Genomic DNA, 72,089 nt, shown 5'->3' on the forward strand with positions numbered 1-72,089 from the left:
TGCAAGAAACAAAAATAGAATTACCATATAATCAAGAAGATCCATTTGAGGTATTTTTCTGAAAATGTAAACAGTAATTTGGAGAGACATATACCCCTATGTTTGGTATTGGGGTATTTATAATAGCCACAATATGGAAGCAACTATAATGGCCTCACATTATGAGGCCAACTAAAAGAGCTGTCCATATGGGATCTCTGGGTGGCACAGCGGTTTGGCGCCTGCCTGTGGCCCAGGGTGCGATCCTGGAGCCCCGGGATCGAATCTCATGTCGTGCTCCTGGTACATGGAGCCTGCTTCTCCCTCTGCCTCTCTCTCTCTCTCTCTCTCTCTCTCTCTGTGACTATCATAAGTAAATAAAATTTAAAAAAAGAGCTGTCCATAGATGGATGAATGGATAAAGGAGATGTGCACATAATGGAATATTATCAAGCCATTAGCCATAAAAATAAAATATTACCTTTTATAATACAATAGATGGACTTAGAGGATATTATGCTACGTTAAATAAGACCAAGAAAGACAAATACAATATTATTTCTCTTATATATGGAATCTAATAAACAAACCAAATGAACAAACAAAAAAGCACAACAAAATAGAGGCTCAGATATAGAGAATAAATTGACAGAGAAGAATGAGGTGGAGGGAGGAATGAAATAGATGAAGAGAATCAAGAGGTACAATCTTCCAGTTCTAAAATAAATAAGACGGGAGGATGTCATATACACTCTAGGGAATACAGCCGATAATATTGTAATATGCAAAAAAGGAAACTGGGCCCATTTCTTATACCACACACACAAAATAAATTCAAAATGGATGAAAGACCTAAATTTGAGACAGGAAACTATCAAACTCCAAAAGGATAACACAGACAGCAATCTCTTTGATATCAGCCATAGAAACTTCTTTCTAGACATGTCTCCAGAGGCAAGATAAACAAAAGCAAAAATGAACAATTGGGATTTCATCAAGTTAAAAACTTCTTCATGGTGAAGGAAACAAAGAACAAAACTAAAAGGCAAAGTTCAGAATAAAATAACATATTTGAAAATAAATATCGGGGGATCCCTGGGTGGCTCAGCAGTTTAGCGCCTGCCTTCAGCTCAGGGAGTGATCTTGGAGTCCTGGGATCAAGTCCCGCATTGGTCTCCCTGCATAGAGCCTGCTCATCCCTCTGCCTGTGTCTCTGCCTCTGTGTGTGTGTGTGTGTGTCTCTCATGAATAAATAAATAAATTTTTGAAAAAAAAAGAAAATAACATATCGATAAAAGGTTAGCATCCAAAATCTATAAGGAACTTACCAAACAACAGCCGAAAAAATAAATAATCCAGCTAAGTAATGGGCAGAAGACATGAATAGACATTTTTACAAAGAAGACATATAGATGGCTAACAGACACATAAAAAGATGCTCAACGTCACTCATCATTAAGGAAATACAAATCAAAACCACAATGATATATCACCTCACACTTGTCAGAATGGCTGAAATTAACAGCACAGGAAACAGTAGTATTGTAAAGGAAGCAGAGAAAGGGAAACCTTACACTGTTGGGAATGCAAACTGATGCAGCCACTCTGGAAAACAGTATGGAAGTTCCTCAAAAAGTTAAAGGTAGAACTAACCTACAATCCTGCAGTTGCCCTATTAGGTATTTACCCAAAGGATACAAACATAATGATTTGAAAGAACACATACTTTCTGATGTTTATGGCACCATTATCAACAATAGCCAAATGGTGGAAAGAGCTCAAATGTCCATCCATTAATAAACGTATAAAAAATTGATAAATGTATAATGGAATATTACTCAGCCATAAAAAGAATGAAATACTGCCATTTGAAACAACATGGATGGAGCTAGAGAGTATTATGCTAAGTGAAATGTCAACCAAAGAAAGACAAATACCATATTTCACTCATATGTGGAATTTAAGAAACAAAACAGACGAACATAGGGAATAAAGAAATGCAAACCAGAAAACAGACCCTTATCCATAGAGAAGAAACTGAGGTTTACCAGGGGAGGGGGATGAGTTAAATATGTGATGGAGATTAAAGAGTGCATTTGTTGTGATGAGTATTGAGTGTTTTATGTAGGTGATGAACCACTAATTTCTACACCTGAAAGTAACATTTCACTGTATGTTAACTAGGTGGAATTTAAACAAAAACATGAAAAAAGTAATATTACAACTTTGAAATGTGACAGATAAGTAGATAGACTTATTGTAGTGACTATTCCATAATGCATATAAATCTTGAATCACTATTTTTTATGCCTGAAACTAATACAATATTGCATGTCTGTTATTCTTCAATAAAATAGTTTCAACTTTATAAAAATGAGCTCTCTCTCTCTCTTTCTCACACACACACACACACACACACACACACACCTGCACACATTAAACATTGAGGCCAACTAAAAGAGCTGAAAAGAGCCAAATGTGGAATAATTTAAACAACAAAATATATTATACTAGTATTAGGCTATAACCCAAAAGATAAAGTTGGCATTTATGTTTCCATACTGATATAAAAACATAAAATAAATAAATGAAAAAAGAAAAGGAAAATCTTAAGCCACAGAAGAATTCCAATTAATGGGTGTAGAGTTTAGGTCAATAGAAAATCATCATTAGGCTATCACAATAAATAATGCTGTAGTCAAGATTCAAGAAAACTCTAAAATCACTGGGTGAAACTAAAGATAAACAGGATAACAAGTTATTCACACACCTGAAGTAATCTTCCTCAAAATATCTATTAGTTTGTATTTTTTTCAGTTTTATTGGAATATAATTGATATATAATTACATCTAAGTTTAAGAGGTACAATGTAATGATTTCATACATATATATATATATATTGTGAAATGATATATACACAGTAACAGTTAATATATCTATCGCCTAACATGATAACATTTTTTAATGATGAGAACATTCAAGGTCTACTTTCTAAGCAATTTCAAGTATATTGAACAATATTAATTACATTCCCTGGGCTGTATATTAGATCCCCAGCATTTACTCATCTTATAAATGGAAGTTTGCACATTTTGATCAACATTTTTCCATTTTCTTTTTTTTAAAATTTATTTATTTATGATAGTCACAGAGAGAGAGAGAGGCAGAGACACAGGCAGAGGAAGAAGCAGGCTCCATGCACCGGGAGCCCGACGTGGGACTCGATCCCGAGTCTCCAGGATCGCGCCCTGGGCCAAAGGCAGGCGCCAAACCGCTGCGCCACCCAAGGATCCCCATTTTTCCATTTTCTCTGCCTCCCCTGTCCCAGGTCCTTGTTGTTTTGTTTATTTGTTTATATTTCACACATAAGCGAGTTCATATGGAATCTCTCTTTCTCTGTTATTTCACTTAGCATAATACCGTTGATGTTCATCCATGTTGGCACAAATGTCAGGATTCCCCTCTTTTCCATTGTTGAGTAATACTCCATCATATACATCTACAACATATTCTTTACTCATTCATCTGCTGATGAAAACATGTTTTTCCATGTCTTGGATATTGTGAGTAATGCTGCAATGAACATGGTGGTGCAGATATATTTTCAAGATAGTAATTACTTTCCCTTCAAATTCATATCCAAATGTGGATTGTTTTTTTTTTTTTTTTTTTTTTTTTTTTTTTTTTTTTTTCTTTTTTTTTTTTTTTATTGGTGTTCAATTTACTAACATACAGAATAATACCCAGTGCCCGTCACCCATTCACTCCCACCCCCCGCCCTCCTCCCCTTCTACCACCCCTAGTTCGTTTCCCAGAGTTAGCAGTCTTTACGTTCTGTCTCCCTTTCTGATATTTCCCACACATTTCTTCTCCCTTCCCTTATATTCCCTTTCACTATTATTTATATTCCCCAAATGAATGAGAACATATAATGTTTGTCCTTCTCCGACTGACTTACTTCACTCAGCATAATACCCTCCAGTTCCATCCACGTTGAAGCAAATGGTGGGTATTTGTCATTTCTAATAGCTGAGTAATATTCCATTGTATACATAAACCACATCTTCTTTATCCATTCATCTTTCGTTGGACACCGAGGCTCCTTCCACAGTTTGGCTATAGTGGCCATTGCTGCTAGAAACATCGGGGTGCAGGTGTCCCGGCGTTTCATTGCATTTGTATCTTTGGGGTAAATCCCCAACAGTGCAATTGCTGGGTCGTAGGGCAGGTATATTTTTAACTGTTTGAGGAACCTCCACACAGTTTTCCAGAGTGGCTGCACCAGTTCACATTCCCACCAACAGTGTAAGAGGGTTCCCTTTTCTCCGCATCCTCTCCAACATTTGTTGTTTCCTGCCTTGTTAATGTTCCCCATTCTCACTGGTGTGAGGTGGTATCTCATTGTAGTTTTGATTTGTATTTCCCTGATGGCAAGTGATGCAGAGCATTTTCTCATATGCATGTTGGCCATGTCTATGTCTTCCTCTGTGAGATTTCTGTTCATGTCTTTTGCCCATTTCATGATTGGATTGTTTGTTTCTTTGGTGTTGAGTTTAATAAGTTCTTTATAGATCTTGGAAACTAGCCCTTTATCGGATATGTCATTTGCAAATATCTTCTCCCATTCTGTAGGTTGTCTTTGAGTTTTGTTGACTGTATCCTTTGCTGTGCAAAAGCTTCTTATCTTGATGAAGTCCCAATAGTTCATTTTTGCTTTTGTTTCTTTTGCCTTTGTGGATGTATCTTGCAAGAAGTTACTATGGCCGAGTTCAAAAAGGGTGTTGCCTGTGTTCTTCTCTAGGATTTTGATGGAATCTTGTCTCACATTTAGATCTTTCATCCATTTTGAGTTTATCTTTGTGTATGGTGCAAGAGAGTGGTCTAGTTTCATTCTTCTGCATGTGGATGTCCAATTTTCCCAGCACCATTTATTGAAGAGACTGTCTTTCTTCCAATGGATAGTCTTTCCTCCTTTATCGAATATTAGTTGCCCATAAAGTTCAGGGTCCACTTCTGGATTCTCTATTCTGTTCCACTGATCTATGTGTCTGTTTTTGTGCCAGTACCACACTGTCTTGATGACCACAGCTTTGTAGTACAACCTGAAATCTGGCATTGTGATGCCCCCAGATATGGTTTTCTTTTTTAAAATTCCCCTGGCTATTCGGGGTCTTTTCTGATTCCACACAAATCTTAAAATAATTTGTTCTAACTCTCTGAAGAAAGTCCATGGTATTTTGATAGGGATTGCATTAAACGTGTATATTGCCCTGGGTAACATTGACATTTTCACAATATTAATTCTGCCAATCCATGAGCATGGAATATTTTTCCATCTCTTTGTGTCTTCCTCAATTTCTTTCAGAAGTGTTCTATAGTTTTGAGGGTATAGATCCTTTACATCTTTGGTGAGGTTTATTCCTAGGTATCTTATGCTTTTGGGTGCAATTGTAAATGGGATTGACTCCTTAATTTCTCTTTCTTCAGTCTCATTGTTAGTGTATAGAAATGCCACTGACTTCTGGGCATTGATTTTGTATCCTGCCACGCTACCGAATTGCTGTATAAGTTCTAGCAATCTTGGGGTGGAGACTTTTGGGTTTTCTATGTAGAGTATCATGTCATCGGCGAAGAGAGAGAGTTTGACTTCTTCTTTGCCAATTTGAATGCCTTTAATGTCTTTTTGTTGTCTGATTGCTGAGGCTAGGACTTCCAGTACTATGTTGAATAGCAGTGGTGAGAGTGGACATCCCTGTCTTGTTCCTGATCTTAGGGGAAAGGCTCCCAGTGCTTCCCCATTGAGAATGATATTTGCTGTGGGCTTTTCATAGATGGCTTTTAAGATGTCGAGGAATGTTCCCTCTATCCCTACACTCTGAAGAGTTTTAATCAGGAATGGATGCTGTATTTTGTCAAATGCTTTCTCTGCATCCAATGAGAGGATCATATGGTTCTTGGTTTTTCTCTTGCTGATATGATGAATCACATTGATTGTTTTACGGGTGTTGAACCAGCCTTGTGTCCCAGGGATAAATCCTACTTGGTCATGGTGAATAATTTTCTTAATGTACTGTTGGATCCTATTGGCCAGTATCTTGTTGAGAATTTTTGCATCCATGTTCATCAGGGATATTGGTCTGTAATTCTCCTTTTTGGCGGGGTCTTTGTCTGGCTTTGGAATTAAGGTGATGCTGGCTTCATAGAACGAATTTGGAAGTACTCCATCTCTTTCTATCTTTCCAAACAGCTTTAGGAGAATAGGTATGATTTCTTCTTTAAACGTTTGATAAAATTCTCCTGGGAAGCCATCTGGCCCTGGACTCTTGTGTCTTGGGAGGTTTTTGATGACTGCTTCAATTTCCTCCCTGGTTATTGGCCTGTTCAGGTTTTCTATTTCTTCCTGTTCCAGTTTTGGTAGTTTGTGGCTTTCCAGGAATGCGTCCATTTCTTCTAGATTGCCTAATTTATTGGCGTATAGCTGTTCATAATATGTTTTTAAAATCGTTTGTATTTCCTTGGTGTTGGTAGTGATCTCTCCTTTCTCATTCATGATTTTATTAATTTGAGTCTTCTCTCTCTTCTTTTTAATAAGGCTGGCTAATGGTTTATCTATCTTATTAATTCTTTCAAAGAACCAACTCCTGGTTCTGTTGATCTGTTCCACAGTTCTTCTGGTCTCGATTTCGTTGAGTTCTGCTCGAATCTTTATTAACTCCCTTCTTCTCTTGGGTGTAGGATCTATTTGCTGTTTTTTCTCTAGCTCCTTTATGTGTAAGGTTAGCTTTTGTATTTGAGTTCTTTCCAGTTTTTGAATGGATGCTTGTATTGCGATGTATTTCCCCCTTAGGACTGCTTTTGCTGCATCCCAAAGATTTTGAACAGTTGTATCTTCATTCTCATTAGTTTCCATGAATCTTTTTAATTCTTCCTTAATTTCCTGGTTGACCCTTTTATCTTTTAGCAGGATGGTCCTTAACCTCCACGTGTTTGAGGTCCTTCCAAACTTCTTGTTGTGATTTAGTTCTAATTTCAAGGCATTATGGTCCGAGAATATGCAGGGGACAATCCCAATCTTTTGGTATCGGTTCAGACCCGATTTGTGACCCAATATGTGGTCTATTCTGGAGAAAGTTCCATGTGCACTTGAGAAGAATGTGTATTCAGTTGAGTTTGGATGTAAAGTTCTGTAGATATCTGTGAAATCCATCTGGTCCAGTGTATCATTTAAAGCTCTCGTTTCTTTGGAGATGTTTTGCTTAGAAGACCTATCGAGTATAGAAAGAGCTAGATTGAAGTCACCAAGTATAAGTGTATTATTATCTAAGTATTTCTTCACTTTGCTTAATAATTGATTTATATATTTGGCAGCTCCCACATTCGGAGCATATATATTGAGGATTGTTAAGTCCTCTTGTTGAATAGATCCTTTAAGTATGATATAGTGTCCCTCTTCATCTCTCACTACAGTCTTTGGGGTAAATTTTAGTTTATCTGATATAAGGATGGCTACCCCTGCTTTCTTTTGAGGACCATTCGAATGGTAAATGGTTCTCCAGCCTTTTATTTTCAGGCTGTAGGTGTCCTTCTGTCTAAAATGAGTCTCTTGTAGACAGCAAATAGATGGGTCCTGCTTTTTTATCCAGTCTGAAACCCTGCGCCTTTTGATGGGGTCATTAAGCCCGTTCACATTCAGAGTTACTATTGAGAGATATGAGTTTAGTGTCATCATGATATCTATTCAGTCTTTGTTTTTGTGGACTGTTCCACTGAACTTCTTCTTAAAGGGGAATTTTAAGAGGCCCCCTTAAAATTTCTTGCAGAGCTGGTTTGGAGGTCACATATTCTTTTAGTTGCTGCCTGTCTTGGAAGCTCTTTATCTCTCCTTCCATTTTGAATGAGAGCCTTGCTGGATAAAGTATTCTTGGCTGCATGTTCTTCTCATTTAGGACCCTGAATATATCCTGCCAGCCCTTTCTGGCCTGCCAGGTCTCTGTGGAGAGGTCTGCTGTTACCCTAATACTCCTCCCCATAAAAGTCAGGGATTTCTTGTCTCTTGCTGCTTTAAGGATCTTCTCCTTATCTTTGGAATTTGCAAGCTTCACAATTAAATGTCGAGGTGTTGAACGGTTTTTATTGATTTTAGGGGGGGATCTCTCTATTTCCTGGATCTGAATGCCTGTTTCCCTTCCCAGATTAGGAAAGTTTTCAGCTAGAATTTGTTCAAATACATATTCTGGCCCTCTGTCCCTTTCGGCGCCCTCGGGAACCCCAATTAAACGTAGGTTTTTCTTCCTCAGGCTGTCGTTTATTTCCCTTAATCTATCTTCATGGTCTTTTAATTGTTTGTCTCTTTTTTCCTCAGTTTCCCTCTTTGCTATCAACTTGTCTTCTAGGTCACTCACTCGTTCTTCCACCTCGTTAACCCTCGTCGTTAGGACTTCTAGTTTGGATTGCATCTCATTCAATTGATTTTTAATTTCTGCCTGATTAGCTCTAAATTCTGCAGTCATGAAGTCTCTTGAGTCCTTTATACTTTTTTCTAGAGCCACCAGTAGCTGTATAATAGTGCTTCTGAATTGGCTTTCTGACATTGAATTGTAATCCAGATTTTGTAACTCTGTGGGAGAGAGGACTGTTTCTGATTCTTTCTTTTGAGGTGAGGTTTTCCTTCTAGTCATTTTGCTCAGTGCAGAGTGGCCAAAAGCAAGTTGTATTGGGAAAAAGAGAAAAAGAGAGGAGAGAAAGAAGGAAAGAAAAGAGAAAGAGAAAAAAAAAGGGAAGAAAAAGAAAAAAAAAAACGAAAAAAAAAAAAAAAAAAAAGAAGAAAAAGAGAAAGAGAAAGGAGAAAAAAAGGGGGTGGGGGAAGGAAACAGATCAAAAAGCAAAACAAAACAAAAACAAAAACAAAAACAAACAAACAAAAAAAGAACCACCGGGGAGTATCTTCTGATTCTGTGTACTTTAAGTCCCTTGGCTTCTCCTGGAAGTTGTCCGTCTAGCTGGTGTTCTGGGGGAGGGGCTTGTTGTGCTGATTTTCAGGTGTTAGCAGTTGGGGGAGCTGCTGTGCCCCTGCCTGGTGCAGGGCTCGGTGGGGGTTGTTTACCCCGTGAGGCCGCAGGAGGAACAGCCCCAGTGGCGGGGCAGCTCTGGAAACCTGGATTCAGCTCCGGCAGGAACTCCGTCTGCAGGGCCTGGAGGCTCCGGGGCGGGGCCGCTGATCTGCTCAGCTGGGGCAGGAGCGTCCTCGCTGTCCTGGGCCCTCCCGGCCTCTGCCTGTCCCGGGGGAGGCGGGATCCTGGGCTGTGTCCCGGCGCCCTGTGCTCCGGAGCCTGCGCTGGTGGATTCGCGCTCCCGGGCCGCGCAGCCCCCTCCGCGGAGCCGCCCCCGAGCCCCTCCGAGCTGCTCCTGGAACCGCGCAGCCCCCTCCGCACGGAGCCTCTTCCTCTGCCCGAGCCCCTCCGAGCTGCTCCCGGGGCCGCGCAGCCCCCTCCGCGGAGCCGCCGCCCGAGCCCCTTCAGCTGCTCCGGGTCCCGCCGGGTCCCGCCGTGCGCGCTGCAGCCCTTAGGGAGCTCGGCGCACTCTCCCGGGGCGCAGGTGTCTGTTACTGTCCCCGGGAGCCCGAGGGCATCCCCGCCCTCCTGGGTCCTGCTCCACCTCCCCGCGAGCCCCTTTTCCCCGGGAAGGTCGGTGCAGCTCCTGCTCCTCCGGGACGGGGCTCTCCTGTCCTGGGGACACTCGCCCCGGCCTCAGCCCGGCTCCTCGCGGGCCCCTCCCCCTTGGAGGCCTTTGTTCCTTTGCTTCTTTTTCCCCGTCTTCCTACCTTGATAGAAGCGCGAACTCTTCTCACTGTTGCATTCCAGCTGGTCTCTCTTTAAATCTCAGGCCGAATTCATAGATTTTCAGGATAATTTGAAGGTTTTCTAGGTGGTTTGGTGGAGACAGGTGATTTGGAGACCCTACTCTTCCGCCATCTTGCTCCTCCCCCAAATGTGGATTGGTGGATTATTTGGTAATTCCATTTTTAGCTTTTTGAGTAAACTCCATAAGTGTATTCAATTGTGGCTATTCCAGATTGTATCCTCACCAACAGTGCACAAGGATTGTCTTTTCCCACATCCTTGTCAGCACTTATAATCTCTTGTCTGTATGATATTGTCATTCTAACATGGGTGGGGTGACGTTTCATTGTAATTTTGATTGGCATTTTCCAATGATGTCTAGTGATGATAAACACCTTCACATGTACCTATTGGCCATTTATATGTTTTATTTGGAAAAATGTCTGTTTAGGTCCTTTGCCCACCTTTTAATCTAGACTATTTGATATTTTGCTATTGAGGTGTAAGACTTCCTTGTATATTTTGAATATTAACACCTTATCAGATAGATGGTTTGCAAATATTTCCCTTATTCTGTAAGTTATGTGTTAATTTTGTTTACTGTTACTTTTTTAAAGTTGTCTTTTAATATTTTATTTATTTATTCATGAGACACACACACACACACACAGAGACAGAGAGAAAGAGAGAGGCAAAGACATAGGGAGAGGGAGAAGCAGGCTCCCTTTGGGGACCCCAGTGTGGGACTTGATTCCAGGACCCCTGGATCATGCCCTGAGCCAAAGACAGATGTTCAATCACTGAGCCACCCAGGCATCCCTTTTTTTGAGTTTTTATATATTTTTTTAATTTTTAAAATATTTTATTTATTTATTTATTTATTTATTTATTTATTTATTTATTTATTTATTTAAGAGAGAGGCACTTTAATTCCAGTATAGTTATCACACAGTGTTATATTAGTTTCAGGTGTACCAAATAGATATTTGACAATTCTATATATCACTCAGTGCTCATCACAAGTGCACTCCTTAATCCCTAAAATCTATTTTACCCATCCCCTCCACCACTTTTTCTATGGTAACCATCAGTTTGTTCTCTATAAGTTAAGATTGAGTTTCTTAGTTTGTCTCTCTGCCACCTCCCAATTTGTTTTGTTTCTTAAATTCCACATATGATTGAAATCATATGATACCTTTCTCTGACTTATTTTGCTTGGTATTATACTCTCTAGCTCCAGCATTTCGTTGCAAATGGCCAGATTTCATTTTTTATGGCTAAATAATATTTCTTTTGCTGTGCTAATATTTAGTTTGATCCTGTCTCACTTATTGATTTTTTCTTTTGTTTCTTGTGTTTGGTGTCATAGCCAAAAAGTAATTGTCAAGAATGACATCAAGGCGCTTTTTTTTTAATAATAAATTTATTTTTTATTGGTGTTCACTTTGCCAACATACAGAATAACACCCAGTGCTCATCCCCTCAAGTGCCCCCCTCAGTGCCCGTCACCCATTCACCCCCATCCCCCGCCCTCCTCCCCTTCCACCACCCCTAGTTCGTTTCCCAGAGTTAGGAGTCTTTATGTTCTGTCTCCCTTTCTGATATTTCCCACACATTTCTTCTCAAGGCACTTTTTCTTTATGTTTTCTTCTACAGTTTCATGATCTCGAGTCTTCTACTTAAGTCTTTAATCCATTATGAGCTACTTTTTGTTGGTGGTGTAAGAGAGGGAAGGAAGTTGTTGTTCTTCTTCTTTCTCATCTTCTTCATTTTTTTGCATATGAATGTTCAGTTTTCCCAGGACCATTTATTCAAAAGACCATCTTTACTCTCATTGAGTATTCATGACTTATTCATCAAATATTAATTGACAGCATATGCATGAAATTATTCCCAGGCTCTTGGTTCTGTTCTATTGATCTATGTCTGCTTTTACGCCAGTACCATAGTTTTTTGATTATTCAAGTTTTGGAGTATAGTTTGAAATCAATAAATGTGATGTGTCCACTTTTGTATTCCTTTTTAAAGATTGTTTTAACTATAACATTTTAAGATATCATATACATTTTGTGATGCCACATAAATTTTAAGATTTTTTCTCTATTTATGTGAAAAATTTCATTGGGATTTTGACAGAGATTGCACTTTTGTCTATGAATGATTTTGGGTTGTATGTACACTTTAACAATATCAATTGTTCTAATCCATAAACGTGGCATATATTTTCATTTATTTATGTATTCTTCAATGTTTTTCATTAATGTTTTATAGACTGATCTATACATCTTTAACTTCCTTAATTAAATTTAATTACTAATTATTTTCTTGTTTTTGATTGTTGGTGATATTGTTTTCCTTTCAGGTAGTTCATTATAAGTGTGTAAAAATACAATAAATTTTTGTATGTTGATTTTCCATCTTACAACTTAATGAATTTATTCTAACATTTTCTTGGTAGAGTCATTAGGGATTTATGTATATAAGATTATGCTATCTGAAAATAGAGATAATTTGTCCATTTCAGTTTGGATGAGTTTTATCTTTTTTTCTTAACTAATTCTCTAGCTAGGATACTGGTTATTTTAATATATATTTACACATTTTTTTGAAGTTACTCCCTCAAGCAAGTGGTGGAATTTAATTCCTTGATTCTTAAGTGTGGTCTGAAATTAGTTATTTCCTTCTTATAAATGGAAAGGAAAAAAATGTAACTTAACAGTGAATACATCTGGTGGGTATCACTCTCAGCAATAAACTCATATATGGAATTTAAGAAACAAAACAGATGAACAAAGGGGAAGGGAAGGAAAAATAAAATAAGATAAAAACAGAGAGGGAGGCAAACCATAAGAGACCTGAATATAAGAAACAAACTGAGGATTGATGGAGGAGAAGTGAATGGGGGGATAAGGGTAATTGGGTGATGGGCATTAAGGAGGGGACTTGATGTAATGACCACTGGATGTTATATGCAACTGATGAATCCCTGAATTCTTCCCCTGAAATTAATACTAGACTGTATGTAAATTAATTTGAATTTAAATAAGTTTTTGAAAAAAATAATGTTGATATCACATATACCCTATGTAATATAGTATAAAGGGCACCTCACTTCTGTGTTATTAGTTCCCTAAATTAACAACCTACGTATTATCATGAGAAAATATCAGACAAATAAATCTAAATGGATGGGATATTCTTCAAAATACCTCACCGATTCCTTTCAAAAGTGTCAATGTCACAAGGAACAAACATAGGAAGTGCCACAGATCAGAAGAGACTAAGTAGATATGATGCCTAATGCAGTGTGGTATTCTGGATTAGATTCTGGAAAAGAAAAAAAAAAGGACATTAGAAGAAATAAAAATAAAATAAAAATAAGTCTGTTTTGTTAATAGTATTGCATCATTGTTAACTTATTAGTTTTGATAAATATACCACTCTTATGAAATGTGAACCTTTAACGGAAATAGGAGGAAGGATATACACAGATGCTCTGTACTATCTTTGTCACTCTTCTGTAGATTATTTCAAAATAAGACCTATATGTAAGACCTAAAACCATAAAACTTTTAAAGGAAAAAATGTGCAGTAATTTCTTTGATATTGGCTTTAGCAATATTTTTCTGGATATGTCTCCTCAGGTAAGGGAAACAAAGGCAAAAATAAACTATTGGTACTACATCAAAATAAAAAGCTTTTTCACAATAAAGGTAAACTACTGAATGGGAAGAGATATTTGCCAATGATACATCTGATAAATGGTTAATGAACTTGATACAACTCAACACATACAGAAAACTCCCCTACATGATCCAATTAAAAATGGGTAGAGAACCTGTCTATATATTTTCAAAGAATACCTACAGATGGCAAATAGACCTATGAAAATACACTGAACATCATTAATAAGCAGGGAAATGCAAATCAAAACCACAAAGAGATATCTTCTCCTTCCCACATAACCTCCAACAACCTTCAGTTTGTTCTCTATAATTAAAAGTCTAGTTTATGGGGTTCTCTCTCTCTCTCTCTCTCTCTCTCTCTCCTTTTCTCCCCCTATTTTCATCTTTTTTCCCCTAAAATTCCACATATGAGTGAAATCTATGGTATTTGTATTTTTCTGACTAATTTCACTTAGTATAATACACTCTAGTTCCATCCACATCATGACTAATGGCAAGATTTCATTCACTTTTATAGCTGAGTAATATTATATATATATAATATATATACATATATATGTAAAATGTATATATTATGTATATATACACACATGTGTGTGTGTATTTTACATTTTCTTTAACCATTCATCAGTCAATGGACATTTAGGGTCTCCATTGTTTTGCCATTATTGATAATGCTGCTATAAACATTGAAGTACATATATCCCTCTGAATCAGTATTTTTGTATCCTTTGAGTAAATACTTAGTAGTGCAATTGCTAGATCATAGAGTAGTTCTATTTTGCACTTTTTCAGTAACCTCCATATTGTTTTCCATAGCGGCTGCAAGAATTTACATTCCCACCATCTGTAGGAGGGTCCCCTTTCCCCATATCCTTACCAACACCTGTTGTTTTTTGTATTATTGAGTTTACAATTCTGACTGGTGTGAGGTGATGATATCTCATTGTGGTTTTGATCTGTATTTCACTGATGATGAGTGATGTTGAGCATCTTTTCATGTGTCTGTTAACCATCACCTTGTCTTCTTTGGAAAAATGTCTATTCATGTCTTCTGCCCATTACTTAACTGAATTCTGGGTGTTTTTTTTTTTGGCTTTTGAGTTTGATAAGTTCCTTATATATTTTGAATACTAACCCTTTATTAGAGATATAATTTGAATATATCTTCTCTCATTCTGTACATTGCTTTTCAGTTTTGTTGATTTTTTTCCTTCACTGTGAAGAAGCTCTTTAACTTGTTGAAATCCCAAGTATTCATTTTTGCTTTTGTTTCCCTTGCCTCCAGAGATGTGTCTAATAAGAAATTCCAATGTAGATGTCTAAGAGGTTGATGCCTGTATTTTGACAGAGTCCAGTTTCATATTTAGGTCTTTAATCCATTTTGAATTTATTTTTGTGAATGGGGTACGAAAGTGGTCCAGTTTCATTCTTCTGTATGTTGCTGTCCAGTTTACACAACACTATTTATTAAAGAGATTGTCTTTTTTCCATTGGATATTCTTTCCTAATTTGTCAAATATTAGTTGACCATAGATTGCGAGTCCCTGTCTATTTTTTCTATTCTATTTCATTGATCTATGTGTCTGTTTTTGTGCCAGTACCATACTGTCTTGATGACTATGGCTTTGTAATATAGTTTGAACTCTGGTATTGTAATGCCTCCAGCTTTGCTTTGCTTTTCAAGTATGTTGAAACAGTCATTCTAACACTAAGAATTCTGATGCAGTGAGGATCATTGGGTCCCATCTTCATGAAATGAAGAGATCTTCTTATTCCAGAGTTAGTATCTGAGTATTAGAAGCTATTTCCCATGGGACTCCTAAAGACAACCAATGAGACCTACTGTGAACTCCTTTCCTCTTGAGACCAGTATATTGTGGGTTGGTATGACTCTACAGTACCAGATACCAAGGAGTTAGGAGAAATGGTAGACTTCGACTTTATCCAGCAGCCTGTGCCAGTTTTATTGTCTCCAAATGTAGCTCCTGTAAATCCATGGGTACTCTATGCAATACTTAAATCATCTTTCATTCATTCCTCCAAAGGGATAACTTTCATGGAAGAAAAGAGTTTTGCCAGTAACTTTTCTTCCTTTGATTTTTTCCCCAAGTGTCCATATTATTTTTCTACTTCTAAAACTATTAATATAACCTGGCTCAATTTTCTTTGCATATTATTGACCCCTGGGTGGGCTGAAAAATAGACCTTCAAAAGATATCCATTCCCTAATCCCCCAAACTTGTGAATGTTACTGAATGTGCCCACCCCCTCCCCCCCAAAAAAGGACCTTTGCAGATATGATTAAGTTAAGGATCTTGAGATGAGATCATCCTGGATTTAGATTGGGCCCTCAATCTAATGGTTGATGATCCTCAAATTAGGATAAAGGAGAGCAGAGACACAGAGACCCACCAGGGCAGCGGCCATGTGAATATTTGTATGAATATGGAGGTAGAGATTGGGGTTATTGTGATATGAGCTGAAGAATGCCAGGAGCCACCAGAAGACAAGACAGGCAAGGAAGATCTCTCCCCTAAAGCAGTAAGTGGTTGTATGGCCATGCCTTGATTTTCAGATTTTATCTGCCATGGAAAAAATAAACTTCTATTGTTTTAAAGCACTGAGTTTGTGGTAATTTGTTTCAGTAGCCCTAGGAAATTGAAATGGGGAGAAGATCGTAATTTCAGAAAATGTACTGGTTTCAATGTGGAGAATAAACTGTAGTGAGTAAATAAACAAGTGAGAAGATGCAATAGAAGTCCACTGTGGCAATCCAAGTGAGAAAGAACAGTTTGAATGTGTACTTTCATATTAAGAGATGTGTAGCAGTGGCATTGAGGAGGTGAAGATTGTGTGATTAGTTGAATACAAGAGATAAAGGAGAGCCAGTCAACTGTATTCTTATTTTTTGCTGGGGAAACTGGTATGTAGTCATGTTACACACTGTGAAATAAAAAACATAGAGGCAACTGAAAGATTGCCTTTGGAAATTGATGAAATAGAGTAGAGCACTGAATTTAAACTTCAAAGTCATAACGTTAAAATGCCCTGTAAGCAGTTGAATATCCAGTTCTAGACCATCCAGTTCTAGACCATGACAGCTTCAAGATATGGAAGATGGTGTTGCTAGGTGAGGGCATAGAGTGAGAAGAGAAGGAGACATAAAGCAGGACCCGCAGGAGCACAAGGAACCTTAACTTTTAGGTAACAGTTGGTGAAATATATATATATATATATATATATATATATATATATATATATATATTCAAGATATTTGACAAGATGTTGACAGAGAGTTACTGGCTTTCCCTGGAGCCCCCATGTACATGGAAGAACAATGCCTATCTGGAAGAATAGCTGTGCTGTGTGTGTGTGTGTGTGTGTGTGTGTGTGTGTGTTGCCAGTTTGGGTGAGGAAGCCAATAGTTGATAAACTTATTAAAAGGATAATGGGATGAACTATTGGGACTTCATCAAGATAAGAAGCTTTTGCACAGCAAAAGATACAGCCAACAAAACTAAAAGACAATATACAGAATGGGAGAAGATATTTGCAAATGACGTATCAGATAAAGGGCTAGTTTCCAAGATCTATAAAGAACTTATTAAACTCAACAGCAAAGAAACAAACAATCCAATCAGGAAATGGGCAAAAGACATGAACAGAAATCTCACAGAGGAAGACATAGACATGGTCAACATGCACATGAGAAAATGCTCTGCATCACTTGCCATCAGGGAAATACAAATCAAAACCACAATGAAAAAGGGTCTCACACCAGTGAGAATGGGGAAAATTAACAAGCAGGAAACACAAATGTTGGAGAGGATGTGGAGAAAGAGGAGTCCTCTTGCACTGTCGGTGGGAACGTGAAATGGTGCAGCCACTCTGGAAAACTATGTGGAGGTTCCTCAAAGAGTTAAAAGTAGATCTGCCCTATGACCCAGCAATTGCACTGCTGGGGATTTACCCCAAAGATACAGATGCAGTGAAACGCCAGGACCCCTGCACCCTGATGTTTCTAGCAGCAATGTCCACAATAGCCAAACTGTGGAAGGAGCCTCGGTGTCCGTCGAAAGATGAATGGATAAAGAAGATGTGGTCTATGTATACAATGGAATATTACTCAGCCATTAGAAACGACAAATACCCACCATTTGCTTCGACATGGATGGAACTGGAGGGTATTTTGCTGATTGAAATTAGTCAATCAGAGAAGGACAAACATTATATGGTCTCATTTATTTGGGGAATATAAAAAATAGTGAAAGGGAATAAAGGGGAAAGGAGAAAAATGAGTAGGAAATATCAGAAAGGGAGACAGAACATGAGAGACTCCTAACTTGGAAACGAACTAGGGGCGGTGGAAGGGGAGGTGGGCGGGGGGTGGGGTGAATGGGTGATGGGCACTTAGGGGGGCACTTGATAGGATGAGCACTGGATGTTATTCTATATGTTGGCAAATTGAACACCAATAAAAAATAAATTTATATAAAAAAAGGATAATAGGAAATACTACAACCACCACTACACACCTAAACTTGACAACTTAGATGAAATGAACCAACTTTTTAAAAACTACAAAGTTACCAAAACTCATACAACCTGAACAAGATAATCTGATAATACTCTAACAAATTAAAAAGAAATTGAATTTGTAGTTGGACTGTATCCTTTGCTGTGCAAAAGCTTCTTATCTTGATGAAGTCCCAATAGTTCATTTTTGCTTTTGTTTCTTTTGCCTTCGTGGATGTATCTTGCAAGAAGTTACTATGGCCGAGTTCAAAAAGGGTGTTGCCTGTGTTCTTCTCTAGGATTTTGATGGAATCTTGTCTCACGTTTAGATCTTTCATCCATTTTGAGTTTATCTTTGTGTATGGTGAAAGAGAGTGGTCTAGTTTCATTCTTCTGCATGTGGATGTCCAATTTTCCCAGCACCATTTATTGAAGAGACTGTCTTTCTTCCAATGGATAGTCTTTCCTCCTTTATCGAATATTAGTTGCCCATAAAGTTCAGGGTCCACTTCTGGATTCTCTATTCTGTTCCACTGATCTATGTGTCTGTTTTTGTGCCAGTACCACACTGTCTTGATGACCACAGCTTTGTAGTACAACCTGAAATCTGGCATTGTGATGCCCCCAGATATGGTTTTCTTTTTTAAAATTCCCCTGGCTATTCGGGGTCTTTTCTGATTCCACACAAATCTTAAAATAATTTGTTCTAACTCTCTGAAGAAAGTCCATGGTATTTTGATAGGGATTGCATTAAACGTGTATATTGCCCTGGGTAACATTGACATTTTCACAATATTAATTCTGCCAATCCATGAGCATGGAATATTTTTCCATCTCTTTGTGTCTTCCTCAATTTCTTTCAGAAGTGTTCTATAGTTTTGAGGGTATAGATCCTTTACATCTTTGGTGAGGTTTATTCCTAGGTATCTTATGCTTTTGGGTGCAATTGTAAATGGGATTGACTCCTTAATTTCTCTTTCTTCAGTCTCATTGTTAGTGTATAGAAATGCTGGAAAAGAAATCACTAGATACTGATAGTTTCACATACAAAGTAAATTCTTCCAAACATTTAAATAAAATAAAATCAATTCTACATATGCACTTCCATAAAATAGAAGAGGAGGAGTGTCCCCAATAATTTTATAAGGTCCTAATGTCTTGATATCAAAACCATTAAAAGATACTACAAAAAAAGATATCTACAGACAAATATCCTGATGAACGCACACAGAAGAATCCTCAAGAAAGTATCAGTAGATTAAATTCAGCAATATGTAAAAAGAATTATACACCACAAACTTGAACCCAGGGTTTGCTAGAATAGGATTCAATCTTCAAGACGATTGTTGAAGATGAAGAAATCTATTTTAATATGTCCTATAAATAGATCTAGTGAGAAAAGTCATATGATAGTTTGGGAAGAGGCTCAAATGACCTGGACCTCTTGGTTGGCTCTTTCTCCACTCCTCTCTGCTTGTCATTTTCACGGTTCTTGACTAGAGACTATACTGTCCATAAAAGGGCTTTTGGCAGTGTAAGGGGGGGAAGTTGTGCTTTTTTTTTTCTTTTATTACACTTTATTTTTGTTTGTCCAATGTCTAGAGGGAATTTATATATTCGTAAAGGGGACAGAGGTGTTAACCTCTGTGACGTGCATTATACCATCACACAATGAAAAATTAACCTATTCTCATGACAGATGGTTCCCTTTGAAGAACTCTACTCTCGGTGCTCTCTCAGGCTGATGTTATTACCATCTTTATCTCTAAAATTTATTTTTAGTCCAGGCTTCTTTTCCGAGACTTGTGTATGCAGATATATGGGGGACATATCTATTCTCTTTTCTCAGGTACTTGGTCTACGGATAGTTTCAGGAGGTGGTTAGCCACAGGGCACTGTTCAATCCTAGACAACCCCCAAGACAGAATACTAGCCCTCTCTGATAATCACAATATCTCTTACCTTTGCTTATTTTTTATGTCTTCCTTGGCAGCCCTATTGACATGTTTCTTCTGTTCTATTTTTTTGTGACAACACTGTGGCTCCTTGGCAGTATATTATACATATGCCGTAACATTATACATAATGATAATTTAATTATCAACTTTTTTGTTGTTTATGACCCTTTTCCCCCTCAGTATTGATTGCAGAGAACATATGTCTCCTCATTATATCCCCAGGCACAATGCTTGAAATATAGTGTGTAATAAATAGTTGCAGGATGAATGCAAGCCATCATCCTATGTCAAAAGGAGTCCCACAAAATGTCCCCTAATTGGTCCCTCTGTCTCTCCTTGTCCACCTGCCCCCAACTCTAGTATTAACCCTGATTTTCTTGACCTTTCTAAAAGACACTCCTGACTGACCTAGTTAGTTCCTGAGAGTTAGCAGCCTGCATTGTTGGTCTGGGAAGAACTAGAAGGTTTCCCTTTCAGTGAGTGTCTTTGGTCTCAGTTGGACTGTGCAGTCTTACCCTAGGGGGCCTGGAGAGGATGAGGGGCCAGTGTTGTGTCCCGTTCCTCCCTCTCCCAACTGTAGAAAGCAGCACTCCTTGTCTTTGCTCACTATTTTCTAACACAAAGGGCCAGTCTGAAAAATAGTCCCAGGGCAATTGGTTTCTCCCTCTGACTGAGCTACTTTTCTAAAATGCAAATCTTTTAGGCACATGATAGTCATTGCTCAATATTTGCTGAACGCATTAATGTGAGTTCTCTGTTTCAATTCCTTGGCCTACGAGGCATTTGGGGCCCATATGGGGGCTCCAAGGTGGAGGTTATGGCCTATGTTGACAGGAAAGAGCCAGAAGGACTCACATTTCATTTGGGGCCTCTGGGCCTCTGCACTGTGAGCATGTGTGCTGTCCACTGGAAGCTCTTGAGTGACCCCCCCTTCCTCTGTTCACTATAGAAACTAGTGCCAGGACAGCCTTCTCCTCCTATTCCAGAGTCTGCCAAGAACAGCTTATTCCACAGCTGCGAAATGTGTTCCACATTACATAGTCTGAAGTATCCCATCAGCAAAAGTATCTGTACCAGAATATTTCAAGTTATAATTTCTCCATATGCTTCCTACATCTAGGAAACTTCTACTTACATAATCTTGATTTAAAGAGTAGCCATTCATTAGTTTATTTGGGAGAGATATTTTGTAAAGTTCAGGATTTTACTTCTAATCTGCTGGTCTATAGGGACTCATTGACCATATCAAATAGGTCTGATCCTGGAGATACCCACCAAGCCTAATTTACCCTCACCATTCTCAGGGCATCACTGGAGCTACAGTTCCAAATCTTAATTCTTAAGTTAAAAAGATTGTCGATGTCTCATGAGTACTCACTTCCTCTTCATTCCCATGGTGCCATCTTTCCTTTTTTCTTAATATTCTGAAGGTCTGCATATCTGGTTTATGGGTAGACACCTTAATGTCTTAATTAAGCTACCTTAATGGGTAGCTATCAAACTACTGAACCTTTCCATGACACTTGTGCAGGTATACCTTTTCTACCTGAAGGCCTTCCCAAGCTTTAATTTTTTTTTTACCTTCCCCAAATGAGTTTTCTTCTTTGTAGGAAACGAAGCACCTTCAGCAGACTCTTCTCTGGGAAGACAAAGTTATCTCTTTAGCAAGGATACAGTTGGGATTCAAAAATGAACAGTACTAGGCATTTCCCCTGTCCATGGTTTCAAACTTGAACATCAGTTTTGATGTTTTAAACTCTCTGAGCCTACTCTCTCATAAAGGTCACAATATACAGGGACTGGTACAGTATTAAACAACCCTCCTAACAGAAGTGATATGTGAGAGGTACCTGAGTGGCTCAGTGGTTGAGAGTATGCCTTTGGCTCAGGTCATGATCCTGGGGTCCTGGAATCAAGTCCCACATGGGACTCCCCACAGGGAGCCTGCTTCTTCTTCTGCCTATGTCTCTGCCTCTCTCTGTGTCTCTCATGAATAAATAAATAAAATCTTTTAAAAAAAGTGAGGTGTGAACTGTGGTGGAGGTGAGGGACTATTGTTGGCCATGGGAAACTTTACCAGAAAGAGGTCCATTCCAACTCAGGCAGCAACTGAAACCTAGGAAGCTCTCTGGCTGGAGCTCTAATATCCCACTGCAGCAGGAACTTCTATAATGTTATAATTGTTGTGCTTTTATAATCATTTTTAAAATTGTTTTCATACTTTTTATACATAAGCATTTTTATACCTTTATAATTGTTGTGCTCAAGCTTGCAATTTAACTTCATGAATCTATTAAATCTAGAATGATGAAATATGAGGATGTAATTTTCATAACCTCACATGGCAAAAAATATGGCTTATAGCCAAGCTGAGGTGAGATTTAAATAATAGGCTAAATAAATAAATAAATAAATAGCTCAAACATTTTCAGTATTAAAAATACCTTAAATTAACTAAATAGCCCAAATAGAAAAAAAAATCCAAATGCAAGGAAAAAGAAGAACAGTAATGGATATAAAATTCAAGAAAGAAGTATTAATTTAAGAGGAATTAGGGCAGTAAATTGATTTGATAGCCATTTTTAAGTAATACAAACAACAAATATAACTGATACAATTCTGTAAGGTATAATAAAAATAGAAATATATAAATTACAGAAGAAAATGATAACTGGGAAAAAGCCCAACAAGACAAACCTGGAAGATCTGTGGGAACTACCCTTGTGAAGTGGAAGGTTAAGGAGTCCTACTGGAGGCATCGTCCTGCCCAAGGTAATGCAAGCATGAAAATCCAAAGATAGATAAAGAACACGGAAAACACTTTGAAGCCAATCTCCTGGAGAAAATATAAAGTGAGAAATGAGAAAGGTTTGATACAACTAAGAGGACTCCGGAAATGGCAATAGTTTAAATATGCTTTGGATCTCTAGTGACATAACAGTCTCAAGACAGCATTATTTAAGAAGCTGTTGGCTTGAGGGACCCAGGAAGGGCAGAAGGACCACATTGGTTCAGCCTTAGGAAGCCTGCAACCAGAGGCTCTTACACCCACTCCTCTCTTCTTAGATGCTTTTCTGGGAGTGTCAATTTTGTTTTTGTTCAATATGTAAGTGTTTTCTAAAATTAAAACAGATAATGAAAGAAAAATCACAAAACAATAAAACACACACACAACTACAATTATGGATCATCTCGTTGTTGGTCATGACAAAGATTGCCAATTATGATCTACGTTAAAACAAAACAAAACAAAACAAAAAGAAAAACAAGTCTTGGAAGGGATTTGGGTGTGGCTGCCACATGTGATCAGTCAGATGTTGAGAGAGTGTGGTGGGGTCCTAGGAGAAGGTGAAGTTTTCACAACACAGGGGCAGAAGTCATAGCAGTCATCAGGGAAGATAGGGTGCCAGGCAGATTAGGGAAAAAGTTTATGCTAATAAATATGACAATCTTTGTAAGTTGAGCTCTTAATGGAAAAATTAAAAGCAAATCCAAATGACCGAAGGTAAGTAGAAAACCAAAATCAATGACCATTAAAACACTAGCGATGTCATTCGTATATTATATCCAAGAAAGTTCCGTTTGCACATGTATTGCCTAAATTCAGCATTTCTCCTTTTATGACCTGTCTGATGTGGCGGGGACTCAGTTTTCATTGGCAATTCTTAGGATTCCAATCTCAGTCCTCCTCTTCACAGTTTTTCTGTTGGGCAATTCTGATTATTCTCTAGGTTTAAATTCTCACATTCACTGTCATGAAACTCAAGTTTACACAGACACACACCAGCCTAGATCTTTCTCCGGGACTTTTAGATGTACCTTGATTCTGGATCCACCCAAATAAAACATTTCCTAAGAAACTCAAGAAACTTATCTCAGAAAGTTAAGTTATCATCTTTCTCCTTAAACTTACTCCTTCTCCAGTGCTCATGCATCCTCCTCCCCTCTTCCCCACCACCACCTCAGCCCAAATGGGAAGCCTGCAGGTCAGCACTGTCCTAGTCCTGGGGGCCCGGCACCACCTCTAAGGGGGCCGCCCCGCCCCGCCCCGCCCCGCCCCGCCCCGCCCCGCCCCGCCCCGCCCCGCCCCGCCCCGCCGGCAGGAGCCCGGCGCTCGGCTTGCGGACGCGCAAGCGCATTGGCCAGTTCCGCCGCCGCCCCGCCCCGCCAGGCTGCTGCGGAAGGCGCCGCGCGCAGCAACGCGCACTTCCTCTCCGGGAGTCCGCGGAGGGAGCGCAGGCTCGAGGAGCTCTTGGACGCGGAGGCCGTGCCCTAGTCAGACGGCGCAGACATGTCCGAACAAAGTAAGGATGTGTGTGACCTCGTCTCTGCAGCCGAGGCCTCCAATTCCGAGGCGCACCGCAGTCCTGGGGGTCCCGGGGAGCCCTCCCCGTCCGCGTCTCAGGCCGCCACCCTCGCAGGGCCGGAGAGGCGTCCTTCAGGCCCGACCGACGGCTCTCTGGCCTCGCCTCCACCCCAGGCGTCCAGCGAAGAGGGAGACCCAAAGGCCCTGCAGCAGGCCACGGAGGAAGGCCGCGCCCACCAGGCCCCGACCGCGGCCCAGCCTGCCCCTGCGCCGCCAGCCCCGGCCCAACTGGTGCAGAAGGCGCACGAGCTCATGTGGTACGTGTTGGTCAAGGACCAGAAGAGAATGATCATATGGTTCCCAGACATGGTGAAGGATGTCATCGGCAGTTACAAGAAATGGTGCAGAAGCATCCTCAGGCGCACCAGTCTCATCCTCGCACGAGTGTTCGGGCTGCACCTGAGGCTCACTAGCCTGCACACGATGGAGTTTTCGCTCGTTAAAGCGCTTGAGCCAGAGGAGCTGGACAGGGTGGCGCTGAGCAACCGCATGCCCATGACAGGCCTCCTGCTGATGATCCTGAGCCTCATCTACGTGAAGGGTCGCGGCGCCAGAGAGAGCGCCGTCTGGAACGTGCTGCGCATCCTGGGGCTGCGGCCCTGGAAGAAGCACTCCACCTTTGGAGACGTGAGGAAGCTCATCACCGAGGAGTTCGTCCGACAGAATTACCTGAAGTACCAGCGCGTGCCCCACGTAGAGCCACCTGAGTATGAGTTCTTCTGGGGCTCCCGTGCCAGCCGCGAAATCACCAAGATGCAAATCATGGAGTTCCTGGCCAGAGTCTTTAAGAAAGACCCCCAGGCCTGGCCTTCCCGATACAGAGAAGCTCTGGAGGAGGCCAGAGCTCTGCGGGAGGCTGATCCCACTGCCTACTGCCCCCGCAGCAGTGTCTCCGAGGACTAGCAAGGTCTGGAGGCAGATATTAATGGTTTCTGACCCTCACCAGGGCGGTGGAGGGGTGGGGGTGGGACATTACTAGAGTATTCAGGATTTACAGTGCAGTATTTCACGTGTAACTTTAAGTTTTCAGTACTGTGCTTTTATACCTTTTAATGCAATGTTGTATTCATTTCAGTACTCCTAGATAGTGTGTAGAATTTATGCATGTTTGTTTATGAGTAAGCTCGGTTGGTGCTTTCGCTTTTGTGCTACCTTTGAATTTTTTGTACCAGAGACGTGCTAAACTTATGAAATTCATTGAGAAATTTTCCATCTTATTCTTTTATATGGAACGGATGATGTGTATTAGAGTAGACTACTTCTGGAGAGTTTGGAAAGACTCCCCAGTAAAGCTGGCCTAACCAAGGGAAAAGTCAAGGCCCCTCTCTTTAGGACCTCGATGGGCACAGGAAACATCCATATGGAATGCAGTGATGTGGACAGAAATGGTCTCGATGTGGGCACTTGGCACACTTTACTAAACACAAATTACAGCCCCACCATGAGTAAACTTTAAACATTAAAAATTATTGTGATACAATCATTTTTGGAAAAGTGTACTTTATCTTTTTAACAAAGTAGGATGGGTTGGGAATAACTTTTTACCTGATGAACAAATATAATTTTATCGAATAGGATGGGACAGTCACTGGTCATCATTACAAATGTGTGAAGTTTATGGTTTTTTAAATGTGACTTACATGTTCATTTCAAAACTGACAAATACAGAAAAGTAGAAAAACCACAAAGCAAAAATGTTCATAATCGCACCACAGAGAAACAAGTGTAAATATTGAAAGTTCCTTTCTCACATTTTCTACATTTTATTAAATTTAGCTGTTTACTATGGACATTTAAGCGTGGGGCATTGTGCTAAAGACCTTTTTGTGTATTTTCTCTTTAATACGTAAAACAGCCTTTGAGACAGATACTTACTATATCTGCACCATGGAGGAAATATAGGAACAAAGTATGTAACTAACTTTCCCCAGATCATAAAGCTTAGTGAGAGGAGGAGCTAGGATTTTAATTCATACAGAATGAGTCCATAGCCTACACTTTCCCCACCTGCCTACAACTGCCCTACACGTCCTGCTTTTATATATATATATATTTTTATATGTATATAAAAATACATATATCTAATATTCCATGTTATAGAATGTACTCTACTCCCTACCCTCAAGACATAAAGTCCTACATAAGAGGCTAGGGATTTTTTTCTGATGAATCCTCACATTACTCTTAGAGAAAGCAATTTTATTCTGATTGTACACATTAAGAAACTTGGTTTCAGCGAGATTAATGGGCGTAACCAGATCATATTACTGCTTGGCAGTGAAGCCAAGAATTGAAACGTGGTCTTCCTAGAAGACTGAGGTGAAGGTGCCTTCTCTGAAGTGATGCAGAGGAAGACACAGGGGATACCTTGGGGCGGGAGGTGGGTTTAGGGTGGGAAGGGTGCCTATGGCACATCTGTGATCCAGCAGTTCTTGAATTGCAATGGGCCACTGGGCAATTCCTCCAAGGGTGGAATGGAATGAGGATAGGGGTGAGGGGCAATCATGAGATAAACCTCATTATGAAGCTTTCAGTCCTACAAAGGAGTGGGGCAAGAAATGGGCATTTAATAAGACCAGAAGTCCTTCAAACTTAAGAAGATAGGAAAAGATCATTTTGTCAAAGCCAGAATTCTTTCTGGAGAAAGACCAGATAATAAAGTGAACACGTGTGACATCATCCCCTAAAGAAGTAAATGGAGTTGTATTTGGGTGAGGGAATTACATCTGTATTGACAGGATTCCCAACACTTGACGGCATAAATTAATAGGTATGTGCAGGGGCTAAAAATGTTCAAGAAGCTTTGTATGCTCAGAGAAATCCATCCTCAGTTAGTAGACTTACTATGGCAGAGGCAGTTCTGCAGTAATTCAGGCAGAGGTGACCTGGTTTTGATGCCACCACTTACCCAAAGTCAAGATATCTATTTATTTTAGAAATGTTAAAGAATATTACTTACTTCTCATCCAAAAATTCTCTGTAGAAGCAAAATAAATATGCCCCCTTAAATTTAAAATGATGGGGATATTGGGTCACCTGGGTGATTCCGTGGTTGACCATCTGCCTTTGGCTCAGGTCGTGATCCTGGGATCCTGGGATTGAGTCCTGCATGTGGCTCCCCATGGGGAATCTGCTTCTCCCTCTGCCTGTGTCTCTGTCTCTCTCTCTGTGTCTCTCATGAATAAAAATAAAATATACTATATGTTGGCAAATCGAACTTCAATAATATATATTTTTAAAAAATAAAATTAAAATAAAATATAAAATAAATAAAATAATAAATAAAATAAAATAAAATAATAAAGGAGATATCAAGGATGTTTCATTTCTGGAGCAAGGCCACAGCTGTCATTCCTGCCATGGCAGCATGCTGGTCATTTTCTCTAATGTCCTATTGCTCTCCTCACTGGTGAGCTGACTCTGTAGCACTGTGACTCCTGTCTACTTGTTCAATCAAACCCAGAGCTCCCTGAGCAGTCAGTCCTGCACCTCCTACTTAACTCCATGTGTTTTTATTCACTTTTCTCTCTGCTATGAGAGACAGAAAGAACCATTCCTTTTTTTTAATAATAAATTTATTTTTTATTGGTGTTCAATTTGCCAACATAGAGAACAACACCCAGTGCTCATCCCGTCAAGTGCCCCCCTCAGTGCCCGCCACCCAGTCACTCCCACCCCCCTCCTCCTCCCCTTCCACCACCCCTAGTTCGCTTCCCAGAGTTAGGAGTCTTCCATGTAGGAGAAGGACAAACATTATATGGTCTCATTCATTTGGGGAATATAAATAATAGTGAAAGGAAATAGAGAGGAAGGGAGAAGAAATGGGTAGGAAATATCAGAAAGGGAGACAGAACAAGAAAGAACCATTCCAAAGCTGCCCCATGCTCACAGATGCAGGCACAATATCCATGCCATAGAAAACTGAATCTGTGGAAAAGGAGAAAGACTGTATCATGAGAAATGAGGAGCTGACCCCATCAAGTGACATGCGCAGGGCTGCACAGGTCCTATACTGTCTGAGGTAGCCAGACTTGAAAGAGGCTTCCTAGCAAGCAGGGGTGTTAATTCATATGTGGTCCAAAATATATCTACCCCAGCATGGGGTGCCTGAAGGGAGCATTCAATACTTTTCTTAGATTTTTACACTGGGCACAAATAAAAGGTTGGAGGGCTTGTCAAATATTTTCCAGAAAGCTCACCTTATAGGTGCTGGGCAAGGTTACTTACAGAAAGGAGTCTGCAAATCCTTGATATGAATCTTGGATGAGAGTGTGAAGCTCAGACTGCTATGGCTGGGGAAGAGTTCTTAATTACAACACGAAATGTTTTATCTGTTCTGCTGGCTGGAATCTCACTTTCTTTTTTCTTTTCTTTTCTTTTCTTTTTTTCTTTTCTTTTCTTTTCTTTCTTTTCTTTCTTTTTTTTTTTTTTAACAAACACCACACACATATTTCATGGTAATCAACTTCATTTTATTAAAGTCATGAAGGACAAAAAGGGCCTTTGTAAACTTAATAAAAAATACAGTGCCACCTGATCTATTCTGAGAAAGGAAAACAACATTTGTAGTATCATTATTACATTGGAAAGATGTGTTTCAAAAAAACATGTTATGCGGTTTAGTATTTCCTCTGCTAGGAAAGCCTTCGATGGCCTCTTCCACCTTGAGCCTTCACATAATCAACTCATGAACACCACTCTAGTGGGAATGCTACCCTAGCCTTCAAACCACAGCCGTGTTCTCTGAGTATTACAGCAGCATTCTAAACAATATACACAACATGTACATGCTATTTATAAATACATTTGTTCTGTCTCTTCCTGGATTATTACATACTCTAAAGTAAAGGATATAGGGACAAGTTGAAATTAGTGAAAATTTATTCAGAAAAATAATGTAAACAAGAATTATTTCAAGAGTTAGTTCTTTGAATGCACTAAGAAATTGGACCAATATCTAGTAGAATTTTATTTATTTGATTTTTGTTGAGATATGATTGGTATATACTATTAGTTTTAGGTGAACAACATTTAGTTAACATCCATCACTACACATTGCTACAATTTTTTTCTTGTGATGAGAAGTTTTTTGGGGATTTTTTTATTTTGTAAATTTTTATTATTGAACTATAGTTGACATACAATGATATATTAGTTTTAGGTGTACAACACAGTGATTGGACAATTGTATACATTCCTCAGTGTTCACCTTGATATTTACAGCATAGGGAATATAGTCAATAATATTGTAATAACATTGTATGGTGACAGGTGGACACTACACTTATGATGATGAGAACTTTTAAAATCTGCTCTCCTAGCAACTTTCATATATGTAATACAGTATTATTAACTATACTCACCATGCTGCATGTTATATCCCCAGTTATAATTTTATAACTGAAAGAATGTACCTTTTGACTACCCTTACCCATCTCACGCCACCTCTAATCACCATCTCTGACAACCATTAATTCATTCTCTGTATCTATGATTTCAGGTTGTTTTTTTTTTAATTCCATTTATGGGGTACCCGGCTGGCTCAGTCAGTAAAGCATGTAACTCTTGATCTTAGGGTTGTAAGTTAGAGCCTCATACTAGGTGTAGAAATTATTTCATATATATATATATATATATTTCGTTATATATATATTTCATATTATATATATATACATTCATATATATATTCCAGGGGCACCTGGGTGGCTCAGTGGTTGAATGTCTGCCTTTGGCTCAGGGCGTGGTCCTGGGGTCCTGGAACTGAGTCCTATATCCCACTCCCTGCAGGGAGCCTGCTTCTAGCTCTGCCAATGTCTCTGCCTCTCTCTCTGTGTGTCTCTCATGAATAAGTAAATAAGATACTTTAAAAATAAAAAAATTCCATTTATAAGTGACATCATATGGCATTTGTATTTCTCCATTTCAGACTTATTCCACTTAGCATAATGCCCTCAAGTGTCATCCATGTTGCAATTTGCAGGGTTTCCTTCCTTTTATAGATAGATAGTTGATAGATAGATGATAGATAGATAGATAGATAGATAGATAGATAGATAGATAGATAGATGATAGATATTCATAGATAGATAGATAATTTTCTTTATTCATCCACTGATGGACATTCAGGTTATTTCTATGTTTTGGCTATTGCAAATAATGTTGCAGTGAACATGAGATTGCAGATATATTTTCAAGGTAGTGATTTTGATTCCTTTGGATAAATGTCCAGAAGTGAAATTGTTGGATCACATGATTGTTCTAATATCATGATATTATCATGATATATCATTATCATGATATCATGATCACATGATAGTTTTTAATTTTTTGAGGAAGCTCTATACTCCTGCATTGATTTATATTCCCCCAACAGTGGAGAAGTGTTCTGTTTTTTCTCGACATCTTCACCAATGCTTGATTTCATGTTGTTTTTTTTTTAAATAATAGACATTCTAACAGGCTTGAAGTAGTATTTTTTAAAGAAAAAAAAATGGAGTAAACAAATAACTTCTTACTAGGGAAATGAGACAAGAACACAAACAGGTTACTGTTCCAAAGGTAACACATACAGTAAGTGCAAAAATGAAAAGAGAAAGGAATCCAACCACACTTCTTAAATCAAGACACCATTTCTATGCTAATTGATCAGGTATATATTTTTATTTTTTTATTGGAGTTCGATTTGCCAACATATAGTATAACACCCAGTGCTCATCCCGTCAAGTGCCCCCCTCAGGGCCCATCACCCACACCCCATCTCCCCGCCCACCTCCCCTTCCACTACTCCTTATTCGTTTCCCAGAGTTAGGAGTCTCTCATGTTTTGTCATCCTCTCTGGTATTTCCCACTCATTTTCTCTCCTTTTCCTATAATCCCTTTCACTATTTTTTATATTCCCCATATGAATGAAACCATATAATGTTTGTCCTTCTTTGATTGACTTACTTCACTCAGCATAATACCCTCCAGTTCTATCCAAGTTGAAACAACTGATGGGTATTCGTCCTTTCTAATGGCTGGGTAATATTCCATTGTATATATGGACTACATCTTCTTTATCCATTTATCTTTATTTTTTTAATACCTTTATTTTTTATTGGTGTTAAATTTGTCAACATATAGAATAACACCCAGTTCTCATCCCATCAAGTGCGCCCCTCGGTGCCCGTCACCCAGTCACCCCCACCCCCCACCCACCTCCCCTTCCACCACCCCTAGTTCGTTTCCCAGAGTTAGGAGTCTTTCATGTTCTGTCTCCCTTTCTGATATTTCCCACTTATTTTTTCTCCTTTCCCCTTTATTCCCTTTCACTATTTTTTATATTCCCCAAATGAATGAGACCATATAATTTTTGTCCTTCTCCAATTGACTTATTTCACTCAGCATAATACCCTCCAGTTCCATCCACGTTGAAGCAAATGGTGGGTATTTGTCGTTTCTAATGGCTGAGTAATATTCCGTTGTATACATAAACCACATCTTCTTTATCAATTTATCTTTCGATGGACACTGAGACTCCTTCCACAATTTGGCTATTGTAGACATTGCTGCTATAAACATTGGGGTGCAGGTGCCTCAGTCTTTCACTGGATCTATATCTTTGGGGTAAATCCCCATCAGTGCAATTGCTGGGTCATAGGGTAGCTCTATTTTAACTCTTTGAGGAACAAATTACCAAAACTGGAACAGGAAGAAATAGAAAACCTGAACAGGCCAATGACCAGGAAGCAGTCATCAAAATTGAAGCAGTCATCAAAAACCTCCCAAGACACAAAAGTCCAGGGTCAGATGGCTTCCCTGGGGAATTCTATCAAACGTTTAAAGAAGAAACAATACCTATTCTACTAAAGCTGTTCCAAAAGATAAAGGGGGATGGAATACTTCCAAACTTGTTCTATGAGGCCAGCATCACCTTAATTCCAAAACCAGACAAAGACCCCACCAAAAAGGAGAATTATAGACCAGTATCTCTGATGAACATGGATGCAAAATTCTCAACAAGATACTAGCCAATAGGATATAACAGTACATTAAGAAGATAATTGATCAGATATAATAGAAGTCAATATTGTATACAATCAAGAGTGAGTAGAAATTGCATTCTTATGCCCTGCCATAGTTGCATAAATAAATATTTTTTATTTTACACATTAATTTGGAATATATATTGGGCCCCTAATATGTTGCAGTTGCTGTGCTAGGAGTTTGGGATGCAATAGTGAGCAGACTAGACGTTGAAGTGTGCTCTCAGAGCATTCAGTCTATTGAAAGGAACAGATGAATCATGGGAATTACACTTCAGTGCAGTGAATGCCACTGTAATAGAAGTATGGAGGCTAAAGAGGCCCAAACAGGTGCACCCGACTCAAACCTTCCCAGACAGGTGACACATAAATTTACATCTATAGAAAGAGAAGGAATTAGCCACATGAATGTGGTGCGGGAAGGGTAGTATGGGAGGAGGGACAGTTTGTTTGTGACCAGGGAGTTGGTATGTAACACACACACACATACACACACACAAGTAAGACTTTAAAAAGTTACTGAAAATCCATTAAAAAGGAGATGGTAAGAAAGTTTAATAACTTATTTTCTAGAATCTAGAATATTAGATAAAGAGAAGAAGAATGCCACACTGGAGATAGCAAAGTCCTCAAAGACAGGAGTAACTTCCATCATACAAAGACCCAACAATTTGAGGAGGAACTATGCTGAAAGATGCTTTCTTTTGAGTATGCATCTTCTTTTCTTTTTCCAATTGCTAATCAGGAGTCAAATATCTCTCCTCATCTCTTAGTATGCCTCAATATTTTTGGTTTCACCTACTAAGCACTTTGGAGTCCTAAACTATGTGATGCATTTCCCACACTAAAGAGTTCCAGGTATTCTTTTAGGGGTGACCTGTTATATGTACATGCATATATACATACAGCTTTTGCTATTTTTATTTTATTTATTTATTTATTTTTATTATTTTTAAAATAAATTTATTTTTTATGGGTGTTCAATTTGTCAACATACAGAATAACACCCAGTGCTCATCCCATCAAGTGCCCACCTCAGTGCCCATCACCCAGTCACCCTCACCCCCCCGCCCACCTCCCCTTCCACCACCCCAGTTAGTTTCCCAGAGTTAGGAGTCTATCATGTTCTGTCTCCCTTTCTGATATTTCCCACTTATTTTTTCTCCTTTCCCCTTTATTCCCTTTCACTATTTTTTATATTCCCCAAATGAACGAGACCATATAATGTTTGTCCTTCCAAAAGCATAAGATACCTAGGAATAAACCTAACCAAAGAGGTAAAGGATCTATACCCTAAAAACTATAGAACACTTCTGAAAGAAATTGAGGAAGACACAAAGAGATGGAGAAATATTCCATGCTCATGGATTGGAAGAATTAATATTGTGCAAATGTCAATATTACCCAGGGCAATTTACATGTTTAATGCAATCCCTATCAAAATACCATGGACTTTCTTCAGAGAGTTGGAACAAATTATTTTAAGATTTGTGTGGAATCAGAAAAGACCCCAAATAACCAGGGGAATTTTAAAAAAGAAAACCATAGCTGGGGGCATCAGAATGCCAGATGTATTTCAGGGTGTACTACAAAGCTGTGGTCATCAAGACAGTGTGGTACTAGCACAAAAACAGACACATAGATCAGTGGAACAGAATAGAGAGTCCAGAAGTGAACCCTCAAATTTATGGTCAACTAATATTCGACAAAGGAGGAAAGACTAAAAAGACAGTCTCTTCAATAAATGGTGCTGGGAAAATTGGACATCCACATGCAGAAGAATGAAACTAGACCACTCTGTTGCACCATATAAACTCAAAATGGATGAAAGATCTAAATGTGAGACAAGATTCCATCAAAATCCTAGAGGAGAACACAGGCAACACCCTTTTTGAACTCAGCCACAGTAACTTCTTGCAAGACACATCCACGAAGGCAAAAGAAACAAAAGCAAAAATGAATTATTGGGACTTCATCAAGATAAGAAGCTTTTGCACAGCAAAGGATACAGTCAACAAAACTCAAAGACAACCTACAGAATGGGAGAAGATATTTGCAAATGACGTATCAGATAAAGGGTTAGTATCCAAGATCTATAAAGAACTTATTAAACTCAACAGCAAAGAAACAATCCAATCATGAAATGAGCAAAAGACATGAAGAGAAATCTCACAGAGGAAGACATAGACATGGCCAACAAGCACATGAGAAAATGCTCCGCATCACTTTCCATCAGGAAAATACAAATCAAAACCACAATGAGATACCACCTCACACCAGGGAGAATGGGGAAAATTAACAAGGCAGGAAACCACAAATGTTGGAGAGGATGTGGAGAAAGGGGAACCCTCTTGCACTGTTGGTGGGAATGTGAACTGGTGCAGCCACTCTGGAAAACTGTGTGGAGGTTCCTCAAAGAGTTAAAAGTAGATCTGCCCTAAGACCCAGCAATTGTACTACTGGGGGTTTACCCCAAAGATACAGATGCATTGAAACGCCAGGACACCTGCACCCTGATGTTTATAGCAGCATTGTCCACAATAGCCAAACTGTGGAAGGAGCCTCAGTGTCCATTGAAAGATGAATGGATAAAGAAGATGTGGTTTATGTATACAATGGAATATTACTCAGCCATTAGAAATGACAAATACCCACCATTTGCTTCGACGTGGATGGAACTGGAGGGTATTATGCTGAGTGAAATAAGTCAATCAGAGAAGGACAAACATTATAGGGTCTCATTCATTTTGCTATTTTTAAAAAGATTTTATTTATTTGTTTGTAAGAGAAAGATAAAAAGAGAAAATGGAGGGTATTATGCTGAGTGAAGTAAGTTAATTAGAGAAGGACAAACATTATGTGGTCTCATTCATTTGGAGAATATAAAAAATAGTGAAAAGGAATAATGAGGATAGGAGAGAAAATGAGTGAGAAATATCAGTGAGGGTGACAGAACACCTAATTCTGGGAAACAAACAAGGGGTGGTAGAAAGGAGGTGGGCGGGGGGTTGGAGTGACTGGGTGATGGACACTGAGGAGGGCACTTGACAGGATGAGCACAGGGTGTTATGCTATATGTTGGCAAATTGAACTCCAATAAAAGAAATTAAAAAAAGAGAATGCACAGAGGAAAGGAGGATAAGGACAAGCCGACTTCTCACTGAGTACAGAGCCCAACATGAGCTCTATCCCAGGACCCTTATGTCATTACATGAACCAAAGTCAGCCACTTAACTAACCGAGCCACCCAGGTGCCCCGACTTTTGTTATTTGATGTATAAATTCATTTTATTTTAATGTTTTTTTTTTGCTTTTAATTTTTTTTGTTTTTATTTTAAGTTTTTAACTTTAAATTCTAGTTAGTTAACATAATGCCATTAGAAATGACAAATACCCACCATTTGCTTCAACGTGGATTGAACTGGAGGGTATTATGCTGAGTGAAGTAAGTCAATCGGAGAAGGACAAACATTATATGTTCTCATTCATTTGGGGGATATAAATAATAGTGAAAAGGAATATAAGGGAAGGGACAAGAAATGTGTGGGAAATATCAGAAAGGGAGACAGAACATAAAGACTCCTAGCTCTGGGAAACGAACTAGGGGTGGTGGAAGGGGAGTAGGGCGGGTGGTGGGGGTGAGTGGGTGATGGGCACTGAGGGGGACACGTGACGGAATGAGCACTGGGTGTTATTCTGTATGTGGTAAATTGAACACCAATAAAAAATAAATTTATTATAAAAAAAACAACAAAACAACAAAGCCCCATAAAAAAATAAAAAATAAATTCTAGTTAGTTAACATAATGCAATGTTGGTTTCTGGAGTACAATTCAGTGATTGATTGATCACTTACATACAACACCCAGTGCTCATCATAACAAGTTCCCTCCTTAATACCCCTCACTCATCTAGCCCATCCCCCCACACACCTCCCTCTGTCAACCCTCAATTTGTTCTCTATCTTTAAGAGTCTCTTATGGTTTGTTTTTTTTCTCTCTCTTTTTTATTTTTCCCCACTCTCATATATTCATCTCTTGTTTCTTAAATTCCACATATGAGTTAAATCATATGGTATCTGTCTTCCTCTGACTGACATATCACTTAGCATAATACATTCTAGCTCCAACCATGTCGTGTGAATGACAAGATTTCATTCTTTTTGATGGCTGAGTAATATTCTATTGTGTACATATATACGCAATATACTAGGTAAACAATACTTGTTCTTTATCCATTTATCAATTGATGGACATCTGGGCTTTTTCCATAGTTCAGCTGTTGTTGCTGATACTGCTATAGAACACTTATGAAAGAAATTAAAGAGGGCACAAAGAAATGGAAAAGCATTTCATGCTCATGGATTGAAGAACAAACATTGTTAAAATGTCCATACTAGCCAAAGCAATCTACACATTTCCCTATCAAAATACCATCAACATTTTTCACAGAGCTAGAACATATAAAACTAAAATTTGTATGGAACCACAAAAGCTCCCGAATAGCCAAAGCAATCTTGAAAAAGAAAAAAAATAAAAACAAAATTGGAGGCATCACAATTCCAGACTTCAACTACATACAAAGCTGTAGTCATCAATACAGTATGGTACTGGCACAAAAACAGACACGTAGATCCATCGAACAGAATAGAAAACCCAGAAAAGGACCGACAACTATATGGTAAACTAATTTTGACAAAGCATGAAAGAATATTCAATGGAAAAAAATGGAATATTCAATGGTCTCTTCAATAAATTCATTTGCTTATATATTTGCTTAATAGAGACTTCCGAGTTTAAACTATATATCCATATTGTATTGAGCACTGGGTATATATTAATGAATTAGACAAAAATAGCCCTGGCATCCAGGAGTTCACTGATAAACACATAGTGCTGAGAGTGCAATGTGAAGGTAAACAATCAAATGAACCATTAAATACAAATTCTATTAGGATAAGATAATGAAACAAATCACTTATTTAGAGTGATGAAGAATGGTGGAGGATATTGGCTAAAATAAAGTGGTCAGGAATGACTTTTCTGACCAGGTGAAATGTAAGCTGATACTTGAAGGATTAGGAAAGCTCTAAAAAGAGCAGTGAGAACATGATCCCAGCCAGAAATACAACATATATGAAATCCCAGAGTTAATTATGTTAGTTTTATGATTGCCTTTGCCAGAAGACATAGCATTATAATATGATGACCTGACCAATATGCAACATTCAACACTCTTTTCCAGTCTGTCTGCATAACTGAGGCAGCACAAACTATTTTATTTTACAGCCTTTCAGTTATGTTCCAGTTAAGATATGTAAGGATAAACTTACTTGTGCTTTCCATTCCTATATTCTTTTACCACTCCTTCTAAGAACACAAAGAATATTGAGCTCTATTACAGCTTCTTTAATGACAAGTATGAAAAAGAGCTAAAAAAATCACAGATATGTGTAGTCTGACGTCTTCAGACCACTAAACAAATAACAACAGCCACCTATTTATCTTTGTATTTTTCCCAGCTTTACTGTCTCAGCAACTTTCAAGTATTATTAACTATAATCACCATATTACATTATATCCCAAAACTTATCTACCTTATAACTGGAAGTTTGTAAAGTTGACTAACATCTCTCCATGATTCCCCACACCTGTTCCAGCCTCTGGTAAAACCACCATTCTGCTTTCCATTTCTATGAGTTTAGCTTTTTTCCACCTATAAGTCATATCATAGAATATTTGTCTTTCTTTGTCTGATTATTCCACTTAGCATAATGACCTTAGGTTTCATCCATATTGCTGTAAATGTCAGGATTCCCTTTCTAATTGCTGAATAATCTCTCTCTCTCTCTCTCTCTCTCTCTCTCTCTCTCTCTCTCTCTATTTATTCATTCACCCATTGATGGACACTTGGGTTGTTTCCATTTCTTTGGTACTGTGAATAATGCTGAAATAAACATGGAAGTGCAGATACTTTTTTGATTATCTTCATTTTCTTTGCTCTCAAGTGGAATTGTTGGATCTTATAGTAGTTATATTTTTCATTTTTGAGACCACTTATTTCTTGGAGTGTATAATAAACCCCTATTTCTATAAGCTATGGCTTTGCAGTTTTCAGGTTTTGGGGGTTTTTTGTTTGTTTGTTTTGCTTCATGCAGCTCAAAACATCTCTAACTGATGTAAATTCGAGGCGTTTTTTTTCCCATTGTGTGCTTTGTATTGTGTAATACTGGTGGAAGCAGATTAGGTCATGGCCCGCAGAGTAATCCTGTATCCTTTCTATATAGTGCTTATATGAGGTATGGGAATTTACTTCAGCCCTAGGTAATCAGAACACAGAGATTAGAACTTCACTTAGATCTTGGCAACTGCCATGGTAATAGGACTATATATTTTTGCCCTGAAGCTTGCACCAAGTTGTTTGTTTTCAGTTATCTCAGAAAAAGTATATTGAAATCGGCTTATTATTTTTAACTCAGCATTGTTATTGAATTAATAAATCATGCTAATAATGGTAATGCATATTAATTCTGGGGGATTAAAAATAAATACATGTAATTAGGAAGTGGAGCATCAGGTTAGCCTTTTTACGTAATGATAAGCAATCAAATTGTATTAAAGAGTAAACAGAAATCACTAATAAGTTTGAGACTGGTTTGATTGGCATTATGCTTTTAAAATATTACATTAGCTATTATATTCAGAATGAATTGAGAAGGAAAGGATCAATATTGGAGTCTGTCAAAAGATGAGGATGTTGTATAAAAAGATGGTGTGTGTATATTTTGAACTTAATTGAGGAATGGAGAATGGGTTGGTAAGGAAACTACAAGAATGAGTACTGACTTTCATGTTTCTAGTTTGAGCATGGGATGAGTGGTAGTGTTATTCAATGAGATAGAGAGGGAGGTAAGAAAAGGTTAGGGGTATCCATTCATTTTTCCATGTGGTTTATGTATACAACGGAATATTACTCAGCCATTAGAAGCGACAAATACCCACCATTTGCTTCGACATGGATGGAACTGGAGGGTATTATGCTAAGTGAAATAAGTTAATCAGAGAAGGACAAACATTATATGGTCTCATTCATTTGGGGAATATAAAAAATAGTGAAAGGGAATAAAGGGGAAAGGAGAAAAAATGAGTGGGAAATATCAGAAAGGGAGACAGAACATGAAAGACTCCTAACTCTGGGAAACGAACTAGGGAGGTGGGTGGGGGGTGGGGGTAACTGGGTGACAGGCACTGAGGTGGGCACTTGACGGGATGAGCACTGGGTGTTATTCTGTGTGTTGGCAAATTGAACACCAATAAAAAATAAATTTATTATTAAAAAAATAAAACACAAATACTTATGCCAACAAAAAACAAAAGAAAAGGTTAGGGGTAAAAGTCATAAAAAGTTTATATGAGAACTGTATCAAAAATCCTAAGAAATATATATTAAGAATAAAATTAATAAAGATGTTTAATATAAGAGAATGAATAATAGCACTGCATTAAAATAATCCATTTATCCAGAGAGAAAGTATAAGAGTAAAGAAAAGTGTGTTCATTATTTTATTCTGAGAAACTGAAACATTTCCATGTCTATTTTCAAAGAATGAATTGGTGAAGTGACTCAGAAGATTAGCTAGATGAGAGTAAAACAAAGTAGGAGAGTGTTGTATCACAGAAATTAAAACAACAGCTGGAAGAATTAGCTAATGACATCAAATGCTATTGAGATATCATAAGCATTTTAAGGAAGGATTGCATTAGTAGGATCATTGCTTATTAGAGATGAGATAAAGAGGATTAAGTTCAGAGGAATATAGAATGTTGTGAATTAGTTTGGGTGAGAGATAATGGTGATCTTAACCAGTGAATAAGTAGTGAGGATGAAGATTAATGGAAAAAATGATAAGTATTTGGAGATACAGTTGACAAAAAATGGTGATTGATTAAATGCTAAAAGTAAGAATAGGGAAGAGTCAAGGAATAGGGAAGAGTCAAACAGCAGTTTGAGCAATGCCTGTTATTGATTTTGGGAGCAAAGAAAAAGCATATTCTGTAGGAAGATGCTGAGTTCAATTTTAGACATTGTTGATTTTGATGTGGATGTGAGATATCTAATCAATGACTCCATTTGATTGAAAATAAATTCACAAGAGAAAAATTAAGATGTAGTTTATATTTTCATAAATCCATAAACAGGAGTGCTTAGGAGAAGTGCATGGAGTTGGAAAGGTAACCTATGTTTTGTCTGAGAATTTTAGGCAGGATACACACTATTCAGCTTGCTTCTGGACACAAACATAACTACCCTCAGGTTTATGTTATATTCTATTTCCCAAAAGCACAGGAGTTTGAAAGCCCTGGAGAAGACAGAGGAGGTACAGAACATTGAAGAGAAAAACAATATCAAATAAACAAAGAGAAATTTCTTAAATAATGTACATGAACAGCAGACAGAATAGGGATAAAGCAAGACCTAGAGAATGGTTTTAAAGATGACAAGGGGTGTGCCTGGGTGGCTGAGTTGGATTGAGCATCAGATTCTTGATTTCAGTTCAAGTCATGATCTCAGGATCTGTATAGGGCTCCATGCTCAAAATGGAGTTTGCCTGTCCCTCTCCCTCTGCTCTCCCTGCCTCTCATAAATAAATAAATAAATAAATAAATAAATAAATAAATAAATAAATAAAAATACATAAATACATAAATACATAAATAAATAAATAAATAAATAAATAAATAAATAAATAAATAAAACAAAAAAGGATACCAAGGGAAGGGGGATATGATCAATAGTGTTATATTTAGTTGGGGTGTAAAATAAAATAATTGTTGATATTCACTCAAGTTACTAATGAATATAGATTATTGTTCTCTCAGAACAATTTCAATGGAATAGACATTAACAGAAGACAGATCTCAGGGATTTAAAAATTGAGCAGCATATGAGTATAAACAACTTGAACATATTCAACTGGAGAAAAGCAAGTGTTGAGGGAGTGGTGATATCTAAAGCTTAAGCAGCAGCATTAAGCAGAAATAGGAATACATTCTCCATAGGGATGAGATAGAAGGATAAAACAACTGATTATATGTATGCCCATATTTGTGTTTGTGACAGAAAGTTGATAGTGTTCTATTTTCTCAAAGGAGTGGAGGGAAAGTAATTCTTTAAGACAGAAAAGGTAAGTAAAAAGAGAGAAAGTATCAGAACTACTTCAGAGAATGCAGAAGACAGATATTTCCAGGAGCACCTGTCCTGGCAGACTCCAACAGTTATTAGATAATTTAATCTAGCAACATATATATTAAAAATACCCTACTTCTAAGTTTCTTATTTATTCCAGGAATTCAAAGTTGATTCAATATTTAAAAAAACAACAATCATAATTGAACATATTAGCAGCCATAAGAAGAAAAATCATATGATCTTATTAACTCATGCAGAAAAAGCATTTGACAGGGACACCTGAATGGCTCCATCGGTTATGCATCCTACTCTTGATTTCAGCTCAGATAATGATCTCAGGGTTCTGAGATTGAACCCTGTGTTTGGCTCCCTGCTCAGCAGGGAGTCTGCTTATCCTTCTCTCTCTCTCTGCCCCACCCCCTGCTCACACATGCTCTCTCTAAATAAATAAATAAGTAAATCTTTTTGAAAAAGAAAAAAATTGACAAAGTTTAACTCCCATTCATGATAAAAATTGTCAGCAAAGTAGGCATAGAAAGGGAATCATCAACCTGATAAAGAACATCTAAAAAACACACCTTAACTACAGTTAACATTATTTAATGTTCAACAACAAAAGACTGAATGCTTCCCTCAAAGATTGGGCATATGAGTAGGACATCCACTCTTATTACTCCTTTTCAACATGGTAGTGGAAGTCCTAGCAAGTTGAATATAATGAGAAAAGAAAGCAAACAATTACAAATTGACAATGAAGAAATAAATGCACAGTGAATAATTCAAAACAAAATCTATAATATGATGAGCACTGGGTGATAAATGCAACTGAAAAATTATTGAACACTTATCTGAAAAATAAAACAAAATAAAATCTATAAAATAATCTACAAAACCAAAACCAAAACCAAAAAAACTTCCCAAACTAATTGGTGATTTTAGTAAGGTTACAAAATACGAGGTCAACACACACAATTATATTTCTAACTACTAGCCATTAACAATTAGAAACTGAAATTTAGAACCAGTGCATTTACAAGAGCTCAAAAATAGGTGTAAACTCAACACAACATATATAGGATCTGTATTGAAAACTGTAACAGTATGTAGATTCCCCAAAAAGTTAAAAATAGAACCCTATGATCCAGCAATTAGATTACTAAGCATTTACCCAAATACATACATATATATATATATTTATATATTTATAACTATATAACTACTAGGCATTTACCCACTATATATATATATATATATATATACACACACACACCACACACACACATATGTGTGTGTGTGTGTGTGTGTGTGTGTGTGGTGTGTGTAGTGGAATATTCCTCAGCCATAAAAAAGAATGAAATCTTGCCATTTGCAACAACATATATGGAACTAGAGTGTATGATGCCAAGCAAAGTAAGTCAGTCAGAGAGAGAAATACATACGATTTCACTCATATGTATGATTTAAGAAACAAAAGAGCAAAAGAGAAAAAAAAAGAGTGGCAAAGGAAGAAACAGACTCTTAACTATAGAAAACAAACTGATGGTTACCAGAGGGGAGATGGGTGGTGGGATGGGTTTAATAGGTGATGGCGATTAAGGAGTGCACTTGTCAGGATGAGCACCAGATGATGTATGGAAGTATTGAATCACTATATTTTGCACCTTGAAACTAGTATTACACTGTATGTTAAACTAAGTGGAATTTAAATAAAAACATAAAAAAGAAAAAGAAAAGAAAAGCATAACAATTTTTTGATGAAAAAAATCAGAGACCTAATAAATATAGAGAAACATATTTATAAGATCAGAAGACATCACATAGTAATTGGATAAAAAATTGAATTGTTCTATAGGACAGATACAATATCTATCAGAATCCCATCAGGATGCTTAGGATTGTCTTGGTGGTAGCACTAAAGTTTCACTTCCCAGGAAGTCCTTTCATGGGATGAGATAGATTCTAGCTTTTGGTAATGAGCAAAAAAGATTGAGGCAGGGAGAATGGAAACCCTTTAGAATCTATATGGCAGCCCCAAAGTTGGAGCTGAATGCATTTTAGTGTTAAATGGATCAGCATATCTTATCTGCTTTTCATAGGTGCTGTCACTGTTTTCCCCCTACCATTGTTGGCGACCATGATTTAGAGTACACAGTAATGGATAATCTATTATCACATCACTTCAATTGATGTGATTTGAATGTGCTCCTTACGCATGTTGTAATCATGAGAATCAGTCTGTATTTGACTTTACTCATGGATTAAGGGTTCTGCTTTATACCTATTTCGTGTTAGCTCAATTTTTAACTGTATGAATACTGTGACCATATTTTTCAAGAACTCAAAGAGTGAAAATATGAATAACTGCAGTACCAAACTCAGCATGCCCCAGACTTCATTAAAGAGGATAAATATTTCTGTTATTTTAAGGACATATGAAGGACACATACAACCAGATTAGAAAGGTAAATAAATAAAATAGAGAATAATGCATGATATACAGAAAATAATTTGGAGTTGGATATGGTAGAGAAGATGATGTGATCTCTATTGTTTTTTGGCACTTCTGTAACAAAATATCATAGACTGGGGTCTTAAACAGCATGTTATTGTCTCACAGTAGTTCTGGAAGATGGACACCTGAAATCAAGCTGTCAGCAGGTTTGCTTCCTTCTGAGGGCTTTGAGGAAGGGGTATTTCATGTCTCTTTGGTATGTGGAAGCAATCTTCTCCCTGCGTTTTCACATTGCCTTCCCTCTGTATAGAGACTTCATCTCCCAAGTTGGGGATGAGGTAAGCCAGTACTTTCAAATGGTTCAAAAACTCTTTTTTTTTTTTTGTCTCCTAAAACGACTCCGACGCTCAGTTGAAAATAGCAGTTAGTGAATTACTGTGGGTATACCACAGGAAAAACATGCATCATTGTACCATCATCTTGATAACCCTCCTAAAATGAGTAAAATTACATTACTTGATAAGTAAGCTGCAACTAAAATGTTCTTTAGGCAAACAAAAGGGGAAATTCCAATTAGGAATGTCTCAGTCCCTTTCCTTGTAGAGCTGTTTCTACACCAATCATGCTTTCTACAGTATAACATGTATTGAATCAAGATAACAACAACAAAAATGCACCCCACAAATTATGTTACTGATTTCTATGAAATATGTAATTAAACTACAGAGATTATTGATATCTTGTTGAAATTCAAACTACACTTTACTCATCTGTCTGCATATTTGGCAGACAGTACAAATGTAAAGTTGCCAAATCCCATTCAGTCTATTAACTTCTTGCCAAGCAAGATGAAAAGATCTCACTTGCTAAATATCCTATATACATTTTATACAGCAGTGCTAAAGTAGGGTGTGATATCCTTCTTTGCGATTTTGAAGCTTTCATAAAGTTTTTGGTGACTTTTCAGTTTTCTGAAAACATGCAGAAACATTAATGATATTTCTGGTTTTATAGAAATGGAAGGAAATCTCCTCCTTAGAAATATGTCTGCAAGCTGGCTCTCAATGTTTCTGGCCATAGAAAATATACCAAAATTTTGGCTTGCCATATTTTCAAGACATAGGAGAAGAATGTCCTTGTCTAGTCTGGAAATCAGAAAAGGAGAGTAAAATAGAAGTGTACATGCATTCCTCACCCCACATAGCTGTTGATCTTCGAAAAGGCCAGGAGCCTAGAAAAAGGTGAACTGACTGTATCTGAGTTACTCAATGATATGCTACTGTTGCAATAAAAATGGATACAGCACAAATAATTATATATTTTAGGGGAAAGGGTATAAGACTATTTCAGATCTATTTTTAAAAGGTAATCAGAAGAAGCGAGTCATAAAATATAGTAAATAAACTGGGCATTCTTGAATGTTGAATATGGCATTACATTCTCCATAGTATTTCATGCTTCAATATAGAATATGTGAAAAGGGACAGGAAATAACATTGTACTTTATAAGCACTGCATTGTAAATGGAAAATGAAATTTTATAAACAAAATTATATTTAAAATTGGCACAAAATGAAGAAAGAAAGAGAGAGAGAGAAAGGAAGGATGGAAGGAAAAAAGAAAGAGATAGCTAAATTAAACAGGACTTTCTCAATTTACTTTTTAAAAATTGTAAGTTATTTAAAATTAAATTTGATTTCAAGGGGAACTAAAGCGAAAATAAACTAGTGGGACTTCATCAAAATTAAAAAAACTTTTGCATTGTGAAGGAAAAAATCCAAAAAACTAAACTACCGAATGAGAGGTGATATTTGCAAGTGACATATCTGATAAAGGATTAGTATAAACAATCTATTAAAGAACTTATCAAACTTAATACCCAAAAAATGATTAATGCAGTTAAAGAATGGGCAGAAGACATGAATAGACATTTTTTCCAAAGACCTACAGATGGTTAACAGACACATGAAAAGATACTCAACATCAGTCATCATCCAGGAAATATAAATCAAAACTGCAATGAAATTCCACCTCACATCTGTCAGAATGGCTAAATTTAACAACACGGGAATCAACAAGTGTTGGTGAGGATAATGGAGAAAGGGGAACCCTCGTACACAGTTGGTGGAAATGCAAACTGTGCAGCCACTCTGGAAACCAGTATGGAGGTTCTTCATAAAATGCAAACTAGAACTCCTCCATCATCTAGCAATTGCACTATTTGGTATTTACCAAAAGGATACAAAAATATTTTTTTGAAGGGATACATGCATTCCAATGTTTAGAGCAGCATTACTAACAATAGCCAAATGATGTAGAGGTCCAAATGTCCATTGACAATGAATGGATAAGGAAGAAGTGGTATGTATATACATTGGAATATTACTCAGCCATAAAAAAGAATGAAATCTGGCCATTTGCCATGATGTGGATGCAGCTGGAGTATATTACACTAAGTGAAATGAGTCAGAGAAAGACAAATACTATATGATTTCATTCATATGTGGAATTTAATAAACAAAATAGATGAATGTAGGGGAAATAAAAGAGGGAGGCAAACCATAAGTAGACTTAATTATAGAGAACAAACTGATGGTTGCTGGAGGTAGGTGGGCAGGAAAATGGGCTAAATGAGTGATGGGTATTAAAGAAAGCACTTGTTGGGACGAACATAGGGTGTTATATGTAAGTGATTAATCACTTAGAGATTTAAATATCACATGAGGATCTATAATTAAGTTTGAGCTAACTTTTCTATGAGATATGAGGTTTATATTGAGGCTCTTGGGGTTTTGTTTGTTTTTCATATGAATGGATAAATGCTCCAACATCATTTGCTAAAAAGACTACCCTTCCACTGAATTGCTTTTGTAACTTTGTCAGAAATAAGTTAACTCTTCTTGTGGTTAGCCTACTTCTGAGTTTTGTATTATACACTAGTGATCTATGTGTCAATCCCTCTGCCAAATACCACACTGGTTGCTGATTTGTATAGTGAGTCTTAATATTGGGTAGAGAAAATCCTCCAACTTTATTCATCTTCTATGAAATCATTTAAGCTATTCTAGTTCCTTTGCTTCTCCATATAAATTTTAGAATCAGCTTGTCTATATCTAAAGTGGCCAACATTTAGAAAGTCAACCCAGGACACAATCATACCAGGCAAAATAAATCCTAACACATAGTATTATAATATATAATAAGTAATTATACAATGTGTTATTATTTTCATATAACATGAAAAATAGGGGTTTTGTTCATTTCATTTTGTGTCACCATAAATTTTATTTAAAAAAAGAAAAAACAAAAATAAGACTAGTTAACTGTAGCAATTAGTAGTAATTGACAGTTGAACTAATTAATATGTGTAAAGAAATAGAAAAAATATTTTAGTTTCTGTTCTCCTAAAAGGAATTTATTGTAACTCTTGATTCCACATATAAATGTTATAGGCTATATTTTAATTATTATTAAACTGCATAAACATAAGAATTTTAGGATAGTACAAATTCAAAAGGATATCTTTTCTCCTGTTTCCTTTTCCAATAATATTTCTCTACAATGCCTATAGATTTCATGATATACTTTATTCTTTTATATAGTGATAAAAATGAGTGTAGTCAAAAATATATTCACTTTGACCTGCAGCTCTGTTCTTACTGAGTTCCACATTGTACTACTTTCTTAAGTCCAATGTGATGGCATAAAGCTAAATATTTTCTCAACAAAAAGCTTTTGTGCATAGAATACTTAGGAAGTAACTTAGAAGCAGCAGTAGAGTTTTAGATTTTCAGGCATTAGTTTCCAGCTTTCAAAAAATGTTCACTTTCAAAAAACATCTAAAAGCACAATATACTTTGAATCTACAACTTGTTTTGATAGACTAGCTATTTGTGAAATGGCAATATTATAGTATTGGAGAACAAATAAGTGTCACCAATGTTAGTAGGGAGCTATAACTATAAAGGGTTAATATGAGAGAATTCCGTGGTGGCGTTGGCCAGTTTATATCCCAGATATTTTGATGATTACACAAATCCGTGTCTATAGTAAGTGTCATAGAATTATATAGTCCTCGGTGTCCATCGAAAGATGAATGGATAAAGAAGACGTGGTTCATGTATACAATGGAATATTACTCAGCCATTAGAAACGACAAATACCCACCATTTGCTTCGACGTGGATGGAACTGGAGGGTATTATGCTGAGTGAAATAAGTCAATTGGAGAAGGACAAACATTATATGGTCTCATTAATTTGGGGAATATTAAAAATAGTGAAAGGGAATAAAGGGGAAAGGAGAAAAAATGAGTGGGATATATCAGAAAGGGAGACAGAACATGAGAGACTCCTAACTGGGAAATGAACTAGGGGTGGTGGAAGGGGAGGTGGGCGGGGGTGGGGAAGAATGGGTGACGGGCACTGAGGGGGGCACTTGATGGGATGAGCACTGGGTGTTATTCTATATGTTGGCAAATTGAACACCAATAAAAAATAAATTTATAAAAAAAATTAAAAAAACAACAGCAAGAAAAAAAATAGAATTATATAGTCCTAAAAAATAAATGTATTTCAAAATTGGTGAAATCCAAATAAGGTTTACTTGATAGTACTGTACCAATGTAAATTTCCTAGTTTGGGTAATTGGTACTTAAATAATTTCAAAATAAAAATTTAAGGTAAATAAACGCTAATAGTACTACTAGAAATAGAACTTTTTATTTGAAAGTTCTTTTTTCCTTTTTAAATTTTTTTATTTAAATTCCAATTAGTTAATATACCATGTAATATTACCTTCAGATGTACAATTTAGTGATTCAACACTTCCAAACCACCAGTGCTCATCACAAGTGCACTCTTAATCCCCATCACCTATTTCACCTCCCCCCCCCCAACCTCCCCTCTAGTAACCATCAGTTTATTCTCTATAGTTGAATTTGTTTCTTGGTTTGCCTCTCTTTCTCACTTTTTTTCCCTATGTGCCTTGTTTTGTTTCTTAAATTCCACATGTGAATGAAATTATATGGTATTTGTCACTCTGGCTTATTTCACTTGACACTATACCCTCTAGCTCTGCCTACAACATTACAAATAGCAAGATTTCATTCTTTTTATGGCTCAGGAATATCCCATTGTAGAAAGAAAATATATATAATTTCTTCTTTACCAATTCACCTGCTGACATGTGGGCTGTTTTATTTCCATACTATTGGCTATGGTAGTAAGATTCTGCTGCTATAAACATCAGAATGCATATGTTTCTTTGAATTAGTATTTTTGTATTGTTTGGGTAAATACCAGGTAGTAAAATTGCTGGATTATAATGTAGTTCTATTTTTAACTTTTTGAGAAATCATCCTATTTTCCAGAGTAGCTGCACCAGTTCGCATTCCCACCAATAGTGTAAGTATGTTTCCCTTTTTCCATACCTTTGCCAAAACCTGTTGTTTCTTGTGTTGTTAATTTTAGCCATTCTGGCAGGTGTGAGGTGGTATCTCATTGTAGTTTTTATTTGCATTTCCATGATGAAGAGTGATGTTGAGTAACTTTTCATATATCTATTGGACATCTGTATGTCTTCATTGGAAAAATGTCTATTCATGTCTTCTGCCTCTTGCTTAATGGGATTATTTGTTATTAGGGCGTTGAGTTTGATAAGTTCCTTATAATTTTTAATACTAACCCTTTATCAAATATGTCATTTGTGAATATCTTCTACCATTCTGGAGGTTGCCTTTCAGTGTTGTTGATTGTTTCCTTCACCGTACAGAAACTTTTTGTTCAGTAAAGTCTCAATAGTTTATTTTTAAAAATTTCCTTTTATTTCCTTTGTCTCCGGAGATATATCTAATAAGAAGTTTCTATGGCTGATGTGAAAGAGATTACTGTTTGTGTTGTCCTCTAGGATTTTAATGGTTTCATGTCTTATATTTAGGTCTTTAATCCATTTTGAAACTGAAGAGGACACAAATAAATAGAAAGATATTCCATGCTCATGGATTGGAAGAACAAATATTATTAAGATGTCAATACTATCCAAATCAATCTAAAAATTTAATGCAATCACTATCAAAATACCATCAGAATTTTTCACAGACCTAGAAGAATCCTAAAATTTGTATGGAACTACAAAAGACCCCGAAATAGCTAAAGCATCCTTGAAAATGAAAAGCAAAGCTGAAGTAATCACAATTCTGGATGTCAAGTTATATTACAAAGCACAGTGATTTATTTATTTATTTATTTATTTATTTATTTATTTATTTATTTATTTAGGAGTCAGTGGCCTTTCTTTTTTCTTCTTTTTTTTAAATAATAAATTTATTTTTTATTGGTGTTCAATTTGCCAACATACAGAATAACACCCAGTGCTCATCCCATCGAGTGCCCCCTCAGTGCCCGTCACCCATTCACCGCCACCCCCCACCCTCCTCCCCTTCCACCACACCTAGTTCGTTTCCCAGAGTTAGGAGTCTTTATGTTCTGTCTCCCTTTCTGATATTTCCCACACATTTCTTCTCCCTTTCCTTATGTTCCCTTTCACTACTTCTTTGGTGTTGGTTGTGATCATTCCTCTTTCATTCATGATTTTATTTATTTTGGTCTTTTTTCTTTTTGATACACCTGGCTGGGGGTCTATCAATCTTATTAATTCTTTCAAAGAACCGGTTCCTAGTTTCATGATTTGTTCTACTGCTTTTTTTCATTTCTATATTATTGGTTTCTGTTCTAATCTTTATTATTTTTCTTCTCCTGCTGGATTTAGACTTTATTTGCTATTCTTTTTCCAGCTCCTTTAGCTATAAGGTTAGGTTGTATATTTGAGACTTTGTTTTTTGAGAAAGACTTGTATTGCTGTATACTTCCCTCTGAGGACTGCCTTTGTTGCATACCAAAGGTCATGAATATTCATGTTTTCATTTTCATTTATGTCCATGTATTTTTAATTTTCTACTCTAGAAAATGTTTCACGTGCACTGGAGAAGAAGTGTATTCTCTTGCTTTAGGATGAAATGCTCTGAATTTCTGTGCAGTTCATCTGGTACAGTGTGTCATTCAAAGCCCTTGCTGCCTTGTTGATCTTCTGTTTAGATGATCTGTCCATTGTTGTGATTAGGGTCTTAAACCCCCTACTATTATTGTATTATCATGAATGAGTTTCTTTAATTTTATCATTAATTATTTTATATATTTGGCTGCTCCCAAGTTAGGGGTATAAATATTTACAATTGTTAGATCTTCTTGTTGAATAGACCTCTTTATTATAATATAGTATCTTTCTTCATCTCTTATTAGAATCCCTGGTTTAAAATTTAGTTGGTTTGGTATAAGGATGGCTACTCTAGCTTTCTCTTCATGTCCTTGGGCAAGATAAATGGTCCTTTACCCTCTCACTTTCAATCTGGAGGTGTCTTTGTATTTAAAATGAGTTGCTTGTAAAGCAGAATATCAATGGGTCTTTTTTATTATTCATTCTGTTACCCTATATCTTGATTGAAGCCTTTAGTCCATTTACATTCAGAGCAATAATTGAAAGATAGGAAGTTAGTGCCATTGTATTAACTATAAAAGTTTGAAGGGGCACATGCACCCCAATGTTTATAGCAGCAATGCCCACAATAGCCAAAATATGGAAGGAGCCCAGATGACCATTGAGAGATGAATGGATAAAGGAGAAGTGGTATGTATATACAGTGGAATGTTGCTCAGCCATCAAAAAGAATCAAATCTTGCCATTTGCAATGACAAATGGATGGAACAAGAGGGTATCATGCTAGGAAAAAAAAGTCAGAGGAAGGCAAATATATGATTTCTTTCTTTCTTTCTTTCTTTCTTTCTTTCTTTCTTTTTTAATAAATTTATTTTTTATTGGTGTTCAATTTGCCAACATATAGAATAACACCCAGTGCTCATCCCGTCAAGTACCCACCTCAGTGCCCATCACCCAGTCACCCCCACCCCCCACCCACCTCCCCTCCCCTTCCAACACCCCTAGTTCGTTTTCCAGAGTTAGGAGTCTTTCATGTTTTCTTTCTTTCTTTCTTTCTTTCTTTCTTTCTTTCTTTCTTTCTTTCTTTCTTTCTTTCTTTCTTCTTTCTTCTTTCTCTTTCTTCTTTCTTTCTTTCTTTCTTTCTTTCTTTCTTTCTTTCTTTCCTCTTTCTTTCTTTTCTTTCTTTAAATTTCTTTTTATTGGAGTTCAATTTGCAAACAAATAGCATAACACCCAGTGCTCATCCCATCAAGTTCCTCCCACAGTGCCCGTTACCCACTCACCCCATCCCCCCCCACCTCCCTTTCCACCACCCCTTGTTCGTTTCCCAGAATTAGGAGTCTCACGTTCTGTCACCGTCTCTGATATTTCCCACTCATTCTCTCTCTTTTCCCCTTTATTCCCTTTCACTATTTTTTATATTCCCCAAATGAATGAGACCATATAATGTTTGTCCTTCTCCGATTGACTTATTTCACTCAGCATAATACCCTCCAGTTCCATCCACGTCGAAGCAAATGGTGGGTATTTGTCGTTTCTAATGGCTGAGTAATATTCCATTATATACATATACCACATCTTCTTTATCCGTTTATCTTTCGATGGAGCCTCGGTGTCCATCGAAATATGATTTCATTCTTACGTGGAATTTGAGAAAAAAAGCACAAGTATAGGGGAAAGGAAGGAAAAATAAAAAGATAAAAACAGAGAAGGAGAAAAACAAAAGGGACTCTTTTTTTTTTACAATAAGAGGCTCTTAATAACTATGGGAAACAAACTGATAGTTGCTGGAAGAAAGGTGGCTGGGGGATAGGGTAACTGAGTGATGGGCATTAAGGAGGGCACTTGACGTGATGAGCATCGGGTGTTGTATGCAACTGATGAATCACTGAATTATACCTCTGAAACTAATGATACTATTTTTAAATTTTAATTTAATTTAAATAAAAAATTAAGTAAAAAAATACTGTAGCATCTTTCTTTTGGACCACTCAGTGTGCCCAGTAATATAAGAGTACTACAATCCGTAACTTTGGGATACAGATGCAGTGAAACGCCGGGACACCTGCACCCCAATGTTTATAGCAGCAATGTCCACATTAGCCAAACTGTGGAAGGAGCCTCGGTGTCCATCGAAAGATGAATGGATAAATAAGATGTGGTCAATGTATACAATGGAATATTACTCAGCCATTAGAAACGACAAATACCCACCATTTGCTTCGACGTGGATGGAACTGGAGGGTATTATGCTGAGTGAAATAAGTCAATCGGAGAAGGACAAACATTATATGGTCTCATTCATTTGGGGAATGTAAAAAATAATGACAGGGAATAAAGGGGAAAAGAGAGAGAATGAGTGGGAAATATCAGAGACGGTGACAGAACATGAGAGATTCCTAACTCTGGGAAACGAACTAAGGGTGGGGGAAGGGGAGGTGGGTGGAGGGTGGGGGTGACTGGGTGACGGTCTCTGAGGGGGGCACTTGATGGGATGAGCACTGGGTGTTATTCTATATGTGGGCAAATTGAACACCAATAAAAAATAAATATAAAAAAATAATGCTAACTGAAAAAATGTGTAACATTAAAAAAAAGAATACTTCAATCCAACAAATCAATTGGAAAGATCAAAAGATGAAGGATGACACTTATAGAAGGCAATGTCACATGATATGTTGAGAAGTTAATGATGATAACAGTAGTGGCTATTACTTATAAATGACTTAATATGTAATTTTTACAATGAGCAAAGAGTATGTATTTTTACCACCATTTACAAATGAGGAAACTGTGACACATAGATATTAATTCATATGCTTTTGATCACAGAGCTAGTTAATAATCTTAATGGAATTTTCCCCTGAGGTGGTCTGGCCCTAGAATCTGTACAGAATATAGAAAAATTTATAAATCAAAATTCTAAAAGGTAAGGATAGCACAATTACAGAGTTAAAATATCCAATGTCATTTTGATGTATTCTCTTGATATATGTCCTTTCATCAATTTATTGATTCAATGATAAATAAAATATTGACTAAACATGTATGATGTTCCAACATTTTTTTCTGCAAATGTGGGCTACAGTGGTGAAATGATCCAATAAAACTCCTGCCTGCGTGGACCATCTATTCTAATGTGGAAGAGGCAGACAATGTAAATAAAAATGTATAAGAAAATTTGAAATTTGACAAGTCTGAAAGTAGAATAAGTGATTATTATTAACAGGGAGTTGTCAGAAAGAACTCTCTGAAGAGATGAAACTTGGGCACACATCTGAAAAAAATGAGAGATTGAGCCATGAGGATATCTTGGAAAATAAGTAGAACATTCTTAGCAGAAGGCATTATACCTGCAATTTCCCAGGTTCTGAGACTTGGTCCAAGGTCTACGAGGAGGCCCATTTGGATGGAATTGGGCTAGGGAAATGCAATGTGGTAGATATTTTGCCAGGACCTTCTTCTACTTCCCAGATTACATGGCTCATGCAGTAATGTGTTTTACACAACCACTATCTTACATTTCTCTCTCCTTGTATTGTTTGTTATTTGTTTTAAGGACTAGTATTTTCCAATCCAGACAAAACCCTACGTGCAAGTAATATTGTTCTGTCCACTTTTTTTTTTAACTTTTCATTAAGTGGAGTCCTCTAAGTTTACTTGGGAGATGTGTAATTAGGGACACCTCTGACGGGGCTTCATCTGAGTCTGGCCTTGAGATAACTTGGCGGAGCTGTTGATCCTGATTCCTCATTCTCAGAAGCTCTAGCAGATCAAATGGAAACTCAAATCCTAAACCCTCCCCACCAGTTCAAGAAGAAATTGAGGCCTGTTAAGACAGTAAAGGGTGTGGCTGAACTCTTCTGCCACCTTGTGACTGATTTCATTCTTCCCATCTGATGGATACTTCTCTAGAAACTTTTTGAATTGAGAATTTAATTTTCAGGAGAGTCTTTCAGAAGGATCACAGAACATGAGGAAGAGAAGACACAAAGGACTTTTTGACACAAATTTAAGCCTAAATTGAAAGATATACTTGGAATACAATGTGGCTTGGTAATACAAGGGTGGATCGTGAGGAAGAGGCCTTGGGGGTCATGTACATTTACAAGTGCCTAAGAAGTAGTGAGAGCAAAGAACCATGATTAGCTGTGGGAAAGAAGAACTAAGAGATTAAATGGCATGCATTTCCTATGCATTATTCCTCCTTGGAACTTCACTTGATTGTCTACCTATTCTATAAGACAAATGTTCAAATCCCAGTGAATCTCACATCTCCTTTCTCTATATGCCCACCTGAGACTGAAGCTACTTCGCATTCACGGTCTCCTGTCAGGAAATGTATCTGCTTTTTCATAGGCAACTCCCTCTCCTTTTCCCAGTGACAAGACACCACAATTGATACTCACTCTCCTTAAGACCACTCTGTTCTTCTGGTTCGTGAGGAAATTTAGGCTGTCATTCAGGAGCTACTTCAAAGGTTAGCCCTTTCACTGTTCAAGATAGATGCCTAGATCCAGTATTTATGTTCCTGACCCTTTATGTTAATTATAAATACAATTCTCCCCCACCACCAGGTGAGACAGCAATTTTCTTTCAGCTCTCCCTAGTGCATTTTCCGTCTCTCTCTCTCTCTGTCTCTCTCTCTGTCTCTGTCTCTCTCTGCTTCATAGATGCAAAGTCCTGAATGCACTTAGTATTGGAAGTAATGGCAGTGCTATTTATCACACACTTCCATGCTCTGCTATGTGCTTTACAACGTAAGGCACAAATATGTAATTCGAAGGCTAATTGCAAAGTGTGGTAAAGTTATTCAAACTTCCATTTGAAATTAAAACAAATATGGAAACTTAATGACTCTAGATCAAGTCACTTGCACCATTATTCTTTGATACTATCAAATTATGAAGAGGAATATACACTTTGGGTGAAAATTTAAATATAAGTCTTGAAATTTCAAAGAAATTTCAGATTCAAGCAAGGCCATCACAGAAGTTCTTTGGGTTTATCATACAATGAGAAATTGCTTATACTTTCTGGAGATTCTTTGACTAAAAGACTTGGAAAGGACTTTCACTTCTGAATTGGAAGCAAAATGTTTTAGCCTAGTCATAATAGCAATATGGATAAATTACAAAACACATCAGCAAGCAAAAATACAGACAAACCTAAATGAATTAAATTTCAAAAATAGCAAGCTTTCCTAAAATCAGAGTCCCATTAGTTCTTTAATCCCTGAGGGTAATGTAGATATAGAAGGAAAGTCCCCATGGATGGCTATAAAGAGAAACTACTCAAACCACTACAAAATTTTATTGACTACACCTTGTCTGGTATGACAGGTTCAAATTCTGAGGTGTTTAAAAGAAGTCCAAATCCACTTGGGAAATCTCTCCTTTAAGTCTCTCACTGGCTGAATGTGAGTAGCATACCAATGGCTGAGAGCAAGGCAGGGGAGATGAAACAAACTCATGAATTACTCCCTGAGTGCAAGATAGTGATGAGGAGGAGGCTGATATAAGATAGGAAAGCTAATACATATCCCCCTCAAGATGGACAGATCTTTCTCTGAGTACAAAGCCACAGTCTGCAGGAGGCTGCATGCAGAGAAAGAAAGCTACTAGCAATTCCTCCCAAAGTGCACATAAACTCTTCATTGGGTACATTACAGTGGTTTGGTAAATTGAGAATAAGAAAGACCTCCTGAGGCTTGAAGATGCAGGAGCAGAGCTGAAGAGTAAAGAAAAGTCCTCAGTGAAAAAAAAAAAGCTGTTAATTGGTTTTAAAGGAAAGAGAGTGAAAAGAAGAGGGGAATTTAGAGTGAGGGAGAATTATTTAAAGAGATAATGGCTAAGAATTTTGTGAAAATGGTGAAATGTATTAACCTACATATGCAATAAGCTCAGTGAACCCCAATTAGGATAAGCAAAATAAACTCACAGTATGTCTACCATCAAAATGCTGAAAACCAAAGATACAACCAAATTCTTAAAAGTAGCTGAGTGGAAAAGGACATTACATACAAGAGAACACTTAGAATGATCCCTTATTGCCAAAAGACAATAGGATAGCATCTCTAAGCATTGGAAGGAAAAATAAAATTGTCTGTCTATAATTCTCTATGCAGAAAAAGTACATTTCTTTTTTTTAATTTATTTTTTATTGGTGTTCAATTTACTAACATACAGAATAACCCCCAGTGCCCGTCACCCATTCACTCCCACCCCCCGCCCTCCTCCCCTTCTACCACCCCTAGTTCGTTTCCCAGAGTTAGCAGTCTTTACGTTCTGTCTCCCTTTCTGATATTGCCCACACATTTCTTCTCCCATCCCTTATATTCCCTTTCACTATTATTTATATTCCCCCAAATGAATGAGAACATATAATGTTTGTCCTTCTCCGACTGACTTACTTCACTCAGCATAATACCCTCCAGTTCCATCCACGTTGAAGCAAATGGTGGGTATTTGTCATTTCTAATAGCTGAGTAATATTCCATTGTATACATAAACCACATCTTCTTTATCCATTCATCTTTCGTTGGACACTGAGGCTCCTTCCACAGTTTGGCTATCGTGGCCAATGCTGCTATAAACATCGGGGTGCAGGTGTCCCGGCGTTTAATTGCATCTGTATCTTTGGGGTAAATCCCCAACAGTGCAATTGCTGGGTCGTAGGGCAGGTCTATTTTTAACTCTTTGAGGAACCTCCACACAGTTTTCCAGAGTGGCTGCACCAGAAAAAGTACATTTCAAGAATGAAAGTGAGAGCCAAGAATAGTGATTTCAATAAATTGTATTGGGAAAACTGGATTGCTACAATGCAAAAAGTTTAAATTGGACCACTATCTTACACTGTATATAAAAATCGACTCAAAATGAATTAAAGTCCCAAATATTTAATACCTGAAACCATCAAATTCTTAGGAGAAAACATGGAAAAAGCTCCTTGATATTGGTCTTGCCAACATTTTTCTTTGTTTTTCTGATTTTATTTTTTGGTTTTGACACCAAAAGCAAAATTAAATAAGGAGGACTACATCAAACTAAAAAGCAAAAGAAACAATCAACAAAATGACCAGCCAACCTATAGGATGGGAGAAAATATTAGCAAAATATATGTATAAAAATGGGTTAATATCTTTAAACTATAAAAAAAACTCATGCAACTTAATAGCCAAACCCCCAAATACTTAATTAAAAAATGGGCAGAGGAACCGAATAGACATTTTTCCAAAAAAGACATACAAATGGCCAAGTACATGAGAAAGTGCTCGGCATCACTAATAATCAGGGAAATGCAAATTGAAATCACATTGAAACATCACTTTATACCTGATAGAAGGACTACTACAAAAAGAGATAACAATTATTGATGAGAATGTGGAGAAAAGAGAATACTTATGCACTATTGATGAGAATATAAATTGATTCAGTCACTGTGGAAGACAGTACAGAGATTCCTCAGAAATATAAAAATAGAGGCACCTGGGTGGCTCATTTGGTTTAGCATCTGCTTTTGGCTCAGGTCATGATCTCAGGATCCTGCTATCCAGCCCAGCATCAGTCTTTCTGCTCAGCAGGGAGTCTGCTTCTCCCTTTCTTTCTGTGTTCCCCCGTCTCTCAATTAAATAAATAAGTAAAATCTTTGTTGGCAAATCAAACTCCTATTAAAAATATACAATGGAAAACTGTGTGGAGGTTCCTCAAAGAGTTAAAAATAGATCTGCCCTACAACCCAGCAATTGCACAGCTGGGGATTTACCCCAAAGATACATGTGCAGTGAAATACCGGGACACCTGCACCCCGATGTTTCTAGCAGCAATGTCCACAATAGCCAAACTGTGGAAGGAGCCTCGGTGTCCATTGAAAGATGAATGGATAAAGAAGATGCGGTATATGTATACATTAGAATATTCCTCAGCCATTAGAAACGACAAATACCCACCATTTGCTTCGACATGGATGGGACTGGAGGGTATTATGCTGAGTGAAATAAGTCAATCAAAGAAGGACAAACATTATATGGTCTCATTCATTTGGGGAATATAAAAAATAGTGAAAGGGAATAAAGGGGAAAGGAGGAAAAATGAGTGGGAAATATCAGGAAGGGAGACAGAACATGAGAGACTCCTAACTCTGGGCAACGAACAAGGGGTAGTGGAAAGGGAGGTAGGCGGGGGGTGGGGGTGACTGGGTGACGGGCACGGAAGGGGGCACTTGAGGGGATGAGCACTGGGTGTTATGCTATATGTTGGCAAATTGAACTCCAATAAAAAAAACCTGAAGAACCAATAATATGGGTCTGGGAAACAATTGATTAAATATATACAAACAAAACAAAAAAATGTACAATCAAAAATAAAAACAAAAAAGATAAAAAATTAAAAATGTAAAAATAGAACTACCATATTGTCTAGCAATTCCATTCCTGGGAATACTTCTAAAGGAAACAAAATCACTAGGTCAGAAAGATACCTGCACCCCTGTGTCCATTGCAGCTTTATTTACAGTAGAGAAGACACAGAAACAAATTAATTGTTTATCAATAGATGAATAGATGAATGTTTAAAGAAAATAAGATGTATGTGTCTGTATGTGAGGTATTTGCATATTTGCAATAGAATATTATTCAGCCATCTAAAAGAAGGAAATTTTGCCATTTTGAATCATGGGTGGATCTTGAAGACATTCTGCTGAGTGAGATAAGTAAGACAAAGAAAGACAGTATTGTATGATTTCACTAGTATGTGAAAAATGAAAGGAACCAAGCTTATAAATGTAGAAAACAGATATGTGGTTATTAGGGGCAGGGGGCCAGGGATTGGCAAAATGAGTGAAGATGGTAAAAAAAACAAAACAAAACAGAAATAGTGAGGAAAGTGTATTAGGCTGAAGGGCATCGATGCTTGATGGAATATTAACGTGCAGGAAGAAATAAACAGAACCACTATGTAGAAGTATTACATATACATAACATATAATATAAAAATTATGTGTACATATATGTATATATAGCATATATTAAATGGCATATATAATAAAATTCACAATGTAAAGGACTTTAACATTATTTAAATATACAATATATTTATGTGCATGTTTATTATAGTTTATTTTTTTTTTCACTGTTCTTTTTTTTTTAAGATTTTATTTATTCACGACAGACACACACACACAGAGAGAGAGAGAGAGAGAGAGAGAGGCAGAGACACAGGCAGAGGGAGAAGCAGGCTCCATGCAGGGAGCCCGACATGGGACTCAATCCCGGGTCTCCAGGATCACACCCCAGGCTGAAGGCAGCGCTAAACCGCTGGGCCACCAGGGCTGCCCTATTATAGTTTAATATATAGAATTATTAGTTTAATATATAATCTAATATATATTAATTAATGGTTTAATATATAGATCTGTCTATCTATACTTATATCTATATATACATACAAGTGGTAATTTAAAGTAAAAATAATAGTCATGTTGTTATATGTTTCTAGCATATATAGAGGTTAAATAGTGACAAGAACACAGGTGTGAGTTTAAATGAAATTACATTGTTGTAAAGTTCTTACAAAATTTATGACATAGGTGGTATTTTGAGGTAGACTGTATTAAATGAATATTGTAATCTGTGGAGTATCCATTAAAATAACAAAGGAATAAATAAAAAATACAGGAGATACAATGGAATACTAAATATTTTATTAATCATAAATGGAAAACTAAAAATAGATTGCATATGTGGAAGAAAAATACCAATATAATAGACTTTTATTCTACCCTATCAGTAATTACATTAAATGTTAGTTGGCAGGTATTTGTCGTTTCTAATGGCTGAGTAATATTCCATTGTATACATAGACCACATCTTCTTTATCCATTCAATACCCACCATTTGCTTCAACATGGATGGAACTGGAGGGTATTATGCTGAGTGAAGTAAGCCAATCGGAGGACAAACATTTTATGGTCTCATTCATTTGGGGAATATAAAAAATAGTGAAAGGGAATAAAGGAGAAAGGAGAGAAAATGAGTGAAAATATCAGTGAGGGTGACAGAACATGAGAGACTCCTAACTCTTGGAAACGAACAAGGGGTAGAGGTGGGCGGGGGGGTTGGGTGACTGGGTGATGGGCACTGAGGGGGGCACTTGGTGGGATGAGCACTGGGTGTTATGCTATATGTTGACAAATTGAACTCCAATAAAAAATAAAAAAATATAAAAAAATGTTAGTTGGCTAGGTATTCTAAGAAAAAAGCAGAAATTAGTAGAATGGATTAATATTGAATAAAATTACAACTTAATTGTGATTGTTAATTTTATGTGTGAACTTGGCTGGGCCACAGCATCCCCAGATATTTGGCCAAACAATATTCTGGGTGTTTCTGTGAGGGTGTTTTAGAATCAATAGACTGAATAAAGCAGATCATTCTCCATAATGTGGATGGGTCTCACACAATCAGTTGAAGGACTGAATATAGCAAAAAGTCTACTCTTCTCCACGTAAGAGGGGATTCTTTCTGCCCAATAGACCTTGAACTGATACATAGGCTTTTTTCCTCCCGTTGGCCTTGAGCTGAAGCATTAGCTATTACTGGGTTTCGAATCTGCTGGCTTTCAGATTGGAACTACACCATTGGCTTTGCTGGTTCTCAGACCTTCATACTCAGACTTGAACTGAATCATTGACTTCTCTGATTCTCCAGCCTGGAAATACACCTTGCAGAACTTGGGACTTGTAAACCTCCATATTCACATGAGACAATTCCTTATGATAAATCTATAAATTATATAATTATAATTTTGTGTATGTATGGGAACGCAAATAAGCAGAGTATATTTACTAAACATAAGAAATCCAGTAGGACTCTATTGATAATCAGACAGGGTAGACTTCAAGACAAGAAGTATGGGGATCCCTGGGTGGCTCAGTGGTTTAGTGCATGCCTTAGGCCCAGGGCATGGCCCTGGAGTCTTGGGACTGAGTCCCACATAAGGCTCCCTGCATGGAGCCTGCTTCTCCCTCTGCCTATGTCTCTGCCTCTCTCACACACTCTCTCTCTCTGTCTCTCTCTCTTTCTCTCTCTCTCTGTCTCTGTGTGTGTGTGTGTCTCTTATGAATAAATAAATAAAATCTTTTTAAAAAAAAGACAAGAAGTACTTACAGAGCTAAGGGAGACATGCCATAAGGATGAAAGGATCAATTTATGCAAAAGAATGAAATTGGATCACTTTCTTACATTGTACACAAAAATAAAATCAAAATGGATGAAAGAACTAAGTGTGAGACAGGAAACCATCAATATCCTGGAGGAGAACACAGGAAGTAACCTCTTTGACATCAGCCCTAGCAGCTTATTAGATATATCTCTAGAGGCAATGGAAACAAAAGGAAAACAAAAAATAAACTATTGATACTTCACCAAATAAAAGGTTTCTGTACAATAGAGGAAACAATCAACAAAACTGTAAGGCAACCTATGGAATGGGAGGAGATATTCACAAATTACACATCTGATAAAGTGTCAATATCCAAAATCTATAAAGAACTTATAAATTCAACACCCCCTCAAAAAAACACAAGTAATCCAGTTAAAGAATGGGCAAAAGACATGAATAGACATTTTTTCCAAGGAAAACATACATATGGCTAACAGACATACGAAAAGATAATCAACATCACTCATCATCCTGGAAATACAAGTCAAAACTGCAATAAGATTATCACCTCATACCTTTCAGAATGACTAAATTTAACAACACAGGAATCAACAGGTATTGGTGAGGATGTGGAGAAAGGAGAAGACCCTTACACTGCTGGTGGGAAAGCAAACTGGTGCAGCCACCCTGGAAAACACTATGGAGGTTCTTTCCAAAATGCAAACTAGAAACTCCTCTATCATCTAGCAATTGAACTACTTGGTATTTACTGAAAGGATACAGAAAATATTTATTCGAAAGGATGCATGCATCCCAATGTTTAGGGCAGCATTATCAACAATAATGTAAAGAGTACAGAAATCCTTCAACTGATGAATATATAAAGAAGAAATTGTGTGTATACACATATATGAGATAAATGTGTATATATGCATATATATATATATTTCTCTATATATAATGTAATGGAATATTACTCAGCCATCAAAAGAAAGAAATATTGCCATTAATTATGATATGGATGGAGCTAGAGTGTATTATGCTAAGCAAAATAAGTCAGTCAGAGAAAGACAAATACCGTATGATTTCACGCATATGTGAAATTTAAGGAAAAAAAGTATGAACATAGGGGAATAAAAAGAGGCAAACCAGAAAACAGACTCTTAACTATAGAGAACAAACTTAAGGTTACTGGAGGGGAGGTGGGCAGGGGATGGGTTAAATTGTGTTGGGTATTAAGAAGGGCACTTGTTAAAAAAAAAGAAGGGCACTTGTTGCAATAGTACCAGGTGTTGTCTGTAAATTCTATATCTGAACCTAATATTGTACTGTATATATTAACTTACTAGAATTTAAATAAAAGCTTGAAAGAAGAGGCCAAACCAAAGACATACTCATACTCATAATATGTGTAACTTAATAAAGATCTTGCAGTCTATTATATTAAATTGCCTAAGGGAAGAAATAGACAAATTATGGCCATATTGAAGATTCTAACACATTTCTTTGAGTAATTCATATAATAACAAAAGGGGAAAGGAGAAAAAATAAGTGGAAAATCTCAGAAAGGGAGACAGAACATGAAAGACTCCTAACTCTGGGAAATGAACTAGGGGTGGTGTAAGGGGAGGTGGGCGGGGGGTGGGGGTGACTGGGTGGTGGGCACTGAGGTGGGCACTTGACGGGATGAGCACTGGGTGTTATTCTGTATGTTGACAAATTGAACACCAATAAAAAGTAAATTTATTAAAAAAAGAATATTTTTTAAAAAAATAAACCCTTTACTGGTAGTTAAATTCAAACTTTCATATATTTAAATAACTTGATCTTATTGTATATATTATTTGGTCACTTTGGAATTAAAGTAACAGCTAACATTATGAAAATATATATAAAATATCCAAATGTTTGGAAATTAAACAACATACTTCTACATAACCCATAAATCAAATAAGAAATCCAAAATAAAACTGTAAAATATTTCAAAGTCAATAATAATAAAAACATGACATTCTAAAATTTGTAAAATGCTGCTGCAATTAAGACTGAAAGAGAAATTTATAACTTTAATGACTATTTTACAAAAGAGGAAATATTTAAAATAAATGACCTAAGCTTGCATACTAATAATGTAGAAGAAAAAATTAAAAAATGAAGCAAGTAGAATATATAGAATAGAAAGAAAAGCCGAAATCAGTGAGATAGAAAACACACCAACAATAGAGAAAATTACACGTCAATCATTTTTTCTTTGGAAAGAATAAGAGAACTGGTAACCCCTAGAAAAGCTAATAAAAGAAAAAAACCAAAAGAGACAAAGAAATCAAATCACTCATATCAGGAATGAAAGAAAGAGAATACTACATATTATACAGGCATTGACATAATAATAAAGGTATATTTTATTACTGTCCATCTAGTAAAAAGAAATTGTTAAACTTTTTAGCAATTAACAGATCGTTAATAAAGGGAGATTGACAACTTTAACTTTAAAACTTGACAACTTAAATGAAGTTGAAAAAAATCCATAAAAGCAGAATTTAGTCAAACTGGCAAATGAGGAAAAAGAAAATCTAGATAATGTTATTTCTGTTAAAATCAACAATAAAGAGGCAAGCCAATTTAAGAAATGGAAAATGGAGTGAAATAAACAATGAAGATATAGAAATGGCCTTCGAGTAAGCCACCTTGGAAGTCAGTTTTGGCATTTTCTTACAAAACTACATTTAATGTATCATGCAGTCTAGCAATTCTATTCCTTGTTATTCACCCAAGTGAATTGAAAACTTATGTTCATACAAATTCTTCACACAAATGTTTATAAGAGCTTTATTCATAGTTGCTCAAGTTTGGTAGCTATCAAGATGTCTTATAATAGGTGAATGTTAGTAAACAAATTGTGGCAAATCTATACAGTGGTATGTTATACCACAATAAAAAATAAGTAATATACACATGGATGTTTATAATAACTTTATCCATATTTTCCAAAACTTGGAAGCAACCAAGATAGGTAGGTGGATAGATAGACTTACATCTAGACAGTAGAATATTATTCAAAGCTAAAAATGAAATAAGCTATCAAGCCATGAAAAGACATGGAGAAACCTTAAAAGCATGTCAGTAAGTGAAAAAAAAAACAATCATAAAAGTTTACACACTGTATCATTCCAAAGCAAATGACGCTCTGGAAAATACAAATCTATGAGGGCGTTTAAAAGGTCAATGGGTGACGGGCACTGAGGGGGGCACTTGACGGGATGAGCACTGGGTGTTATTCTGTATGTCGGTAAATTGAACACCAATAAAAAATAAAGTTATTATTAAAAAAATAAAATAAAAGGTCAGTGTTTGCAGGAGTTTGGCGGAGGGTGGGTGAATAGGTAGAGCACAGAGGATTTTTAGGGTAGTGAAATTTTTCTGTATGATGTTATAACGGTGGTGACATATAATATGTCATATATATTTGTCGAAACCCACAGAATATATAATTCCAAGAGGGAACCCTAATGTAAACTATAGACTTTAGATGATAATGTTGTGTCAATGTAGGTTTCATGGATTGTAACAAATGTACCGCTCAGGTGCAAGTTATTGATAGCAGGAGAAGTTGTGGGTATACGTGTGGTAGGGGCTTAAGATATATAGGAACTCTCAATTCTTCCCCTCAAGTTTTTTTGTAAACCTACAACTGCTCTAAAAAATAGCCTATTTATTTTATTTTATTTTTTTTTTAAATAGCCTATTTATAAACAAACATAATGATATATTATTTTGCTTTGTCCAATGGGCTGCCTATAATAAAAAATGGTCAATTATATAAATTTTGGTAAGGACATGGAGCAGCTATCACTCTCATCCACTGCTAATAGAAGTGTAAAATTTTATTATCACCATTTCACATCCACTTGAATGACCAAAATCAAAAAGGCTGGTAACACAACATTTTGTAAGGCTATTGAGCACCTGGAATTCTCATATATTCTGGTAGAATGTAAAATGGTCTAATTCAAATATGGAGAACTGTTACAGTTTCTTATAAAGATAAGTACACATCTTATTTTTTATTGGAGTTCAATTTGCCAACATACAGCATAAAACCCAGTGCTCATCCCATCAAGTGCCCCCCTCAGTGCCCATCACCCGGTCACCCCAACCCCCCGCCCACCTCCCTTTCCACTACCCCTTATTCATTTCCCAGAGTTAGGAGTCTCTCATGTTCTGTCTCCCTTTCTGATATTTCCCACTCATTCTTTTTCCTTTCCCCTTTATTCCCTTTCACTATTTTTTATAGTCCCCAAATGAATGAGACCATATAATGTTTGTCCTTCTCCGATTGACTTATTTCACTAAGCATAACTATGGAGAACAAACTGATAGTTACCAGACTGGAAGTGGCAGGGGGATGAGCGAAACAGGTAAAGGGAATTAAGGAGTGCACTTGTCCTGATGAGCAGTGGGTGATGTATGGAATTGTTGAATTACTACACTGTACATCTGAAACTAATATAACATTGTAAGTTAACTGTACTAGAATTAAAAGTTTAAAAAGATAAGCAAAGAGACAGAGACACAGGCAGAGGGAGAAGCAGGCTCCCTACAAGGATCCCAATGTGGGACTCGATCTCAGATAGCAGGATCACACCATGAGCCGAAAGCAGACGCTCAATTGCTGAGCCACCCAGCCACCCCTCTAAAAAGACTTTTAAAAGAATTGTCAAAGCAGGTTTTTTTTTAGATTAACCCCAAATTATGAATATCCCAAAGGTCAACAAGTAATAGATTAACAGGTGCAATGAAGTAAAATGGAATTCTAGTCAGCATTAAAACATGACAAACTTCCTATGCATCCAAAAATATGTTTATATCTTTTTAAAAAACTGTTGAATCTCTGCAAAAAAAATAATACACACCATACTTATTCCACTTATATGAAATTTGAGAATAGGCAAAACTGATATAAGGCAAGAGAAATCAGAAAGTTGTTGCCTTTAGACATAAAGGAATTGTCTGAGAAAAGACATGCTGGATCTTTATTTGATAAAGAAAATGTTCTTTACTTTGTTTTGAGAGATGGCTACTTCATGACAAAGCTCACTAATCAGAATACTGTAGACCTATGCATTTCATTTTATGTTAATTATATCTAAAGCTAAAAAATTTTGGAAAAAATATTTTGGCAACACTGGTCTAATGGTTAGGAATATTGGCTTTAGGAAATTAATAGATTAGGCTCTAATTCCAGATTCGGCAATACATTGCCAAATCTGTGACAAGTTAATTTCCATCCTAAGCCTCAATTTCTTGATGTGTAAAGTGAGGCCAAACACTTGTGGATTTTGTGAGGAATGTACAGTGTATACTTTTAGAATACTATTTGACCACACTTAAGCATTCAATAAATAATAGTTATACTATTTTAATAAATTCCGTGCAATTTTTATTTCAAATGCCTTACATATCTGATACATCCTGGTTTTTTGTTTTCGTTTTTGTTTTTGCTTTTATTTTTTTTAAGACGAGCCCCCAAATCTTTATGCTCTTGCTGGAAAAGTATTTTTTATTAAATTGGAACAAGCATAAGCATTGGAAGCTTGTCTTATTTTTTTTTTAAGTTTATGTGCAGGTTTTTTTAAATTTATTTTTTATTGGTGTTCAATTTGCCAACATATAGAATAACACCCAGTTCTCATCCCATCAAGTGCCCATCTCAGTGCCTGTCACCCAGTCACCCCCACCCCCCGCCCACCTCCCCTTCCACCACCCCTAGTTCGTTTCCCAGAGTTAGGAGTCTTTCATGTTCTGTCTCTCTTTCTGATATTTCCCACTCATTTTTTCTCCTTTCCCCTTTATTCCCTTTCACTATTTTTTATATTCCCTCAGTCTGTCTGAGTATACTCAGACATGGAGAATACTCATGAATCTCTCCCACAGCTTTGTTTTATTTTATTTGTATTACTACTGCCAGCATTACACCTCCATCTGCCCACAGTTCAGGCATAAGTGACTCCTCAGTTATTTGCATCAAATACGACCAGTATTAATTTTAAACAATGCAAACAGTAACACTTTATTGTACTGAAAATACAATGTCAATATCTTTATGTGTCAATAATATTTGGTGTCAGATATTCCTCTGTAGCATTGCTCATATCAGTGTTGGGCACATACTTAATTCTTAATAAAAGTCATTTCATAAATAAATAATTTTAGACTTTTTGAAAATCATAACAAATTATTTTGCCCACTCAGAAATATTTACACTATGTCTAACAACTATTTAGGAGTGAAAAATATGTACTTCTCCTAATTTCACAGTTTTATTTTTTTAATGGCTATTCAGGCTGAACGGGCATGTAAAAGTGAACAGGGTATATAAGAGTGAACAAAACAAGGTTCCAATCTGCATGGAGGCTCTGGTGTTGAATCAGAGAGTAAAGAAATATATGAAATTTTAAGGCAGCCTGGGTGGCTCAGCTTTTTAGAGCTGCCTTCAGCCCAGGGCCTGATCCTGGAAACCCAGGATCGAGTCTCACGTTGGGCTCCCTGCATGGAGCCTGCTTCTCCCTCTGCCTGTGTCTCTGCCTCTCTCTTTCTCTGTGTCTCTCATTAATAAATAAACGGATTCTTTTAAAAATTTTTTAGTATACCTGACCCAATGATTTTCCTACTTCTATTTGTCTATCCTCAGTTCTCCTTCCCCCAATTTTTTAATTACTTGTGTTATCCTTTTGTTATATACTTATGGAAATACTGCAAGTCTTTTATATTAGAAGACAGACATCTACATCCCATGGATTTTTGGTATATATTTGCCTTTTGCTTTCTCCTCACCTTGAGTTTTTAAGCTGTTTCATAGAGATGCAAGGAAAGGAAATTTTGATAAGACTTGGTTCAGAGGCATAAAAGTGGAAAAGCGTACACACAGAAGGTAGGGCTTCAGAAAGCTCAAAGATCCCATAAAGAGAAGGCAGATTTTGAGAGACTGATTTAAAGCATGTAGTCCAAATTTCCCACTGTACTCAGCACAGTTTTGGGTTTTACTGTTATTAAAGCAGTCAATCTTTACAAGGTAGTTGTATATTCCTTGGTTTCTCAGGTGTATTGGATGTTGGGAGGAGGTAATGTGTAGGTGTAAGTAGCTAGGTTTTCAAGTGGTGTGGATCTGAGAGTACTGATTATCTAAAATAGGCAGATTTCCCAAGGAAGCATAAACCTATTTCATCTATCATTATTAGTCCCACCAGAATAGCTAAATACTTCTACCCACATTTTTCTCTACCAAACAATGTTACCAAGGAAACACAGATGCAAATGTAAAACTTGACTACTTTCCATTCCAAATGACACTAATTTTTTAATTCCTGATACTTTCTTTTTGTTTCTGTATCACTTTTGGACATAAACTGAGCATCCTTATATATAACGAACTTAGTAGGAGTTCACATTGGGTGGCAATGAATAGTGTTGCCACACAAAATCAGTGAGGACAGTTGAGACCTACTAGTAGCCATTTACTGGGTAGGATGACTCACAGCATGGTGAACTGAAGGTTAAATCTTCCATAATACTGAAAAAGAAAGGATAAGTAAAATAATCTCTCAGAAAACTATACATTTTAATTAGAGAAGAAGCAACTATATTTTATTGAGGGTAGAAATGTCATAGGCTGAAAAATGAACTCAATTTCCCAAAGCCATCCATAGCCAGTAACTGTCATGTGTCAGGACTGGTGATAGAGGAACACCAAGGTTATATGTCTAGAGTCAGTCCCTCTAAAGTGGTTCCAAACCCCTACCAAAATAAGAAGTCTTATGTGGACTATTAATGCATAAGAGGGACTTGGAAGCCATGAAGCATGGGGATATCCATTCTGTAGAAGTAGCTTTGTGGGTATATATGGGAGTGACATATTACGCACAATGAAAAAGATGCTTGTCTTTGAAAAGGAAGATGTTCCTAGGGACAATAAAACTGAATCTGCAGGATACCTGGGTGGCTCAGGGGTTGGGCATCTGCCTTTGGCTCAGGGGTGATCCTGGAGATCCGGGACCGAGTCCCATGTCAGGTTCCCTGCATGGAGTCTGCTTCTCCCCCCTGCCTGTGTCTCTGACTCTCTCTCTGTCTCTCTCATGAATAAATAAATAAAATCTTTTTAAAAAAAACAAAACACAAACACTGATTCTGAATTTCTTCAGTTGCCAGAAAATAAAACATTGAAACCTCACTCTGAAATTATTCCTTCATTATTTGGTGCAATAATAACCTTGTGAGTGTGTTTATGTCCTGATTGAAATTAATAAATTAACAAATTTGAGGAACATCAACTAAGGGTGCCTCAAGAGGAGTAGGGTATGGCCTTCATCATTCTCTTCTGCCCCCTTGTGGTATCTTTCATGGTATCTTTCTGGACTTGCCCTAGGTGAAAGCCATCTGCTTTAAACTAAACATTCTTGCTATTTAGTATTTTGGATATTTTTAGGAAACCAACCAACTAGAACTGAGACTGTCACTTCCTGTCAATGGGAAGTAGTATAGTAGTATACTATAGTATATATCCAATAATATTGATGTCTTCTGTTTTATCTGTAAATATATCTAATTTTTAAACTGATTTTGTTCATGAGTAGATTTCCCTGAAATTTTGTACTTTATTCTTCATCCATTTTTCCTATATATTAATCTTATATCTATTTATTCACTCATGTTATTGTTTTCTAGTGCATTTTTTGCTTTCTTTTTTATGATTTCTTTCTTGCTCTGTAACTGATAAATAGCACTAAGGAACCCACCATGTTCTTTTGTCCCAGCCATTCCACAGGAAATTTTCCTGGTACTAAAATTGATGTCTTCTATTGATGTCTGCAGTAATTGAATTCCTATGATTTCTTTCTGTAGTCTTTACGATTCCTCTTCTCTGCTTGTGTCTAAAAATGTCTGTATTCTTCAAGACATAGCTCAGGCGTGTCACTCTAAACACTTCTCTTGCAACTGCATTCACTCCTACAGTTCAGAAGTACCTTAACTCCCATTTCAGTTTTCTTTTGAATCCGAAGCCATCATACAAGATGGTCTATAGAGCATCTCTCCTTAGCAGTCCCACAGCACTGCAAATGTCCATGTCCCAATCAATACTCATGAATCTCTCTTCCTACATGCTTCCTACTGTGTCCCTAAAAGAATTAACTACACCAGCAATTCCCCACTTTCCCAGGACAGACTTATATGTGTTCTCCATCTCTTTTGCATTAAATTATAATAGCTACCCATTATGATTCCTGAATCTCTCATATACATATATGCATTTATTTTATCCTCTGGCTCCGATTTTGCTGTATCTGAGCTCAAACCACACCATCTCCCCCCTCATGGATGCCTTCCATGTTACCAGTGGTCTGTTCCTACTCTATACTGCAGTACAGTGATTTCTAAAACATAGGTCTGTTCCTGTCACTCCTCTGTGAAAACTCATCCATGGTAAGTCTCACCAGGCTGCATTAGGGGACTGGACAGAGTGAGAAGGGATCTTGTGTCAGCCAGGATTTCTGGTAGACGCCCCTCTGCACTATCCACTTGTGGTGGTCGGGGGCGGGGAAGGGGCGGGATTGAGCCCCCTTCCCCCCTCCTCCTTACTGCGGAAAGCTGCAGAGCTAAGGGCACTTACTTCCTATTCACCAGTCAGCAGGGAGGGATCCTCTGATCAGCCACGTAGGCATTCTCTTCTCTCTGGAGGAAAAGGCCCAGCAGCTGTCGGAGGAAAAGGCCCACCAGCTGTCAGAGCAAAGGGACATGTCGCAGCTAAGTAAGAATTTGGGTGATTCGAGTCCCCCGGCCGAGGCCCCTAAGCCTCCGGTCTATAGCCGCCCTACGGTTCTGATGCGGGCTCCGCCCGCCTCCTCTCGGGCTCCACCAGTCCCTTGGGATCC

At 37.2% G+C, this 72,089-nt stretch overlaps 2 protein-coding genes across 2 annotated transcripts in view; both read left to right on the forward strand.

Moving 5' to 3' along the window:
- The first annotated feature begins 24,147 nt into the window (after nucleotides 1-24,147).
- On the forward strand, nucleotides 24,148-25,830 carry NDN (necdin, MAGE family member). The gene has a single exon (XM_025437901.3). The coding sequence runs from the start codon at nucleotides 24,273-24,275 to the stop codon at nucleotides 25,248-25,250; it is 978 nt and encodes a 325-aa protein (XP_025293686.1). The 5' UTR covers nucleotides 24,148-24,272; the 3' UTR covers nucleotides 25,251-25,830.
- Nucleotides 25,831-71,781: 45,951 nt separating this feature from the next.
- Nucleotides 71,782-72,089, forward strand: part of MAGEL2 (MAGE family member L2) — a 4,195-nt gene continuing 3,887 nt past the window's right edge. The window contains exon 1 of the mRNA XM_025437941.3: nucleotides 71,782-72,089. This exon is cut by the window's right edge and continues 3,887 nt beyond it. Coding sequence (XP_025293726.3) covers nucleotides 71,953-72,089 — 137 coding nt within the window. The 5' untranslated portion in view covers nucleotides 71,782-71,952.

The sequence above is a fragment of the Canis lupus genome, chromosome 3 (assembly GCF_003254725.2).
Source record: "Canis lupus dingo isolate Sandy chromosome 3, ASM325472v2, whole genome shotgun sequence".
In the NCBI taxonomy this organism is placed as follows: Eukaryota; Metazoa; Chordata; class Mammalia; order Carnivora; family Canidae; genus Canis; species Canis lupus.

Coding starts and splice junctions, on each gene's coding strand:
- NDN (XM_025437901.3), top strand. CDS start 24,273: ATGTCCGAACAAAGTAAGGATGTGTGTGACCTCGTCTCTGCAGCCGAG.